The sequence below is a fragment of the Heptranchias perlo genome, chromosome 35, assembly GCF_035084215.1.
Source record: "Heptranchias perlo isolate sHepPer1 chromosome 35, sHepPer1.hap1, whole genome shotgun sequence".
In the NCBI taxonomy this organism is placed as follows: domain Eukaryota; kingdom Metazoa; phylum Chordata; class Chondrichthyes; order Hexanchiformes; family Hexanchidae; genus Heptranchias; species Heptranchias perlo.
This window is the reverse complement of record NC_090359.1, coordinates 10,307,382-10,378,388: the sequence shown is the minus strand read 5'-3', so window position 1 is coordinate 10,378,388 and position 71,007 is coordinate 10,307,382. Positions and strand designations below refer to the sequence as shown.

The 71,007-nt window shown below is 46.0% G+C and overlaps 3 protein-coding genes, 1 long non-coding RNA gene, 2 other non-coding genes and 1 pseudogene across 6 annotated transcripts; 4 read left to right on the top strand and 3 right to left on the bottom strand.

Moving 5' to 3' along the window:
* Positions 1–4,568: 4,568 nt before the first annotated feature.
* Positions 4,569–4,650, top strand: trnal-uag (transfer RNA leucine (anticodon UAG)). Its single transcript has one exon. It is a non-coding gene; the product is annotated as a tRNA-Leu (tRNA).
* A 23,619-nt stretch (positions 4,651–28,269) lies between these two features.
* trnad-auc (transfer RNA aspartic acid (anticodon AUC)) lies at positions 28,270–28,341 on the top strand. Its single transcript has one exon. It is a non-coding gene; the product is annotated as a tRNA-Asp (tRNA).
* An 11,554-nt stretch (positions 28,342–39,895) lies between these two features.
* On the bottom strand, positions 39,896–40,267 carry LOC137302205 (uncharacterized). Its single transcript, XR_010958437.1, has 3 exons — positions 40,226–40,267; positions 40,014–40,140; positions 39,896–39,933 (listed from the first exon to the last, which is right to left on the bottom strand). It is a non-coding gene; the product is annotated as an uncharacterized lncRNA (long non-coding RNA).
* Positions 40,268–46,110: 5,843 nt separating this feature from the next.
* Positions 46,111–47,537, bottom strand: LOC137302026 (ferritin heavy chain-like). The gene is made up of 2 exons (XM_067971730.1): positions 47,425–47,537; positions 46,111–47,071 (listed from the first exon to the last, which is right to left on the bottom strand). The coding sequence occupies exons 1-2, from the start codon at positions 47,509–47,511 to the stop codon at positions 46,916–46,918; spliced, it is 243 nt and encodes an 80-aa protein (XP_067827831.1). The 5' UTR covers positions 47,512–47,537; the 3' UTR covers positions 46,111–46,915.
* Positions 47,538–52,213: 4,676 nt separating this feature from the next.
* LOC137302025 (ferritin heavy chain A-like) lies at positions 52,214–55,697 on the bottom strand (annotated as a pseudogene).
* Positions 55,698–58,885: 3,188 nt separating this feature from the next.
* LOC137302347 (ferritin heavy chain-like) lies at positions 58,886–59,716 on the top strand. The gene is made up of 2 exons (XM_067971984.1): positions 58,886–58,983; positions 59,408–59,716. Exons 1-2 carry the CDS (start codon positions 58,897–58,899, stop codon positions 59,558–59,560), a joined length of 240 nt encoding a protein of 79 aa, XP_067828085.1. The 5' UTR covers positions 58,886–58,896; the 3' UTR covers positions 59,561–59,716.
* A 2,661-nt stretch (positions 59,717–62,377) lies between these two features.
* LOC137302225 (ferritin heavy chain B-like) lies at positions 62,378–65,088 on the top strand. The gene is made up of 4 exons (XM_067971881.1): positions 62,378–62,479; positions 63,738–63,884; positions 64,297–64,422; positions 64,778–65,088. Exons 1-4 carry the CDS (start codon positions 62,378–62,380, stop codon positions 64,931–64,933), a joined length of 531 nt encoding a protein of 176 aa, XP_067827982.1. The 3' UTR covers positions 64,934–65,088.
* Positions 65,089–71,007: the final 5,919 nt, after the last annotated feature.

Here is a 71,007-nt window from a genome sequence, read left to right as displayed (position 1 = left end):
GAGAGACAGACAGACAGAAAGAAAAAAGATGGAGATGCAGAGAGAGACAGGTCTCGGAACAGGCGCAGATGAGAAAGCAGACTCGGAAGATCTCACATACAGCAATAAAAAGGATGCATGTTTCAGTGAATCTATTTTAACTACTTCTATGATGACAGTTTGTTTAACTTTCCACATGCCACTGTTGAAAGGAGACTTATTTTCTCTCTCTTTGTTAGTCAAGGTCCAGAGAAAAATTATGTGGGGAACAGGGAAAAAGTGACAGAAAGAAAGAAAGAGAGACACTCAGAAACGGGTAGAAAAAGTGAGACACACGCAGACATAATCACACATACACAAACACACACATTCATAGCTACATACACACACACACAGACACACCGCATGTACACACAAACACACACCCACCAATAACCTGAAAGTAACACAGGACGACTTGCCAAACAGCAGAAGCAGCATGTTATAGACAGAGCTAAGCGATCCCACAACCAACGGATCTTCTGCAGTCCTGCCACACCCAGTTGTGAATGGTGGTGGTCAATTAAACAACTAACGGGAGGAGGCTCTGTGAACATCCCCATCCTCAATGATGGTAAAGCCCAGCACGTGAGTGCAAAAGGTCAAGGCTGAGCTGTGAGCAACCATCTTCAGCCAGAAGTGCCGAGTGGATGATCCATCTCGGCCTCCTCCCGATATCCCCACCATCACAGAAGCCAGTCTTAGATCGAGGTGAAGAGTGACGCGGAGAGCAGATTTTAAAACCGCTGGAATATCAGTTCAATTAAATTGAGGAAAGTGGGAATCTCCGAGTCAGTTTTGCACTGCATTTTCCACATCCAATATTGCAGATAAAAACTTTGACAGGCGGCGAAAATTTAAACTCTTCGTCGGGGAATTGAACCCCGGTCTCCGGCGTGCCAGGGGAGGATACTCACCACTATACTAACGAGGAATTATTACATTGATTCCACACTCACCCCAGATGGTGTTAAAAATGTGTCAGTGAATTTCTTCAACTATTTATTTGATGACAGTTTGTTTAATTTTCCACGGGCCACTGTTGAGAGAACCTTTTACATTTCCTTCTCTTTGTTGGACAACGAACAACTGACTCTGTCTTTCTTTCGTTCTTTCTCTCTCTTATCGTGGTGAGCATTTATAAGACGCCAACTTTTAATTTTATGTCTTCGCCGAGCTTCTTCCTAAAAAAAACTACAGAGAAAAATAAACAGCTGATTGTCGCTTTCAGAATATTATTGAACAGAGACTGTTTGGGAACTGGATGCAGAGCGATTGTGATTTTAACTTACTCGTGGTTCAGGTGACAGATTAAAATTTCATTCATTTCCCTCGCACAGGTTCGAATCTGAGAGACTTCAGATCCCGTCATTTATCAACGTGTTCATCTCTGCGTTTCAAAATTCAACAAGTTTCTTGTGGAATTAATAATTCTGAAGTGAATTAAAATTCCACAGCATTGAACACCTCGAGTTTTATGCTCATTGATCTGTGAGATTTCACGAAATCTACCACAGAAATAGAACAAAAATCAGCCAAATTATCCATGTTCTGTCTCTCCATATTTCTGAGTCACTCCATGTGTATGCTTGTCTGTGTCTATCTGTCTGTGTATGTGCCTCATGTTTTCTATGTTTTCTTGAGTCGGTCTTTCTCTGTCTCACTCTGTCCCGCGCTCCCCACATCATGATCCAACATGAGACGGAAAAGTGGTCGGTAAATCTTCTTTCAACAGTGGTCCGTGGAAAGTTAAACAAACTGTCATCAAAAGAATATCTCAAACAGATTTACTGAAACGTGAAGCATCTGTGGTGAACGTACATCCCCTTCCGGCACCAGTTCCTCGTTAGTCTCATGGTGAGTATCAGTGTCCATCACCCTGGAGACTGGGGTCAATTCCCTTACGGGAAGGTCTGCCTTTAGAAGCTTCACTTTCATTTATCAGCAACATCGGATGAAGAAAATACGGTGAAAAACTGACTCGGACTTTTTCACTTTCTACGATTTAATTTCACTGATCTCCGAGCAGATTTTAAAATCCTCACCTCGATGTCAGAACCTCAATAATGAGGAAGAAATAAAACGCAGAATCGCCCTGTGAACAGACCCGGGCTAATTCACCAGCCCTAAACAGAGAGAGACAGAAAACTGCTCACTATTCCAGGATTATCCAGGAATCCAAAGATACCCCCGGTATCTCTTCTCGACCACAAACCGACTTCTTGCACCCCCTGCCTCCTCCACCCTCACCACACAAATTGCGAGGAGCTCCTGGACTATTTTGTCACAAAGATTGAGACCATACGTTCAGCTGCCGCTCCAGTGGAAAACTCTCCAGTGGCTGGAGTCAGACGGAGCACAAAAGAAGATGGTAGTGGTTGTTGGAGGCCAATCATCTCAGCCCCAGGACATTGCTGCAGGAGTTCCTCAGGGCAGTGTCTTTGGCCCAACCATCTTCAGCTGCTTCATCAATGACCTTTCCCCCATCATAAGGTCAGAAATGGGGATGTTTGCTGATGATTGCGCTGTGTTCAGTTAGATTTGCAACCCCACAGATAAGAAGCAGTCCGTGCCCACATACAGCAAGACCTAGACAATATCCAGGCTTGGGCTCATAAGTGGCAAGTAACATTCATGCCAGACAATTGCCAGGCAATGACAATCTCCAACAAGAGAGAGTCTAACCACCTCCCCTTGACATTCAACGGCACTACCATCGCCGAATCCCCCACCATCAACATCCTGGGTGTCACCATTGACCAGAAACTTAACTGGACCAGCAGATGACACCAAGATTGGTGGCATTGTGGACAGTGAAGAAGGTTATCTGGGATTGCAACGGGATCTTGATCAATTGGGCCAGTGGGCCGATGAATGGCAGATGGAGTTTAATTTAGATAAATGTGAGGTGATGCATTTTGGTAGATCGAATCGGGCCAGGACCTACTCCGTTAATGGTAGGGGGTTGGGGAGAGTTATAGAACAAAGAGATCTAGGAGTACAGATTCATAGCTCCTTGAAAGTGGAGTCACAGGTGGATAGGGTGGTGAAGAAGGCATTCGGCATGCTTGGTTTCATTGGTCAGAACATTGAATGCAGGAGTTGGGATGTCTTGTTGAAGTTGTACAGGGCATTGGTGAGGCCACACTTGGAGTACTGTGTACAGTTCTGGTCACCCTATTATAGAAAGGATATTATTAAACTAGAAAGAGTGCAGAAAAGATTTACTAGGATGCTGCCGGGACTTGATGGTTTGACTTACAGGGAGAGGTTAGACAGACTGGGACTTTTTTCCCTGGAGAGTAGGAGGTTAAGGGGTGATCTTATAGAAGTCTATAAAATAATGAGGGACATAGATAAGGTCGATAGTCAAAATCTTTTCCCAAAGGTAGGGGAGTCTATAACGAGGGGGCATAGATTTAAGGTGAGAGGGGAGAGATACAAAAGGGTCCAGAGGGGCAATTTTTTCACTCAAAGGGTGGTGAGTGTCTGGAACGAGCTGCCAGAGGCAGTAGTAGAGGCGGGTACAATTTTGTCTTTTAAAAAGCATTTGGACAGTTACATGGGTAAGATGGGTATAGAGGGATATGGGCCAAGTGCAGGCAATTGGGACTAGCTTAGTGGTATAAACTGGGCGACATGGACATGTTGGGCCGAAGGGCCTGTTTCCATGTTGTAACTTCTATGATTCTATGATTCTATATAAATACTGTGGCTGCACGAGTAGGCCAGAAGCTGGGTATTCTGTGGTGAGTGACCCACCTCCTGACTCCCCAAAGCCTTTCCACCATCTACAAGGCACAAGTCAGGAGTGTGATGGAATACTCTCCACTTGCCTGGATGAGTGCAGCTCCAACAACACTCAAGAAGCTCGACACCATCCAGGACAAAGTAGCCCACTTGATTGGCACCCCATCCACCACCCTAAACATTCAATCCCTTCACCACCAGCGCACTGTGGCTGCAGTGTGTACCATCCACAGGATGCACTGCAGCAACTCGCCAAGGCTTCTTCGACAGCACCTCCCAAACCCACGACCTCTAACATCTAGAAGGACAAGAGCAGCAGGCACATGGGAATAACACCACCTGCACGTTCCCCTCCAAGTCACACACCATCCCAACTTGGAAATATATCACCGTTCCTTCATCGTCGCTGGGTCAAAATCCTGGAACTCCCTACCGAACAGCACTGTGGGAGAACCTTCACCACATGGACTGCAACGGTTCAAGAAGGCGGCTCACCACCACCTTCTCAAGGGCAATTAGGGATGGGCAATAAATGGTGGCCTCGCCAGCGACGCCAACATCCCATGAACGATTAAAAAAAGGCAATAATGGCGCGGCTGGGATACAAAACCATGCTGACAAAGCTCAATGGATTAGCAGTCCATCACCTCAACCATTCAGCCACCTAGTCGCAAGAACAGTGCAAAGAAAGCCCTTTTATTTGATTCTTTCAAGGCAAAAATCTTGGACTCAAAGGTCAGAGTCGGAAAGCCGCTTTTCAATCACCAGTTCCGAGATTCTGGAGAACACCCTTGTGAAATGGTAGCGTGGCCGAGCGGTCGAAGGCGCTGAATTTAGGCTCCAGTCTCTCCGGGGGCGTGGGTTCGAATCCCACCGCTGACATAATCTGAGCTGTTAATTATTTTAGCCTCATCACCAAAATCTTTCTTTTCTCAGCAGTGTCATGCGCGCCATTAATGTTGTTGGGGCACAACTGCCACACCTCATGTGCTGCGTCGTGATCGTTTTGTGGTTGACACTCTGCGTTGTGGTCGCAGTAACATCGGAGCGAATCCGAGTCTCCACAGAGTTTCATTTACCGATTTTTTCCTTTCCCACATATGCTGAGAGGATGCAGCAAGAAATCAAACTTTACAACATGAAAGAAAAATGTTTTGGTGAAACCTTTCAATTCCGTCAAATCCCAGCACTCTCACATGCCTGCACTTGATGTTCCACAGTTCAAACCCGCCTCTTCTCCCAGCTTTTTCTTCCTTCCACAGTCAATCGGCCGCCTTTCCTTTCCTCCTTCCATTTCATGGACACTTTCCTGCTCCATTGCCGACTCTAACATTCACTTTCACGATCTCACTCCATTAAATTTGCTCTGCTCCGACCGCTGTTTCTATTGGGCACATGTCCCATTCGCACCAATGTTCATTTGTGCCTTGAAACCAGTCGATACATTTCGATCTGCGTGACCGCTCGACAGACAAACACGACGAAAGCAGGGCTGGTCTCTGGAAAGACAGCCGCCCGAATGTTCACGAAATTTACTTGGGGAATCTTGTGATCCAGGGGATGGTAACTGAAGAACTGGTTTTTGTTTTGATGCTTGTTGGCTCTTTTCTCTCAGCAGTTGATGTGCGTGAGTGACGGGCAGCGCAACAGAGCTGCGAATGGCGGTTGAAAGTTTCACATTTGGCAAGTTGGGGCGGTGCAGTAAGATCGGAAGTGTTCCGCCTTGATCTTAATAGTTCTGTTGAAGCGTGAGATTGAATCGAGTAGAGGATAAATGTAAAGAGCGCCTGTGGGGAAAAAGGAGCGATTACAGGCCATGAGCGAAAGGTCTTTCAAATTCTGGTGCCGCAGGAAGCTGTGTGCGGAAACGGCAGATTTTAAAGCGCGTGTGTTGGAAAGTAAAGTGCGATCTTGTGTGTGAGAAGAGCACAAGAAAGTTGTTCTTGAAGCTGCGCCCTTGAGGCAAGTTGCAGGTTGTCAGGAAAACTGCGATAGTGAAAGCTCAAAAATAAACCCAGAAACTGCTGGCAACACTCAGCAGGTCAGGTTATATCTGTGGAGAGATACTCAAGTATTTATCCAATTCTCCTTTTAAAGTTACGATTGAATCGAGCTCCACCATCCATTAAGGCAGTGCGTTCCAGATCGTAACAATTCGCTGTGTAAAAAAAAATCTCCTTATTTCCCTTCTGGTTCTTTTGCCAATCATCTTAAATCTGCGTCCGTTGGTTGCCGACCCTCCCGCCAGTGGGTGAAGTTTCTCCTTATTTACTCGATCAAAACCCCTCTTAATTTTGAACACGTGGATTACTTCTACCCTTAACCTTCATTGCTCGAAGCAGAACAATCCCAGGTTCTCGAGTCTCTCCACACAACTAAACCCCATCCCTGGTATAATTCTGGGAAATCTCCTCTCCATCCTCTCCAAGACCTTGACCTCCTTAATAAATTATAGTGCCCAGAATTGGACACAATACTTCAGATGAGGCCTGAACAATGAGTTATAAACGTTTAACATAACTTCCTTGCTTTTGTGTTCTATTTCTCTATTATTAAGCCAAGGAACCGGATGCTGTTTTAACGGCTTCACCAACTTGTGCTGCCACTTTCAAAGATGTTGATGAAAACTGTCGAAACTTAACACTATACAAATGCATTAACACCCAAACAAGTAGCACAAGGAGAAACTTTATTGAACCCCAACTTGTATACAAGTGGATGTGCACCTCAAACAATGGTTGAGGGTGCAACTTCGCCGAGTCAAAGAAACAGCTCATGTTTCTACAATTCATTGGGCAACGCCCACCTGTTACAGAATATGGGCGTACACGTACATTCTTTATTGGCTCAGGTAGTTGGTCAATCAAGTAGTGAGCCAGCCCCCGAACATCCACAGCCATCACGTCGGCCTGAGCAGATGTCAGCTATTTTCTTTCTCTCTGCATTCCTGTTCCTTGTTATCAGTAAGGCTGGAGCCAGTCTCAAGGCTTCATGGCCATTCATCAACTCTATTATTATTATATTCTGTCCTTATCTCAAGGAAGGCCAGGCTGTGCTAGGCGTAATTATCAACATACCAAGGCTCAAACGCAATTACACAATTGTGCTTACATTGTGTTTGTGGCTGATCCTATCATGTGAGTTAATAAAGAGTTAATATGGTCAAGTATCCCGTCATGCACTTCCACAAAATTACCAGTAACACATTGGGTGAGAACGGATAACACAGCACGGGCCAGGATGGCGGAGAGAGAGAGAGACACGAGTTGTGATCTGTAACTTTTTATAAACACTTCAGTTTATTTCACTCCGTGTGCAACACCGTGCGATCTCCCCTGGTGTGTCAGCTTTCTGTGTTTATACAGAGTGTAATGTATTGAATTGTCCCTTGGATCACACGGAGTGGTAGACGGGGGTCTGTGTGCGGAGGGTTCGGGGGGTGAGCTCTGATTCCCGCCCTCTTCTGGATTGAAAGGAGAAAAGAATGAATGAGAGAGAGAAGCGATGTGGGAGAAGGGATGATGGAAGAATTTGTCCGTGAACTTAATTAAAGTGGCCAAAAATAAGATAATATTAAGATATAATCAGCAGAACATTAATACAAGCTGTAAAACAAAAGCAAAATACTGCAGATGCTGGAAATCTGAAATAAAAACAGAAAATGCTGGAAATACTCAGCAGGTCAGGCAGCATCTGTGGAGAGAGTTCTGATGAAAGGTCATCGACTTGAAAGGATGTTTCTCTCTCCACAGATGCTGCCTGACATGCTGAGTGTTTCCCGCATTTTCTGTTTTTATTATTAATATAACCTGAGCTCTCTCGAGCGTTCATTGGTCGATTCACTGATATAGCTGGGAATTGAGGGGAAGCTGGTTCATGGCGAACCCCAGCTCTGAATCCCCCCGGCAGAGTGTTCAAGGAATGTTTAATATAAATGAGATTCAACGACAGTATCAGAAAATCTCTCCTTGATGGTCGGTCTCATTCTCCCGAAGTGAGGAATGAGCGGGAGGGGCAATTCCACCCGGGGTTATATTTTATTCCAAGAGGATGACCCAAAGTGGGGTTGAAACAACTCAATGGGGCGAGCGTTCAACAGATTGAAAAGGGCCCTGGTTCGATCCTGGGTTTCAGCAGTTTTCTGTTATTTTGTTTCATCTTCCATGGGCCGATTCTCAAACATTTATTCACACTGACATTTTTACCCGACACTGAACGGTTGGGGATGGAATAGAGAGACATCAAGGATGTCTGTATTTAGCTTTTATTTCTCTATTTCCTTCTGCCTTTCTCTCTGGTTTTTGTCTCTCTCGGTGCCCGATGAACATTTGATTTGATGCATTTGTCCTAAACTGATGCCTTTTCCACATCTCAGGGCGGTCAGACACGCTCTGTCTGTCTGTTACTGCTTGTGACCATTAACGGGAACAGGCCGCGAGTTAAACATTTATCAGCAAACCGCCAGAGAGATAACACAGCGGGAATAAAACACATTGCCTCACATTGTTAGACACCGAGTGACACAGATTGTAATGTGTGTCAGTAAACAGACCCGGAAAACAGAGTCCGAGAAAGGAAAGAAATAGAGAGATATAAAAGAGTGATAAAAAGAAAGAAAACCCTTTCTCCACCCCAACAACAACAACTTGCATTTATATCGCGCCTTTAACGGAGCAAAACGTCCCAAGGCGCTTCACAGGAGCGATTATCAAACAAAATGTGACACGGAGCCACATAAGGAGATATTGGGACAGGTGAGGTAGGTTTTAAGTGTCTTAAGGGAGGAGAGAGAGGTCGAGAGGCGGGGAGGTTTAGGGAGGGAAATCCAGAGCTTTGGGCCCAGTCGGTTGAAGTCATGGCCGCCAATGGTGGAGCGATGAAAATCGTGGATGCGCAAGAGGCCTATTTTTTCATGCCCTCTCTTTGCTTTCCTATTTTCCTTTTTAATTTCACCAACGTTTAATGATTTCTCACCATTTAAAACATATTCTGTTCTTTTATTCTTCCCATCAAAGTGAATAACCTCACATTTCCACACATTATATTCCATCTGCCACCTTCTTGCCCACTCACTTAACCTGTCTCTATCCCTTTGCAGACACTTTGTGTCCTCCTCACAGCTTACTTTCCTATCTATCTTTGTATCGTCAGCAAACTTGGACACATTGCACTCGGTCCCTTCATTTAAGTCGTTAATAGAGATTGAAAATAGCTGACGCCCAAAAACGGCCGGCATTGCTCTCTGTTCAGTCAAGAGGAACTTCCCTGCCTGGAAATTGGTCCCAGCCTTGTTGAGGTGCAACACGTCCATCTTGTGCAGGTCTTTAATATTAATCAATGCACAATGAGGCCCCGGTAAAGTGAGTATCTCTCCACAGATACTGTCTGACCTGCTGAGTGTTGCCAGCAGTTTCAGGGTTTATTTTTGAGCTTTCACTATTGCAGTTTTCCTGACAACCTGCAATTTGCCTCAAGGACGCAGCTTCAAGAACAACTTTCCTGTGCTCTTTTCACACACAAGATCGCACTTTACTTTCCGACACACGCGCTTTAAAATCTGCCGTTTCCGCACACAGCGTCCTGCGTCATGAGAATTTGAAAGACCTTTCGCTCATGGCCTGTAATCGCTCCTTTTTCCCCACAGCCGCTCTTTACATGTATCCTCTACTCGATTCAATCTCACGCTTCAACAGAACTATTAAGATCAAGGCGGAACACTTCCGATCTTACTGCACCGCCCCAACTTGCCAAATGTGCACCTTTCAACCGCCATTCACAGCTCTGTTGCGCTGCCCGTCACTCACGCAACTCAACTGTTCAGAGAAAAGAGCCAACAAGCATCAAAACAAAAACCAGTTCTTCAGTTACCATCCCCTGGATCATAAGATCACCCAAGTGAATTTCGTGAACATTCGGGCGGCTGTCTTTCCAGAGACCAGCCCTGCTTTGGTCGTGTTTGTCTGTCGAGCGGTCACGCAGATCGAAATGTATCGACTGGTTTCAAGGCACAAATGAACATTGGTGCGAATGGGACATGTGCCCAATAGAAACAGCGGTCGGAGCAGAACAAACTTAAAGGCATAAGATCGTGAAAGTGAATGTTAGAGTCGGCAATGTTCATGAAATGGAAGGAGGAAAGTAAAGGCGGCCGATTGACTGTGGAAGGAAGAAAAAGCTGGGAGAACAGGCGGGTTTGAACTGCGGCACGTGAAGTACAGGCATGTGAGAGTGCTGGGATTTGATGGAATATTTGGTTTTATTTCATGTATAAAAGATTGAAATATTACTGCATTCGATGAGCAAGAGAGGCAGAAGACAAAAACTATGCAGTGATTCGGATTCGAACCGAGGTTGCTGCGGCCACAACGCAGAGTACGAACCACTATACGATCACGGCGCCACACCACAACTGGAACTGCTCTGCCTGTAGTATTTATAAAGCTCCTTTAAGGTAGCAAAAGATCCCAAGGGGCTTCACGGTCACGTTTTCATACAAAATTTGACACAACCACAGAAGGAGATATTAGAAGCAAAATACTGCCGATGCTGGAAATTTGAAAAAAAAAACAGAAAATGTTGTAAATAATCAGCAAGTCAGGCAGCATCTGTGGACAGAGAAACAGAGTTAACGTTTCAGGTCGATGATCCGTCGTCAGAACTGGAAAAGGTTGAAGATTAAACAGAAATTGTGCACTTTGATTGATACTTCACGTTATTCACATCTTACACTCGCAACACCTCCGGCCGCCAATCAGGACTTTGCTGATTTGAGCAGAGTTCAGCGAGCAATGCAAAATTCATCCACCGTGGCTTCGGATTGGACTGAAACCCAGGACTTCTGGATGAATATAATGAAGGAACCAACACATCAAACGGTAAATGCAATAATGGCGCGGATGGGATAAAAACCATGCGTGGAGAGAGAGGTCGAGAGTGAGCATGTGACGGTGCGTGGCGTTGAGCGTGGATCTCAGGAAGCGGCGGGAGCAGTGGTTGGAGGAACGCTGAATATCATGGAGATATCTGGAATCATGGGTGGATCCGAAACATGAAGGGTGGAATTTAAGTTGGAATCCACGTGGAATAAGTCGGAGCCGGACACAGTTGCTGAGGAAGGAGGTGTGTCTGTGAAAGTGAGTTTTAGTAGAAACCTGATCAAACACTCTCTCTTCAGCAGCACCGACTCTCTCCACTTCAGAGCTGTCCTGGTCCGCAGTTCCATTTCATCCTTCGCCTCATCCGGCGCTTTAATGAAATAAACTTTTTTTCTTCCTTTCAGGTGTCAAGGACCGCAAGTTTCAACAACTCTTAGATACCAACACCTCTCCCGATCCTTCTTCCCCTTCACTTTCCTCTGACCTCATCCCTCCCTCCAATCTCTTTGTCGTGTTTTCACCATTCCCTCTGACCTTCCCCTCTCTGACCCCGAACGTCAGACCTCAGTAAAAGCCTCAGCTTCATCCCCTTACGCCCCCACCTCAATGAGTTTCGAGCTGGACTCGATGCTGAGCTCTTCTTCCATCACCTTCACCTCCGCGCCCATTTCTTTGACCAGGAGTCTTCCCCCCGCACAGCGGACCCTTTCTCCCATCTTCAGAATTCCCGTTCCACCTGGACCCCTCCCTCTATCCTCTTACCCTCTCTTGAACTTTTCATTGCGAACTGCCAGCGTGAAATCGACCGTCTCAATTTCTTTACTCCCCTCACTCACTCTGACCTCCCTCCCTCTGAACTCGCAGCACTCCGTTCTCTCGAGTCCGATCCTGACATTGTCATTAAACCTGCTGACAAGGGCGGCTCTGTTGTTGTTGTGAGGTGAGTAGACCTCTACCTAGTGGAGGCTGAACGCCAACTCTCCGATACCTCCTCCTACCTTCCCCTGGACCATGACCCCACCACCGAACATCAAGCCATAGTTTCCCAGACCGTTACTGACCTCATCTCCTCTGGAGATCTTCCCCCATGGCCTCCAACCTCACAGTCTCCCAACCCCGCACAGCCCACTTCAACCTCCTTCCCAAGATCTACAAACAGGACTGCCCTGGTAGATCCATCGTCTCAGCCTGTTCTCGTCCCACGGAACCAATTTCTTCCTATCTCGACTCTATTTTCTCTCCCCTCCTCCAGTCTATTCCGACCTGCATCCATGACTCTTCCGACATCCTCCGCCACTTAAACAGTTTCCAGTTGCCCAGCCCTAACTGTCTCCATTTTTTCTGTGGACGTCCAGTCCGTCGACACCTCCATCTCCCTCCAGGGCGTCCTGCGGGCTCTCTGCCTCTTCCTTGAACGAAGACGCAACCAGTCTCCATCCACCACCCTCCTCTGCCTGGCTGAACTTGTTCTTACATTGAACAACTTCTCCTTTGACTCCACTCACTTCCTCCAAATAAAAGGTGTTGCTATGGGAACCCTTATGGGTCCTAGCTATGCCTCCCTTTTTTGTGGGATACGTGGAACATTCTTTGTTCCAGTCCTACTCAGCTCCCCTCCCTCTCCTCTTTTTCTGGTACATTGATGACTGTATCGATGCCGTTTCCTGCTCCCGCCCTGAACTGGGAAATGTCATCAAGGTTGCTTCCAATTTCCACCCTTCCCTCGCCTTCACACGGTCCATCTCCGAATCTTCCCTTCCCTTCCTCGACCTCTCTATCTCCATTTCCGCGGATAGGCTGTCAACCAATATCTATTATAAGCCCACCGACCCTCACAGCTACCTTGATTACACTTCCTCCCACTCCGCTTCCTGTAAGGACTCTATTCCCTTCTCCCAGTTTCTCTGTCTCCATCACATCTGTTCTGACGATGCCGCCTTCCACTCCAGTGCTTCCGATAAGTCTTCCTTTCTCCTCAACCGATGATTCCCCTCCACTGTAGTTAACAGGGCCCTTGACCGTGTCCGTCCCATTTCCTCCACTTCTGCCCTCACACCCTCCCTCCCAGAACCATGACAGGGTTCCTCTTGTCCTTCCTTTCCACCCCACCAGCCTCCACATTCAACGTACCATCCTCCCCCATTTCAACCACCTCCAGCGGAATGCCACCACCAAACACAACACCCCCTCCACTCCCCTTTCAACATCCTGACGCGACTGCTCCCTCCTCGACAACCTGGTCCACTCTTCCATCACCCCCAACACCCGCTCTCCTCCCACCGCACCTTCCCATGCAACTCCTGCCCTTTCACCTCCTCCCTTCCCACCTCCCAGGGCCGTTATGGTTCTAATGTTGCCATTAACAGCTCCTCTAGACCCATCTTTTGTTTCTTTACTTGTCCCATTACCACCCTCCTTGACTTGCACCATCATCCCTTTTGTTATTTAATCACTCCTGCCCTCCACCCTATCAGAGACCTACCCTTTTGTTCTTTCCTCCCCTCCCCTTCCTCCCCCATCCCTTTTCCTGACTTTGTACTTGCTGAAAAACTGTTTAATCTTCAACTTTTTCCATTTCTGACGAAGGGTCATCGACCTGAAACATTAACTCTGTTTCTCTCTCCACAGACGCTGCCTGACTTGCTGATTATTTGCAGCATTTTCTGTTTTTATTTCAGATTTCCAGCATCCGCAGTATTTTGCTTCTAATATCTCCTTCTGTGGCTCAGTGTCAAATTTTGTTTAAAAAAGTTCCTGTGAAGCCCCTTGGGACGTTTTGCTACGTTAAATGTGTGATATAAATGGACGTTGTATTTGTAGTTGTTGTTGTTGAAACTGATTAAAGTTTCTCTCTCACCCAGTGTCCATGTCAGTGTTTCTGTCAGTCTGCAGCAGAAAGTTATCGGTTGATCAATGGCGATTACAACAATTATTCATCTTTCACAGAGTTTCATTAATTTCCTGTAATTAATGTAATCAGGTTCTTGTCGCTGCAACCTCAAACTTTAGCTCGGTGAATTAATGGTTTAGTTTGTAACAAGTCGTGTTACCTGCGCAAAGCAGCCGCACAGGAGTTCCAAATCCACCCTCTCACCACCATAAGATCATAAGACCATAAGAGATAGGAGCAGGAGTCGGCCATTTGGCCCTTCGAGCCTACTCCGCCATTTAATGAGATCATGGCTGATCTTATTTTTACCTCAACTCCACTTTTCCGCCTTTTCCCCATATCCTTTGACTCCCTCGCCACTCGGCAATCACATTAACTGAACTTTGCTCTGGCCCAGTGTCACCGCGCTGAAATCACGTCTTTCTCCGGCAGATGATTTTAACATCAGGGTTGCTGGTTTACGAGTGCAAAGTGATCCCGCTTCACTCTAGGGGCATTGGACAAATGTGTAGATGCCGTGTAGTCGGTGCTGGGACCACTGCTTTTCTTGATATATATTAATGACTTGGACTTGGATGCACAGGGCACAATTTCAAAATGTGCAGATGACACAAAACCTGGAAGGGAGTGGCCAGTGAGGAGAATAGTGATAGACTTCAAGAGGATATTGACAGGCTGATGGCATGGGCGGACACGTGGCAGATGAAATTTAACACAGAAAAATGCGACGTGATACATTTCGGTAGGAAGAACGAGGGGAGGCAAAATAAACTAGAGGACACAACTCTAAAAGGGGTACAGGAACAGAGAGATCTGGGGGTACATGTGCACAAATCGTTAAAGGTGACAAGGCAGGTTAAGAAAGTGGTTAAAAAGCATACGGGATCCTGGGCTTTATAAATAGAGGCATAGAGGAAAAATTATGGAAGTCATGATGAAACTTTGCAAAACACTGGTTTGGCCACAACTGGAGCATTGTGTCCAGTTCTGGGCACCGCACTTTAGGAAAGATCTGATGGCCTTAGAGAGGGTGCAGAAGAGATTTACAAGAATGATTCCAGGGGTGAGGGACTTTCGTTACGTGGACAGACTGGAGAAGCTGGGGTTGTTCTCCTTGGAACAGAGACGGTTGTGAGGAGATTTGATCGAGGTATTCAAAATCATGAAGGGTCCAGACGGAGTCGATAGAGAGAAACTGTTCCCATTGGTGGAAATGTCAAGCACCAGAGGACACAGATTTGACGTGATTGGCAAAAGAACCAAAGGTGAAATGAGGAAAATCTTTTGACACAGCGAGTGGTTAGGATCTGGAATGCACTGCCCGAGGGGGTGGTGGAGGCAGATTCAATCATGGCCTTCAAAAGGAAATGGATAAGTACTTGACAGGAAAAGAATTGCAGGGCGACCGGAATAGGGCGGGTGAGTGGGACCAGCTGGATTGCTGTTGCATGGAGCCGGCGGGGACTCGATGGGCCGAATGGCCTCCTTCCGTGCTGTTGCCTTTCTATGATTCTAGGATTCTAGTGGGCCAAGTAAAGGATCAGGACAGATAATACTGAGAACAATTCAAAAAGAAGCACAAGTTGATGAAACCAGCACTGGTGAAATTGCTGGGTGGATATTAAAAGGATGGGCCGTGGGAGGGGCTGGACCGCTATTCTGCAACAATTTGAGGCGCTGCTTATTGCTGTGGTTCGGGTCTTATAGCAGCAGCTGAGGTGTGGCGCCGTGATCGTAGAGTGGTTAGTACTCTGCGTTGTGGTCGCAGCAACCTCGGTTCGAATCCGAGTCACGGCAGAATTTTCTCACCTCTTTTATCCTCTGCCACACATACTGATCGAATGCAGCAATATATCAATCTTTAATATATATAAGAAATATTTTTTGTTGGTGGCGAAAACCTATCCATTCCTTCAAATCCCAGCACTCTCACATGCCTGTCCTTGATGTTCCACAGTTCAAACCCGCCTCTTCTCCCCGCTTTTTCTTTCTTCCACAGTCAATCGGCCGCCTTTACTTCCCTCCTTCCATTTCATGGACACTTTCCTGCTCCATTGCCGACTCTAACATTCACTTTCACGATCTCACGCCTTGTAAGTTTGTTCTGCTCCGACCGCTGTTTCTATTGGGCACATGTCCCATTCGCACCAATGTTCATTTGTGCCTTGAAACCAGTCGATACATTTCGATCTGCGTGACCGCTCGACAGACAAACACGATGAAAGCAGGGCTGGTCTCTGGAAAGACAGCCGCCCGATTGTTCACGAAATTTACTTGTGGAATCTTGTGATCCAGGGGATGGTAACTGAAGAACTGGTTTTTGTTTTGATGCTTGTTGGCTCTTTTCTCTCAGCAGTTGAGTTGCGTGAGTGACGGGCAGCGCTACAGAGCTGCGAATGGCGGTTGAAAGGTTCACATTTGGCAAGTTGGGGCGGTGCAGTAAGATCGGAAGTGTTCCGCCTTGATCTTAATAGTTCTGTTGAAATTTGTGATTGAATCGAGTAGAGGATAAATGTAAAGAGCGCCTGTGGGGAAAAAGGAGCGATTACAGGCCATGAGCGGAAGGTCTTTCAAATTCTCGTGCCGCAGGACGCTGTGTGCGGAAACGGCAGATTTTAAAGTGCGTGTGTCGGAAAGTAAAGTGCGATCTTGTGTGTGAGAAGAGCACAAGAAAGTTGTGCTTGAAGCTGCGCCCTTGAGGCAAGTTGCAGGTTGTCAGGAAAACTGCTCCAGTGAAAGCTCAAAAATAAACCCAGAAACTGCTGGCAACACTCAGCAGGTCAGGTAGTATCTGTGGGGAGATACTCAAGTATTTATCCAATTCTCCTTTTAAAGTTACGATTGAATCGAGCTCCACCATCCTTTCAGGCAGTGCGTTCCAGATCATAACAATTCGCTGTGTCAAAAAATCTCCTTATTTCCCTTCTAGTTCTTTTGCCAATTATCTTAAATCTGCGTCCGTTGGTTGCCGACCCTCCCGCCAGTGGGTGAAGTTTCTCCTTATTTACTCGATCAAAACCCCTCTTAATTTTGAACACGTGGATTACTTCTACCCTTAACCTTCATTGCTCGAAGCAGAACAATCCCAGGTTCTCGACTCTCTCCACACAACTAAACCCCATCCCTGGTATAATTCTGGGAAATCTCCTCTCCATCCTCTCCAAGACCTTGACCTCCTTAATAAATTATAGTGCCCAGAATTGGACACAATACTTCAGATGAGGCCTGAACAATGATTTATAAACGTTTAACATAACTTCCTTGCTTTTGTGCTCTATTTCTCTATTATTAAGCCAAGGAACCGGATGCTGTTTTAACGGCTTCACCAACTTGTGCTGCCACATTCAAAGATGTTGATGAAAATTACCAGGAACACATTGAGTCAGCTCACTCGGCACAGGCCCTGGACTGAGCCTCGGCTTTTTTTGCTCCGTGTCTCAGTCGCACACTTCGTGAGATCAGCTCACTCAGTACAGGCTGGAGATTGAACATGTGCCCATCCTGCTCTGTGTGGGTCTCAGTACCACACCAGTTGAGATCAGCTCAATCAGTGCAGGTCGGGAGGGCGGAGAGAGACAGAGACACGTGTTGTGATCTGTAACTTTTTATAAACACTTCAGTTTATTTCACTCCGTGTCCAACACCGTGCGATCTCCCCTGGTGTGTCAGCTTTCTGTGTTTATACAGAGTGTAATGTATTGAATTGTCTCTTGGATCACACGGAGTGGTAGACGGGGCTCTGTGTGCGGAGGGTTCGGGGGGTGAGCTCTGATTCCCGCCCTCTTCTGGATTGAAAGGAGAAAAGAATGAATGAGAGAGAGAAGCGATGTGGGAGAAGGGATGATGGAAAAATTTGTCCATGAACCTGATTAAAGTGGCCCAAAAACAAGATAATATTAAGATATCATCAGCAGAACATCAATACAAGATGTAAAACAAAAGAAAAATACTGCAGATGCTGGAAATCTGAAGTAAAAACTGAAAATGCTGGAAATACTCAGCAGGTCAGACAGCATCTGTGGAGAGAGTTCTGATGAAAGGTCATCGACCTGAAAGGATGTTTCTCTCTCCACAGATGCTGCCTGACCTGCTGAGTGTTTCCCGCATTTTCTGTTTTTATTATTAATATAACCTGAGCTCTGTCGAGCGTTTGTTGGTCGATTCACTGATAAAGCTGGGAATTGAGGGGAAGCTGGTTCATGGCGAACCCCAGCTCTGAATCCCCCCGGCAGAGAGTTCAAGGAATGTTTAATATAAATGAGATTCAACGACAGTATCAGAAAATCTCTCCTTGATGGTCGGTCTCATTCTCCCGAAGTGAGGAATGAGCGGGAGGGGCAATTCCACCCGGGGTTATATTTTATTCCAAGAGGATGACCCAAAGGTCAATTTAATGTGGGGCCGAAATAGCTCAGTTGGGAGAGCGTTAGACTGAAGATCTTAAGGTTGCTGGTTTCGGCCGTTTTGGGTTATTTTGTTTCTTCTTTTCACCGATTCTCCGACATTTATTTACACTGACATTTTTACCCGACACTGAACAGTTGGGGATGGAATAGAGAGACATCAAGGATGTCTGTATTTAGCTTTTATTTCTCTATTTCCTTCTGCCTTTCTCTCTGGTTTTTGTCTCTCTCGGTGCCCGATGAACATTTGATTTGATGCCTTTGTCCTAAACTGATGCCTTTTTCACATCTCAGGCGGTCAGACACGCTCTGTCTGTCTGTTACTGCTTGTGACCATTAACGGGAACAGGCCGCGAGTTAAACATTTATCAGCAAACCGCCAGAGAGATAACACAGCGGGAATAAAACACATTGCCTCACATTGTTAGACACCGAGTGACACAGATTGTAATGTGTGTCAGTAAACAGACCCGGAAAACAGAGTCCGAGAAAGGAAAGAAATAGAGAGATAGAAAAGAGTGATAAAAAGAAAGAAAACCCTTTCTCCACCCCAACAACAACAACAACTTGCATTTATATCGCGCCTTTAACGGAGTAAAACGTCCCAAGGCGCTTCACAGGAGCGATTATCAAACAAAATGTGACACGGAGCCACATAAGGAGATATTGGGACAGGTGAGGTAGGTTTTAAGTGTCTTAAGGGAGGAGAGAGAGGTCGAGAGGCGGGAGGTTTAGGGAGGGAAATCCAGAGCTTTGGGCCCAGTCGGTTGAAGGCACGGCCGCCAATGGTGGAGCGATGAAAATCGTGGATGCGCAAGAGGCCTGAATTGGAGGAGCTCAGAGATCTCGGAGGGTTGTCGGGGTGGAGGAGGTTACAGAGATAGGGAGGGGCGAGGTCATGGAGGGATTTGAAGACGAGGATGAGAATTTAAAATTTGAGATGTTTGTGGACTGGGAGCCAATGTAGGTCAGTGAGCAGAGGGGTTCTCCTCCTGAACGGTGGTTTGAATGTTTGGGGGCGGGGCTGTGATAAATATCTCGATTTAATATAATGATCCCACTTTTCATCTACCCCGAATTATTACAATGCTGACCTGGAACAATCTAGAACATACCGCAAAACAAGACATTAAGATCAATGGTCACTTTAGCAAGGAGTTTAAAAGATTCTTCTAAGAAGGAGAAGGCTCAAGAAATGGACCGTGACCATTTCATGATGGCCGATTTATTTGTGTCCAGGGAGAGGGATGAGACACATGAAATGTTTCACACATTTCAAATCTCCCCGGTCAGACTGGCGATTGTTTATTGATCAGGAAGATGGCTGGTAATAATCTGAGACCCAGTGAAGAGGTGAGAACAGAGCAGCAGGGAATGATCCCAGAACAATAGGAGCCAGCAGCTCACCGTCTGGTCCCTGTGTCAGGGACAATACACAACACCTCAGCTCCAGACCAGGAACAGAGAGCTGCTGTTAACGTGGCCCAGCCCTCGCAAACTGCTGGAACTGTGGGATGGAAATCAGACTTTGGGTCTCGGAGGCTGCTTTAGGGGCTCAGTGGCTAATCGAAAGAATGATTTCTATTAAAGAGCAGGGCTCTGCTCCATCACAGACTGATACTGTACAGTACATGGCAGAGTAAAGCTCCCTCTACACTGTGCCATCAAACACTCCGGGGGCAGGTGCATCAAGGGTTAGATCAAGATTAAATCTCACTCCACACAGTCACAGAGGATGTCATTTGTGACTTTGACAAGGGCCGTTTCAGTACTGTGGCAGGAGTGGAAACCTGATTGGAGGGATTCAAACATGGTGTTGTGGGAAAGATGGACATGGATTTGGGAGGCGACAACTCTTTGGAGAGGAAATGGAGGTGGGAGATGGGGTGGTAGTTTGCAAGGATACAGGGGTCAAGGGTGGGTCTTTTATGAAGGAGGGTGATGATGGAAGATTTGATGGGGAGGGGGACAGTACCTGAGGAGAGGAGACCATTAACAATGTCAGCTGACATGGGGCCAGGAAGGGAGGTTGTGTGGTCAGCAGTTTGGTGGGAATAGGGTCGAGGGAGCAGGAGATGGGTCAAGAGAGCTCAGAGAGGGCATGAGGGGAGGTAGGAGAGAAACTTGGTGGGCGAGGGGAATGGAGGGAGAGCGGCAGAGGCAGCTGAATGAATGGTCTCAATCTTAGTCACATCCCCCATGATTGTCTTTCAATTTATCTTAAATCTTTCTCTTCTGGTTATTAACCCTTCCATCACTGGAAACAATTTCTCCTTCCACACTCTGTCAATCCCTTTCATAATTGTGAATACCTCCTTTGAATCGTCCGTTAACTTTCCGGTTGTCGTCTCAGTGCCCTTCCTGCTAATCTGTTTTTCAGTTCCCATATGGTCTCGCGGTGAGGAATCCTGTTTTTCACCCAAGTGGCCCGGGTTCGACTCCCGGTGTGGGGTTAGTGAACTTTTAGTCCCAGCCTCCCAATTTGCCTGCAGTCCGGGCTGTGGCTGGTCCTTCCTCTTTCGCTTCTGTGTCAGCCCCACAATCACACTGAGAAATGAGGCAAACCACAGCTCTGAAAGGGACAGTGCACCAAAAACCCAGTCGCACAAGCTGAAGGGAAGCAAGCAACAATGTCCCGACAGGTCACTCAGCAGCTGGGCAGCAGCTTATAGCCAAGCGTTTGACGACAATCGTTTTATCATTTACTGTAAAACCCGAGTCTGAGTGAAACACGCACAGAACAATCTTGAAACACTCAGCGGGTCGGGCCCCATCTGCGGAGAGAACGGACCAATTGACTGAGAGTCTCAATGATTCGAGGAAAGAGACACGGCCCACTGTGAGAAACAAGGAACTTGCATTTGTATCGCACCTTGCACATCCGCAGGACATCCCAACGCACTTCACTGGAACTTCAGTCACTATCGTTTTATAAGAGAACGTAGCAGCCAATTTGTGCACAGCAAGATCCCACAAACAGTGATGAGATATTGAGCAGATCGCCTGTTTGTTGGGTGCTGATGGTTGTGGAAAGAATATTGGCCAGGACACCGGGAGAACTCCCTGCTCTTCACAAATTGCCACGGGACATTTAAAACCTGGGAGCAGAAAGAAGGGACCTCCATTAACCACCTCATTCAAAGGACAGCACCTCTCACGATGCAGCTCCCTCTCAGAACGACACAGTCAGTCTGGATCATGTGTCCCAGTCCTGGAACGGGAGATGGAACCCACACCCTTCTAAACACCAGCCTGACTCCCAGGTGTTACTCTCACCCCCGGCTAGTCATGAAACAGATTGTGCCATTCCCAGAGTAACTGATGACCACAGCCTCAGCCCTGGGTCCCGGTCTGCACCATAACCGCAGCCTGTCACCGCTCATAGAAAGTGGCGTGGGATTCCTGAGTTCATTCTGTGATCTGCATTGGGGGAGTGGGACTACATGGATTGATCTTGCATTGAGCCGGTAAGGACTCGATGGGCCAAATGGCCTCCTTCCATGCTGTAAACTTTCTATTTTTCTATGATTCTATGTGGGTGGAGAGGGATACAAGGAGGTGATCAGAGATGGCCTTATCCATGATTGACACAATCGGGAGTAGAGAGGCCACGTGAGTTGGCAAGGTCGAGGGGGTGGCCATGAATATGGGTCGGGGAGTTTCTATGCAGGGAGAGATTAAGGCAAGATAAAGAATCACACAATAGACATGTTAGCAAAATTGAAGCCCATGGGGTTAAACGGACAAAGGCAGCGTGGATACAAATTTGGCTAAGGGGCAGATAACAGAGAGTAGTGGTGAACGGTTGTTTTTCAGATTGGAGGCAAGTATACAGTGGTGTCCCCCAGGGCTCCGTATTATGGCCACTGCTCTTTTTGATATATATTAATGACTGGGACTTGAGAGTACAGGGTATAATTTCAAATTTTGCACATGACATGAAACTCGAAAATGTAATAACCAATGTTGAGGATAGTAACAGACTTCAGGAAGACATAGACAGACTGGTGAAATGGGCAGAAACATGGCAGATGAAATTTAATGCAGAGAATTGTGAAGTGATACATTATGGTAGGAAGAATGAGGAGAGACAATATAAACTAAATGGTGCAATTTTAAAGGGAGTGCAGGAATAGAGAGACCTGGGAGTGTAGTTACACAAATCTTTGAAGGTGGCAGGATAAGTTGAGAATGCTGTTAAAAAAAGCAAATGGGGCCCTTGGCTTTATTAATTGAGGCACAGAATAGAAAAGCAAGGAATTGATACTAAACCTTTATAAAACACTGGTTGGGCCTCAGCTGGAGTATTGTGTTCAATTCTGGACACCAAACATTGGGAAGGATGTCAAGGCCTTCGAGAGGGTGCAGAGGAGATTTACTAGAATGGTGCCATGGATGAGGGACTTCAGTTATGTGGAGAGACTGATTAATGTTCCATCTGAACTGCCCCATCAAACACTCCCAGGACAGGGACAGCACGGGATATATGCAGAATGAAGCTCCCTCTACACTGTCAAATCAAACATTCCCAGGGCAGGTACAACACGGGTTAGATACACAGTAATGCTTCCTCTACTCTGTGCAGTTTAGATCTCGCCTCAGATTTCAGATAAAAGGTTGCTTTGCTGCACAGTCTGCTGGTGTCTCTCTGTATCTCTGCACCCAGTTACACCGCTCTCGACCTCCATCTGTTTGTGCCTCTCTGCATCTCTGTACTCAGATACACCGCTCTCCACCTCCCTCTGCAGGTGTCTCTGTGTATCTCTGTACACAGTTGCTCGGATCAGCTGTCGGTCCGCAGATTGATGAGCATCTGCGACCAGTTCGAACTGGCCTCGGGGGCCAGGGTAAATCGTAGCAAGAGCGAGGCCATGTTCTTTGGGAACTGGACCGACCGATCCTTTGTCCCCTTCACCGTCAGGTCGGATTACCTGAAGGTGCTGGGGATCTGGTTCGGGGGGGCCGGGGCGTGCACCAAAAACTGGGAGGAGCGTATCTCCAAGGTTAAGCAGAAACTGGGACTGTGGCATCAACGATCCCTCTCGATCGTGGGCAAGAACCTGGTCATCAGGTGCGAGGTGCTCTCGGTGTTGCTGTACGTGGCGCAGGTCTGGCCCATACCTCGCTCCTGCGCCGCGAAAGTCACCCGAGCCATCTTCCACTTTGTCTGGAGATCAAAAATGGACCGTGTCCGCAGGGTCACGATGTACAAATCTCCAGAGAAAGGGGGGAAAGGCGTGCCCAACGTGGCCCTCATCCTGATGGCCACCTTTGTGTGCGGCTGCATCAAGCTGTGCATAGACCCTCAGTACGCAAACACAAAGTGTCACTACGTGCTGAGGTTCTACCTGTCCCCGGTGTTGAGAAGGATGGGCCTGGCCACGCTGCCACGGAACGCTCCGTCCAGTTGGACCGTTCCGCCCCACCTGTCCTTCGTGGAAAGGTTTGTGCAGGAAAACACCTTTGACCACAAGGCGATCAGCAAGTGGTCCGCACGTAATGTCCTCGAGACCCTGCGGGAAAAGGAGATGGTGGATCCTGTCGGTTGGTTCCCCGAGCAGACTGTCAATGTCATTTGGCAGAACGCCTCATCGCCAGAGCTCTCAAACAAGCACCAAGACCTAGCTTGGCTGGTGGTGAGAAGGGCCCTTCCCGTCAGATCCTTCATGCACTCCCGGACTCTCAGCGCCACCGCGCGCTGTCCCAGAGGAGGCTGCGGTGGAGACGAGACCGTCACCCATCTCCTTATGGAATGTGCCTTTGCAAAGAAGGTCTGGAGAGTGATGCAGTGGTATCTGTCCAGGTTCGTCCCGAGCAGTTCCGTAACACAGGTTTCTGTGCTCTACGGGCTGTCCCCGGGGACGCACACTGAGACGGACATCGGCTGCTGCTGGAAGACCATCAACTCGGTGAAAGACGCCCTTTGGTCTGCCCGAAACTTGCTGGTCTTCCAGCACAAGGAGCTGTCCTCGACCGAGTGTTGCAGACTGGCACATTCCAAGGTCCAGGACTACGTGCTGAGGGATGCACTGAGGATGGGTGCGGCCGCCGCAAAGGCCCTGTGGGGAAAGGCAACCGTTTAGAGCCTTCGCGCCATTGTAAACCGAGGGGCTGCAATCAGGGAAAAACCCCCTCGGGCAGAATGTAAAATTCAAATTGCTGTAATGTACCTGTAATGAATCTGAAATGAATCTGTAAGCAATAATCTGTGTTGAGTATGATGCAATGAGACACCCGAGAGTGTCATGAACTGTAATTATGTCCAATGTGTTCAATGAACTGTACTTGACGTAACCTGCAAATTGTATAATCTGTATTGTGTACGTTTGGAAAGTGATATGACAACTGTATTGTATGTACTGCAGCAAATTTTATGAATAAAGTATATTTTTTGAAAAAAAAAGTTACACCGCTCTCTACCTCCCTCTGCTGGTTTCTCTGTGTATCTCTGTACTCAGTCACACCGCTCTCCACCTCCCTCTTCTGTTGTCTCTGTCCCTCTGTACTCAGTTACACCGCTCTCTACCTCCCTCTACTGGTTTCTCTCTGTATCTCTGTACTCAGTTACACCGCTCTCTACCTCCCTCTGCAGGTGTCTCTCTGTATCTCTGTACACAGTTACACCGCTCTCGACCTCCCTCTGCTGGTGTCTCTCTGTATCTCTGTACTCAGTTACACCGCTCTCTACCTCCCTCTGCTGGTGTCTCTCTGTATCTCTGTACTCAGTTCCACCGCTCTCTCCCTCCGTCTTCTGGTGTCTCTCTGTATCTCTGTACTCAGTTACACTGCTCTCTACCTCCCTCTGCAGGTGTCTCTCTGTATCTCTGTACACAGTTACACCGCTCTCTACCTCCCTCTGCTGGTTTCTCTGTGTATCTCTGTACTCAGTTACACCGCTCTCTACCTCCCTCTGCTGGTGTCTCTCTGTATCTCTGTACACAGTTACACCGCTCTCTACCTCCCTCTACTGGTTTCTCTCTGTATCTCTGTGCACAGTTACACCGTTCTCTTCCTCCCTCTGCTGGTGTCTCTCTGTATCTCTGTACTCAGTTACACCGCTCTCTACCTCCCTCTGCTGGTGTCTCTCTGTATCTCTGTACTCAGTTACACCGCTCTCTACCTCCCTCTGCTGGTGTCTCTCTGTATCTCTGTACCCAGTTACACCGCTCCCTACCTCCCTCTGCTGGTGTCTCTCTGTATCTCTGTACTCAGTTACACTGCTCTCTACCTCCCTCTGCTGGTGTCTCTCTGTATCTCTGTACTCAGTTACACCGCTCTCTACCTCCCTCTGCTGGTGTCTCTCTGTATCTCTTTACTCAGTTACACCGCTCTCTACCTCCCTCTGCTGGTGTCTCTCTGTATCTCTGTACTCAGTTGCACCGCTCAGTCTGTCCCCGCAGCTCCTCCGGGAGTTCAATGATTTTTAAATGAAGACTTTTTCCTGTGTGACTTCTGAAGTTTTGATCAGTGAAATGTTTGTGAAAGAGACGGATTGTGAGCTTGTAGTGTGGGACAGAAGTGATGTTATTTAATGGAGAAGCCACAAGATGCTATAAATTGAGTAGTGGTTTCTGTCCTGTGGCGGTTATCACGTTTGCCTCCCACGCGAGCGAGTCCCGGGCGGGAACCTATTTTGGGAATTCGCTCCATGTGAATCTCCAGAGTGAGTTTCTTCTCCTGTGAAATGGGGGCGATAATTGGCTTTTCCTGCTAAATGTAGCAACGGCTGCACCACATTCCTTCGGGGGAGAAGGGATTTTGGAGACGAGATGATGGAAGAAAGTGCCCACGAAGCTGATTAAATGAGGCCAAACACAAGATAATATTAAGATGTCATCAGCTGAACATTAACATAACCTGAGCTCCGAGATCTGACCGGGTCCCATTCCCCCAGAGTGAGGAATGAGCGGGAGGGGAAATTCCACCCGGTTTATATTTTCCTCCAAGGAGATGTCACAAAGTCCAATTTACAGTGGAGCCGAAAAAGTTGAGTTTGGAGAGCGTGAGATTGAAGATCTAAAGGTCTCTGGGTTTGATTCTGTGTTCGGCAATTTTTGTTGCTTGGTTCTCATTCTTTGAGTCGATTCTCGCATTTATTTGCACTGAAATTTTAACCGGCACAGAAAGGTTGGGGAAGAAATAGACAGGCATCAAGAATGGGAAATATTGGTAGTGTCTTTATTGAGCTTTTATTTCTCTATTCTCTTCTGCCTTTTTCTCTGGCATTTGTCTCTCGGTGCCGGGAGACCATTTGATTTGAGGCATTTGTCCTAAACTGATGTCTTTTCCACATCTCGGGGCGGTCAGACCCGCTCTGTCTGTTACTACTTGTGACCATTGACGGGAACAGACGCGAGTTAAACGTTTACCAGCAAACCGACAAAGAGATAACACAACGGGAATCAAACTCATTGGGCATGATTTTATCGAGGGGGGGGGGGTCATGGGAGGCGGTCAGGGGTCATGGGAGCTGGTCAGGGGTCATGGGTTGGACAGTCATCGGTGCGAGGACTCAGTCATCGGGGGCTGTGTTCGGGGGTCATCGCGGGGGTCGGAGATCATGGGGTTTGTCCCTCGTGCAGGGGTGTCGGAGATTTGGAGGGGGTCGGCCGATCGCCTATATGGGATCGCTGCAGGTTGGCTTGTTGGGCCTGGAGGAAGCACTCCTGCTCCTCCGGGCCCACAAGCTGTGCTATAAAGACATTCACCTGCTGTTTCGGGCCTTCCCGTCTCCTCTCATGTGGTGTGAAGGAGAAGGCCCAGGAATCCCGGCCCCCAGGAGCTAAAAATAAAAAAGCTGTGAAAATGGAGGCCCGCATCCGAGCAACATAAACACACACACAGACAGAGACACACAAACATACACACACCAATAACCTGAAAGTAACACAGGACGACCTGACAAACAGTGGAAGCAGCATGCTGTGGATCGAGCTCAGCGATCCCACAAACAAGGATCAGATCAAAGCTCTGCCGTCCTGCCACATCCAGTTGTGAATGATGGTGGATAATTAAACAACTAACGGGAAGAGGCTCCATGAAAATCCCCATCCTCAATGATGGTAAAACCCAGCACGTGAGTGCAAAGTGTTCGCAACCGCCTTCAGCCAGAAGTGCCGAGTGGATGATCCATCTCGGCCTCCTCCCGAAATCCCCACCATCACAAAAGCCAGTCGAACATCGAGGTGAAGAGTGATGCAGAAAGCAGATTATAAAACCGCTGGAATATCAGTGAAATTAAATTGAAAAACTCTGAGTCAGTTGCACTGCACATTCCACATTGGAGATAAATACTTTTGAAAACGTTGAAAAATTGAACCACGTTCTCCCGCGACAGAAGCAGGGACACTCACCACTACACTAACGAGGAACTGCTGTATTGAATGTACACTCACCCCAGATGGTGTTAGACATGCTTCATGTGTCACTGCATTTCTTTTAACTATTTATTTGATGACAGTTTGTTTAATTTTCCACGGGCCACTCTTGAAAGAATCTTTTACATTTCCATCTCTTTGTTAGTCAATAACTGACTTTGTCTTTCTTTCGTTCTTTCTTTCTCTCTTATCCTGGTGAGTTGCTCCGCGTCAGTCCGGGGTTTAATTCCCCGACGGGGAGGAAGCATTTATAAGACGCCAACTTTTAATTTTATGTCTTCGCCGAGCATCTTCCCAAACAAAAACTACAGAGAAAAAAAACAGGTGATTGCCACTTTCAGAATATTATTGTACGGAGACTATTTGAGGACTGGATGCAGAGTAATTGTGATTTTCACGAACTGGTGGTTCAGGTGACAGATTCGAAATTCATTCATTTCCCCCGCGCAGGTTCAAATCTGACAGACTTCAGATCCCGTCATTCATCAACCTGTTTCATCTCTGCGTTTCAAAATTCAACAAGTATCTTCTAGAATTAATAATTCTTAAGTGAATTAAAATTCCACAGCATTGAGTAACCCCGAGTTTTATGCTCATTTTAATTGATCTGCAAGATTTCACGAAATCTACGACAGAAATAGAACAAAAGTCAGCCAAATTATCCATATTCTGACTCTCAGTATTTCTGAGTCAATCCATGTGTATGTGTATCTGTCTGTCTGTGTATGTGCCTCATATTTTCTATATTTTCCTGAGAAGATCTGTCTCTTTCTGTCTCACTCTCTCCCGCGTTACCCACATCATGATCCAACATGAGATGGAAAAGTGGTCGGTAATTCTTCTTTCAACAGTGGTCCGTGGAAAGTGAAACAAACTGTCATCAAATGAACAGTTCAAACAGATTCACTGAAACGTGAAGCATCTGTCGTGAATATACGGCAACTGTCTGCACCAATTCCTCGTTAGTATAGTGGTGAGTATCCCCGCCAATCACGCGGGAGACCGGGGTTCAATTCCCCGACGAGGAGGTTATTGCTGCTTTCGAAGCTTCACTTTCATTTATCTGCAATATTGGATGTTGAAAATACAATGAAAAACTGACTCGGCCTTTCCCACTTCCACAAATTGATTTCACAGCGATTTTAAATATCTGCTCTCTGCCTCACGCTTCAGCTCGATGTGAGAACCACAATGATGGGCAAGAAATAAAACGCAGAATCGCGCTGTCACCAGCCCGAAACAGAGAGAGACAGGTCTCGGAACAGGCGCAGACATGAAAGATCGCGCAGACATGAAAGATCGCGCAGACAGCAATGAAACTGATGCATGTTTCAGTGAATCTATTTTAACTACTTCTTTGATGACAATTTGTTTAACTTTCCACATGCCACTGTTGAAAGAGGACTTACTTTCTATCTCTTTGTTAGTCAAGGTCCAGAGAAAAATTATTTGAGGAGCAGGGAAAAAGTGACAGATAGAAAGGAAGAGAGAGACACTCAGAAACGCATATAACAAGTGTGACAGACATAGTCATATTCACACATACACAAACACACACATTCCTCTCTACATAAACACTTACACACAAACATACACACACCAATAACCTGAAAGTAACACAGGACTACTTGACAAACAGTGGAAGCAGCATGCTGTAGATAGAGCTAAGCGATCCCACAAACAACGGATCAGATCAAAGCTCTGCAGTCCTGCCACACCCATTTGTGAATGATGGTGGATAATGAAACAACTAACGGGAAGAGGCTCTATGAACATCCTCATCCTCAATGATGGTAAAGGCCAGCACGTGAGTGCAAAGTTTTAGAAACCGTCTTCAGCCAGAAGTGCCGAGTGGATGATCTATCTCGGCCTCCTCCCGAAATCCCCACCATCACAGAAGCCAGTCGAACATCGAGGTGAAGAGTGACGCTGAGAGCAGATTTTAAAACCACTGGAATATCAGTGAAATTAAATTGGGGAAAGTGGGAAACTCCGAGTCAGTTTTACACTGTTCTTCCGCATCCAATATTGGAAATTAATAAGAGAAAAGCTTTTGAAGGCGGAGAAAGTTTAATTGCCCCGTCTGGGAACTGAACCGCGGTCGACCGCGGATACTCACCACTATACTAACGAGGAGCTGCTACATTGATCGTGCACTCATCCCAGATGGTGTTAGACATGCTTCATGTATAAGTGCATTTCTTTCAACGAATTATTTGATGACAGTTTGTTTCATTTTCCACGGGCCACTCTTGAAAGAACCTTTTACATTTCCATCTCTTTGTTAGACAACGAACAACTGACTCTGTCTTTCTTTCGTTCTTTCTTTCTCTCTTATCGTGGTGAGTTGCCCCGCCTTCGTCCGGGGTTTCATTCCCCGACGGGGAGGAAGCATTTATCAGACTCCAACTTTTAATTTTCTGTCTTCGCCGAGCTTCTTCCAAAAAATAAACTGCAGAGAAAAAAAACAGGTGATTGTCACTTTCAGAATATTATTGTACGGAGACTATTTGAGGACTGGATGCAGAGCAATTGTGATTTTTACTGACTGGTGATGAAGGTGACAGATTCGAAATTCATTCATTTCCCCCGCGCAGGTTCAAATCTGACAGACTTCAGATCCCGTCATTCATCAACCTGTTTCATGTCTGCGTTTCAAAATTCAACAAGTTCCTTGTCGAATTAATCATTCTAAAGTGAATTGAAATTCCAAGATGTTGAACACCGCGAGTTTTATGCTCATTTTAATTGATCTGCAAGATTTCACGAAATCTGCGACAGAAATCGATCAAAAATCAGCCAAATTATCCATGTTCTGTATCTCTGTATTTCTGAGTCACTCCATGTGTATGTGTGTCTGTTTCTGTGTGTCTGTGTCTGTTTGTCTGTGTATGTGCCTCATCGTTTCTATGTTTTCCTGCGTAGGTCTCTGTCTCTTTCTCTCTGAACAGAGTGAGACAGAAAACTGCTCACTATTCCAGGATCATCCTGGAATCCAAAGATATCCCCTGTATCTCTTCTCGACCACAAACCGTCTTCTTGCACCCCCTGCCTCTTCCACACTCACCAAAAAAATTGCGAGGAGCTCCTGGACTATTCTGTCACAAAGATTGAGACCATCCGTTCAGCTGCCGCTCCGGTGGAAAGCTCTCCACTGGATCGGCATACCGAGCACAAAAGAAGATGGAGTGGTTGTTGGAGGCCAATCATCTCAGCCCCAGGACATTGCTGCTGGAGTTCCTCAGGGCAGTGTCTTTGGCCCAACCATCTTCAGCTGCTTCATCAATGACCTTTCCCCCATCATAAGGTCAGAAATGGGGATCTTTGCTGACGATTGCGCAGTGTTCAGTTCCATTCGCAACCCCACAGATAAGATGCAGTCCGTGCCCACATGCAGCAAGAACTGGACAACATCCAGGCTTGGGCTGATAAGTGGCAAGTAACATTCACGCCAGACAATTGCCAGGCAATGACAATCTCCAACAAGAGAGAGTCTAACCACCTCCCCTTGACATCCAATGGCATTACCATCGCCGAATCCCCCACCATCAACATCCTGGGGGTCACCATTGACCAGAAACTTAACTGGACCAGCCATATAAATACTGTGGCTACAAGAGTAGGCCAGAAGCTGGGTATTCTGTGGTGAGTGACCCACCTCTGGACTCCCCAAAGCCTTTCCACCATCTGCGAGGCACAAGTAAGGAGTGTGATGGAATACTCTCCACTTGCCTGGATGAGTGCAGCTCCAACAATATTCAAGAATCTCGACACCATCCAGGACAAAGCAGCCCACTTGATTGGCATCCCATCCACCACCCGAAACATTCACTCCCTTCACCACCGGCGCACCGTGGCTGCAGTGTGTACCATCCACAGGATGCACTGCAGCAACTCGCCAAGGCTTCTTCGACAGCACCTCCCAAACCCGCAACCTCTAACAGCTAGAAGTACAAGGGCAGCAGGCGCATGGGAACAACACCATCTGCACGTTCCCCTCCAATTCACACACCATCCCGACTTGGATAAAAAATCACCCTTCCTTCAGCGTTGCTCAGTCAAAATCCTGGAACTCCCTACCTAACAGCACATTGGGAAAACCTTCACCACACGGACTGCAACGGTTCAAGAAGGCCGCTCACCACCACCTTCTCAAGGGCAATTAGGGATGGGCAATAAATGGTGGCCTTGCCAACGACGCCCACATCCCATGAACGATTGAAATAATACAATAATGGCGCGGGTGGGATACAAAACCATGGGTGCAGAGCACAGTGGATTAGCAGCCCGTTCCCGTAACCACTCGGCCACCTTGTCGCATGAACAGTGCAAAGAAAGCCCTTTTATTTTGTAAAAGCAAAAGTCTTGGACTGAAAGGTCAGAGGAAGAAAGCCGCTTTTCAATCACCAGTTCCCAGATTCTGAGGGCAGCAGAGGTGACATGGTAGTGTGGCTGAGCGGTTGAAGGCGCTGGATTGAGGTCCCAGTTTCTGTGGGGGCGTGGGTTTAAATCCCACCGCTGCTACAATTTGAGGTGCTGGTTGTTTTGGCCTCATCGCTCAGAATCCTTCTTTTCGAAGCAGCGCCATTGCTGTTGTTCGGGCACAACTGCCACACCTGATGTCCCTCGTCGTGATCGTTTTGTGGTCAATACTCTGCGTTGTGGTCGCAGTCACCTCCGTGCGAATCCGAGTCTCCACAGAGTGTCATTTACCGATTTTCTCCATTGCCACATATGCGCAGAGAATGCAGCAAGAAATCAATCTTTAGCACAAGAAATAATATTATTTTGGTGAAACCTTTTAATTCCGTCAAATCGCAGCACTCTCACATGCCTGTACTTGATGTTCCACAGTTCAAACCCGCCTCTTCTCCCAGCTTTTTCTTTCTTCCACAGTCAATGGGCCGCCTTTACTTTCCTCCTTCCATTTCATGGACACTTTCCTGCTCCTTTGCCGACTCTAACATTCACTTTCATGATCTCACGCCTTTAAGTTTGTTCTGCTCCGACCGCTGTTTCTATTGGGCACATGTCCCATTCACACCAATGTTCATTTGTGCCTTGAAATCAGTCGATACATTTCGATCTGCGTGACCGCTCGACAGACAAACACGACGAAAGCAGGGCTGGACTCTGGAAAGACAGCCGCCCGATTGTTCACGAAATTTACTTGGGGAATCTTGTGATCCAGGGGATGGTAACTGAAGAACTGGTTTTTGTTTTGATGCTTGTTGGCTCTTTTCTCTCAGCAGTTGAGGTGCGTGAGCGACGGGCAGCGCTACAGAGCTGCGAATGGCGGTTGAAAGGTTCACATTTGGCAAGTTGGGGCGGTGCAGTAAGATCGGAAGTGTTCCGCCTTGATCTTAATAGTTCTGTTGAAACGTGCGATTGAATCGAGTAGAGGATAAATGTAAAGAGCGCCTGTGGGGAAAAAGGAGCGATTACAGGCCATGAGCGAAAGGTCTTTCAAATTCTCGTGGCGCAGGACGCTGTGTGCGGAAACGGCAGATTTTAAAGTGCGTGTGTCGGAAAGTAAAGTGCGATCTTGTGTGTGAGAAGAGCACAAGAAAGTTGTGCTTGAAGCTGCGCCCTTGAGGCAAGTTGCAGGTTGTCAGGAAAACTGCGATAGTGAAAGCACAAAAATAAACCCTGAAACTGCTGGCAACACTCAGCAGGTCAGATAGTATCTGTGGAGAGATACTCGCTTTACCGGGGGCGTCATTGTGCACTTTGATTAATACTAAAGACCTGTACAAGATGGACGGGTTGCACCTCAACAAGGCTGGGACCAATGTCCTCGTAGGGATTTTACCCTTGACTTATCAGCGAGCGATACCGGCCTTTACTGGGCCTCAGCTATTTACAATGTATATGAGTGTAAAAAGATCTCTGACGCTAGCGACGTGGGAAAGTAAGCTGTGAGGAGGACACAAAGTGTCTGCAAAGGGATAGACAGGTTACGTGAGTGGACAAGGTGGCAGGTGGAGTATAATGTGGGGAAATGTGAGGTTATTCACTTTGATAGGAAGAATAGAAAAACAAAATGTTTTAAAATGGTGAGCAACTCTTGAATATTCATGTTCAGAGAGACTTGGGTGTCCTGGTGCAAGAAACACAGCAAGTTAACATGTTGGTACAGCAAGCAATTAGGAAGGCAAATGGCATGTTGGCCTTTATTGCAAGGGAGCTGGAATACAAGAGTAAGGAAGTCTTGTTGCAATTGTACGGGGCTTTGGTGAGACCACACCTGGAGTACTGTGTACAGTTTTGGTCTCCTTATCTAAGCAAGGATAAACTTGCCTGAGAGGCGGTGTAACAAAGCTTCACTTGGAGATGAGGGTGATGATGCCTTTCCTCGTGGACTCTGCCATGCTGTCTGCCAGAAGCATATCCCCGTACACTTCCAGTCGGTCTGGGTCTATCCAGTCCCACAGAGCCAACGGCAGTTTCATGCCAGAGCGCCAGTACCGAATCTGCGCCGGTGACGAGGAGATGTCGACATATGTCTTCACCGCCTGGAGGTCATTTGGTGGGCGGATCGCCCGCCGTTTATACAAACCGCGGGAATTTCCCTGCCGTTAATTTCAATGGGAATCAGAATGGTCTTGGGCTGTTGCACAAAGTGGGTGATAGCGGATAGGCCGCCCATCACACATCCCACCTGATATTCAGTTCCCTTGACTTCAGTGGGACTTGACTGAATATCAGGAGGAAGCTTCAGCGAGCGATACCGGCCGTCAGGCGGTACCGTCCAGGAAGAATTCCTGCCCCAGGTGGTTTTAATAACGAGCGGTCAATCTGCAAGGCCAGTTTTACACCAGATCACCAAGCGGAAAATGTACCCCAGAGAGTCTGTAATTATTCGTTCTGGGAACTGAAGTATATAGAAATTCAAGACAATAAATTTTCTGAATTTGTACATTTCCTGTGACCAGAACCACGACCATCTCCTGTGGAACAAACGGATTTGTGTTAACATTGCAGAGAATCCATTGGAAATCCACATTGTGAATTGAAACATTCAGCATTGTACAAATTCCGGATTGGTGTCGGTCATTCAAACATTGTCACAGACATTCGCTTTATTTCATCTTATTCATCTCTCTCCCACCGTGAGATAAATATCTAACCCTCTGACACCAAAATCAACGAGCGACATATGTTTTCATCACGTTCATCGCGAAGAACTAATGGATCATCTTTAGTACAGCTGATTCAGACACTCTAAGAGGTCTCTTTGGGCCTCTGTGAATGATCAATAAATGGATTGAAAAGGGCAGGTCAGTTAAAATCTGATTTTTTACCGTATTAACAAACAGCCAAGTGATTAGGAGATTCTAATTGCCAGTTTAGTGCAGACACCATGTGATGAGTTCAGCGCTCACTCGAAAGCAAACTGAGAGCTGGTCTGTTTCTGTCTCTGTGATATTGGAAGGAGTGACTGGTCGTGTTTCAGGGGTCTGTGCTGTGCTGATGACTGGAGCAGAAAAAAACACCTTTGTGCTGAAATCTACACCTGATTCTTTGATGCCTCGTGTGTTTGGACCTTTTGAACATCTGCTTTGCTCAGACAGCCTGCCATTGTTCTTCTTACAGAAACAAATATATGGAAAATATACAATCCTAGAATCTCACAGCACAGGAGGCCATTCGACCCATCGTGCAGTGGCCAGCTCTTTGAAGGAGGTACCCAATTACTCCCATTCCCATGCTCTTTACCCATAAACTTTGTAATTTTTACCTTTTCAAGTATTTATCCAATTTTCCTTTTAAAGTTACGATTGAATCGAGCTCCACCATCCTTTGAGGCAGTGCGTTCCAGATCATAACAATTCGCTGTGTAAAAAATCTCCTTATCTCCCTTCTAGTTCTTTTGCCAATCATCTTAAATCTGCGTCCGTTGGTTGCCGACCCTCCCGCCAGTGGGTGAAGTTTCTCCTTATTTACTCGATCAAAACCCCTCTTAATTTTGAACACGTGGATTACTTCTACCCTTAACCTTCATTGCTCGAAGCAGAACAATCCCAGGTTCTCGAGTCTCTCCACACAACTAAACCCCATCCCTGGTATAATTCTGGGAAATCTCCTCTCCATCCTCTCCAAGACCTTGACCTCCTTAATAAATTATAGTGCCCAGAATTGGACACAATACTTCAGATGAGGCCTGAACAATGATTTATAAACGTTTAACATAACTTCCTTGCTTTTGTGCTCTATTTCTCTATTATTAAGCCAAGGAACCGGATGCTGTTTTAACGGTTTCACCAACTTGTGCTGCCACATTCAAAGATGTTGATGAAAATTCCCAGGAACACTTTGAGTGAGATCAGCTCACTCAGCACGGGCCAGGATGGCGGAGAGAGACAGAGACACGGGTTGTGATCTGTAACTTTTTATAAACACTTCAGTTTATTACACTCCGTGTCCAACACCGTGCGATCTCCCCTGGTGTGTCAGCTTTCAGTGTTTATACAGAGTGTAATGTATTGAATTGTCTCTTGGATCACACGGAGTGGTAGACGGGGGTCTGTGTGCGGAGGGTTCGGGGGGCGGGGGGGGGGGGTGAGCTCTGATTCCCGCCCATTGGCTGCGAGGCTTTGGGTCGTCCTGAGGATGTGACAGGCGCTGGAGAAATGCAAGTTCCCCCTCCCCGGGGCCGCCCTCCGCTCTAATCCCATTGCCCGTCTCTCGGTCCTGTCCCCGGGCTCGGGGACTCTCGGCCGGTCCAGGGCCCTTTAAGAGGGACGCGCCACACTGCGCATGTGCGCCGTTTATTTAAATCAAACCGCGCGATTCAAAGGAAAAGTGACGTCAGTTTCCGTCACAATAAAAACCGCTCGTTTTCAACCGAAAAAACGGAAAGTTTGTCTCGCGACACAACAGGAAGCGGTCGCTGATCCGGCGGGTGATGTGCGCATGTGCGAACATTCTCCCAGAGTGCAGCGCGGCCTGTCTCACAGATGGGGCCTTTTCTCTGCCGCTCTGCATTGTGGGAGATTCGGCCGCCATTACGGGCCCGGGTCACCGAGTTCATCCAATCACAGGTGAAGCTTCCCGGATTGGTGGAACCGACAGAGTGCAGGTGGTCTGTGGAGCGAGAGAATCTCTGAGAAGAGGGGCAGCCAATTGGGGAAATCACAGGAGGTGGTGACCGGTCATAAACCCAATCGGTGAATGACGGATTGAACCAAGGAAAGGAATGAAGAAACTCGACTGGGACCTGTGGGAACAGGCGGACTAATAAATTTAACCCGTGTCCAGTTCAGGTCACCACATTACAGGAAAGATGGGATTGGACCAGAGAGGGTCCAGAGGAGATTTACAAGGATGGTCCAGGACTGGAGAATTTTAGCAATGAGGAAGGATTGGATCGGCTGGAGTTGTTTTCATTGGAACAGAGGAGGCTGAGGGGGGGGATTTAATTGAGGTGTATAAAATTATTGGGGGCCACGCGGACTGCGTCACTTCAAGGCGGCAACTCACCCCCACCTTCTCAAAGGCAAATGGGATGGGCAATAAATGCTGCCCTTGCCAGTAACACCCACATCCCATGAACAAATAAAAAAAGAATATGAAGGTCCTATATCCCTTAGCAGAGAGGCCAATAACCGGGGGGCATATATTTCAAATAATTGGAAGAATTCGAGGGGATCTGGGGATAATTTTTTTCACCCAGAGGGTGGTGTGGGTTTGAACCTGACTCGCTGAAAGGGTGGTGGAGGCAGAAACCGACATCGCTTTTTATAAGTACTTGGATGCGCACTTGAAGTCCCGTCACCTGCAAGGCTGCGGACCAAGACCAAGAGTGCGATTAGGCTGGATAGCTTTTTCAGCTGGCACAGACAATGGGCCGAATAGCCTCCTTCTGTGCTGTAAATTTCTATGATTCTATAACCCCTAGGTTCAAATGTAACATGGCAAAAGATACATGTCTACGGTTCAAAAAAATATCTTTATAGGGAGGGGACAATGTAGAGTTCTGCCCGAAAATGTTGTTCACACAGACTCCATGAATTATTTTAAATGGGAATAATAGTGGAGGCACCTTGGAACAGAGGAACATTAAAGTGGACGAGGGGGCGAGAGGAAAGTCACCTGTTTCTGTCCTGTAAGATCCTAAGCTTCATTGAGAATGAATTCATGAAGCATTTCTACATGGTATTTTGTTGCAACATTTTAAAAATACCCCAAAGTAGTTCTCCTGGTGTCCTGGCCAGTATATCCAGTTTGTAAAGCCTCCCTGAAATGTTTACATGTAAATCAGACAACAGTCAGAAGAGGGTAGGATGGCCCTACACTACACTACAATGTATTGTCATCTATTGGGTTTAATGTTTCCTAACATTATTTATCAATAGTGTGAGGAAGCTCAGAGTGAAAGTGAGGAGGGGCCGTCTGACTGCAGTTTCCACTGGAAGAAAAATCACCTTGTGTGTAGTGAGCAGAAATGAATTGCTATTGTTAAAAGTTCCCACTAACTTATTGTGATTCTACTGCAACAGAACGAGCCTGGATCTCCTGCTATGTTTAAACACTAAACTTCAGTGATTATAGCTTAAGTAAAATATTACTATGATTTGATTTAAATGGAGAAGTGGTTTCCACCTGCCAAAGAATGTTGTCTGAAGCGAGGGTGTTTACTGCTAACAGCTCCCATCCTGTTTAATAGACCCCCTGAATGTCTGATTTACCAAAAAGAAAAACCCAGCTCAATAAAGATAAACAAATATGCTCTTATTAAATCTGAAGAACATTTTATGAACAAATTTCAGTATTTCAAAGGCAAGGTTGTCCCAGACATGGATTGTACCCAATTCACTGTAAAGTTATAAAGACACAGCCAGTTTAACGACCAGGGGACATAACCTCGAAGTTCGAATTAGGACTTCCAGGAATGAAGTTAAGAGACACTTCTACACACAACGAGTGGGAGAAGTTAGGAACACTCTTCCACAAATGGCAGTTGATGCTAGCTCAATTGTTAAATCTATTATCTCAGGTTAAAATTTTGTGAATCAAAAAGGTAAGGGATATGACTAAGGCAGGTATATGGAGTTATGTCACAGATCAACCATGATCTCATTGAATGGTGGACCAGGCGAGAGGGGCTAAATGGCCAACTCCTGTTCCGATTGCCACCCCTCAAATATAGTGAATGATAAACAATAACGTAATCTGAAAAATAGGACTAACCACTTACAATACAATCCTGAGGGCCTGCCGTGAGGGGAAGCTGAGGATAACGAAACTTCAGTCTGTGCTCACGAGAAGACAGGTGAAATTCAAATCCAACAGAGGTAAATCACAACCGCTGGGCTCCCCGTCCCTCGCACTCTGTGCCTGTACCCAATGAGCACAACATTGCCCCCTGTGAACATTAATCTTTACACTGGGCATTGGAAATTTACTTGGAGCCCCAGCCCAACAAAACAAAGATCTTCACATCAGGGGCAGAGATCTTCAATCTTGGAAGAGAGTTCAAGTCCACCCACTTTCAATCCTATTGGTGTTTGGACAATGAGCTCCAAATGGGAAAGTTTAGGAGTTTGGAGCCCATGTGCGGATTCGAGTGATCAATGGCCACAGAGCACCAAGGGAATGATTGTGCAGTCAACCACCCGGCACCAGTACTTCAGGCCAGTCCCACTGTCCCTTCAGAGCTCATTGACCTGCACAATGAGGGCCTGGCAAGCCTTCACCCATTGCTGCAGCCATCCCTGGACTGGGCCTGGATACACTATTACCAGCCATTCTGCCACGAGTTACATGGACCCATTTCAACCCATTTCACTAACAGGAGGAACTGACGGAGGAGTGCAGTGTGTTACTAACACGGTATTGAGCACTCATTGTGTCGTTGACTGGAGACAGTGAGAAATGAGCAACCAGCCATGAGAAGATACAAGTGGTCACTGCTTTATTGGTCATTTGATAACTAGTTAAACTGGGTTTGCTTGTGTTTCCTGTTCAGGAACAAGTCAATCCAAGAAGCAGAGATCAGAGAGACAGCGCTCACAGTCAGGGCCAAGATCAGGACCACCTCAGACGCCACACCTATAAAGCAACAAGAAACCAATGGTTAGTGAAGGAAATACTGAGGGGAAAATGGAAACTAGCAGTCGGCCAACTCACCACCTGGAGACCTCTCCTGCATCCTTTGCTCAACATCATTAAGGGGCTCAGTTGCCAGGTCTGTCACATGAGGATCCAGAATGACCAAGGGTCCAAGTGAGGCCTCACCCTCCCACTTCAACTCAGCATCACTCCCTGCAATATCAAACATTCCAGTTAGAGGGTAAAGGGTGACCTCCAACAATCAAGAGGATCAATGTCCTACCAGGTCCAGATACAAGATCCCTCCTTCCTCTGGAATCAACGAGGAAATCCCTTGTGGCACTGCAGTTGCCCAGATGACAACAGGCACACACGTCATTGGTCGATTCTTCCAATGGGGTCGAGCTCAACCAGAGAATCAGTTCATCAACCAGGTTGTCCATCACCCTTTAATCAACACATCCCTGAACGAGAGAGGGAACTTACATATTCTGGAAAGTACAAGCCTTGTTCATGGAATCTCTCCGATCCACTGCAGCAACTTTCAGGTGACAGGTGATGAAAATCTGAGGGACACATTCAATACAAGTTGTTATTTAGTGACCTCCTCCCAACATGGGGAACCCAATGTTTGGCTTCCTCTTACCAAGGAACGGTCATCTCCAAAGAAGCGGAACGCATCCAGATCAAACTGGAGTTCGTCCAGCTCACGTTCACCTCTTGGCAACACAAAGGTTGAAAAGGAGTCCTCAGCTTTGCTGTCCAGGAGGCAACTGAAGAAAGATTTAAAAAGGGACAAAGTGAATTAAGTGAACCGATTGAGACAGAACCAGCTGGAGAAAGCAGAGAGCTCCTTACCCATGGGAGTCAATGATGTTGTATCTTGGGGTGGAATCCTTGTCTGGGCTCAATGTCGCTGCACAGCTGTCAATGTAGAGATTCAAGGGCATGTGGTTGGTCATTGAAACAGAGGCCTCAATGTGAATGAGGTCACCCAGGTAGTAGACAGTCGAGGTGCGCTCTGAAAGCCAGTCATCTGAAGTACAAGAGGACAAGGGTTGGAGACAGTGGGTGTAACTCCCAGTGGGAGACGACAGAAAAGCACTCGCCATCCACCCATCACATACCGTTCATAAGACGCAGTGAGAATGACAGAAGTCCTTCTCCAGACTTGGTAGAGCGGAATGGGATCCAGGTGGGCTTGATAGGGTCACTGCTCACATTGCCCTTCCTGAAAGGACACTACAGTAATTTCAGGACAACTTCAGAGAACTGCACCTGCTGTAGACCTTATTTGCAATAGAGTAAAGATTCTTACCTAAAATAGTGGCACTCAATGGGAATGACTGCTCCATTAGTTCTCACAATAACAGATCCACGAGCATTTGGGGTGTGGTTCAGGTGGGTGGTGTCGACCAGGAAATCGCCAGCCATCTGAAAGACATCAGGTTAAGGAATGAAGAGCTGGTCTCATTGAACAAAAGCTATTTCTGGTCATTTTCCTACCCTGTTAAGCAGCAGTTTAAGGGGTTTCAGCTGCTCCTCAATGACACATGATTGAAGTAGCTCCACCATTGGGAGAAGTTGCCTGGAGCAGCCTCTGTTACTCTGCTCAGTCCACCTTCTATTACAGGGGACTTCAGGCCTGCAGTCAGAAACCCCTGAAATGATTGGCACTGCCAGATTTGATGAGCATTCTTTCGCATATAGATTAGAGCTTTCACCTTAAGGGGCTCAAGTTACCCCTGATATGGAGCACAAAACACAACATCACTTTTAAGTCTCATCTGTGTCCGTGGAATCAATGGTATTGGCAGGTGTAACAACCAAAAGTGGAGTTCCCCTTTAATACACTGTATCCCAATTATTATTCCACTTGTTTCATCTTTCAAGGGAAGTCTCAACAGGAACTTCCACACTGAACATTCATTGACCACAAGTTGAGGCAACAGGCCTGAATATCCACAGGAAGGAACGGAAAAGATAAATCAATTGAGGCACAAAAGAACAGAGTGGTTTGGAGAAATGCAGGTGAAGGTTCAAGGTCAATAGAATTGAATCTCAGAGTTAGAGAGCAGCAATGACCCATTTAAGAAAGATGCAGTCCCTCAGTGACAAGTCGAAGTTCTTTTTAAATATAAAGCGAAGATTGACATGTCAACATAAAGAAGTAGTTTCACACAGGGTGATACTTCACAGTGGGCAAAAATTTATACACAGATTTCATTCAGGGATCTCCTCAGTGGCTGGAGTTTCCCCCGATGTTAATGAGTTCAGAGTGGGCAGTAATCTACACAGTGAAATTGGAACAAGAGTTGAGGAATCACATTAACTGCAATCTGCTGCCACATTCATGGAGCCCATAGTCAAAGAGGACAGTGTGGTTCTGAGAGTAGATCCCAGTTGGCCGACAACCTGCTGTCCCCAGGGTCAGGTCAGCAGCTTTAATCAGGTGCCTGGTTCTAAATAAATCCATGTCTACCCTCACCAGCAGGTTCTGCTCTCCACACTGCACCATCACAGTCTGCAGTGGAGACAGACTTCTCCCCTCAGACACACTGAAATGGGAACCAAAGGGAGGCACAGGGAGAGGGACTCTCTGGGGCACAGGGGTGGGTTTTACTCTTCTCCATGGAAATCTCTGGCCTACAAACTGTTGTCAAATATCAGAGCAACAAACCGCTCCAACTAACACCAGCACCGGGAACAAACCTCTCACTACAAAATCCCCCATGATACCAAACAACTCAACTATCACTTTACCCACCAACCAGCACCTTTTTTTTTTTCTTTTTTTTTCTGGCCCCCCTTTTATAAGAAGGGGGGGGGGTGTAGGGTGTGCTTAAGTACTAAAAACCAAATAAAACGAAACCAGGCATCAAATTAAAATTTTATTTTCCTCGTCCAGGATGCACTCCAGCACCTGCGGTGCCCACCGGTCGCGGAAAGCCTCAAGCGTACCGGCAGACACCGCGTGCTCCATCTCCAGGGCCACCCGGGCGCGGAACAACCCGCGAAAGAGAGGCAGACAGGCCGAGCGACCGCCCCCACGGACCGCGAGCATCCTGGACCTGGGGATATCCAGGATGCACTCCAGTTTCGTCTAGTTTTCTGGTGGGTCAGTGGCGGGTGGACTCCCTGCCGGAGGAGCTCAGGCCTTTCGCCTGGAGTACCACGCACCTCCGGTACCTGGGAGTCTACCTCGGCCCTGCCGAGGAAGCCTGGCCGGCGAACTGGGAAGAGCTGGAGGCCAAGGTCGCCGCTCGCCTGGCGCGCTGGACAGGACTGCTCCGAGTGTTATCCTACAGGGGTCGAGTGCTGGTCATAAACCAGCTGGTGGCCGCCATGTTGTGGTACCGGTTGGTCACTTTGACCCCACCCCCCGAGTTTGTCACCAAGATTCAGAGGAAGTTCGTCGACTTCTTCTGGGCCAAAGGGATGCACTGGGTCGCTGCCGCGGTCCTGAGTCTCCCGCTTAGGGAGGGCGGTCAGGGGCTGGTGTGCGTCCGCACCCAGGTGGCAACTTTCCGCCTTCGGACGCTGCGGCGATACCTGTACGTTGAGCGTCCTCTTAGATGGCGTGCGCTGGCGACGTATTTTTTCCGCCAGCTGCACGGCCTGAACTACGACACGCAGCTCCTGTTCGTCTCGCTGGTGGGCGGCCGCACGTCTTTGCAGGAGCTGCCTGTCTTTTACCAGGATCTGCTCAGGGTCTGGAACATGGTCGCCTCCGGTCGGAGCTCTCGCCCGTCAGGGGTAGCGGCCGTCCTGCAGGAGCCGCTGCTCGGGAATCCGTTCCTCTGCGATATCGGCTTCGGCCACTCGCGGCTGTCGGGGCGGAGGGCCGTGGCCGGTCGGGTGACCAGAGTCAGGGACGTCCTGGATGGCGGTGGGTCGGGTTGGTTGGAGCCGTGGGCGCTCGCCGCACGGATGTCCTCGTGGCGTGCCGGGGACGCGGCCATCGCCATCCAGGCGTTGAAATCGGCGCTCGGCCCTGACTCCACTCGGGATGTGGAGGCGGCTCAGGCGTGCGGAGCCAACCCGTCCGACCTGACCCCCGTTCGGACGGAGTTCCTCCTCGGCGCCAAACCCCGGCACCTCCCTCGGGGGGCCGCGCCTCACAACTTGAGCCGTCTCTCGGAAATTCCCTCCGTGCCGTTTCTCACCGCGCGGAGGGATTTCCTGTACGGGCTGCTCCTGCACACCATCCACTTCCTCGCCCTCGTCTCTCGGCCGGACACGCCCTGGCGTAACATCCTGCCGTCCGGCGGAGACGGGGGTTCCCAGTGGGGGGCTCTCTACTCAGGGATCCTCCCGTGTTCCATCGGGGATCTGGGCTGGAGGGTGGCGCACGGAGCAGTCGCGTGCAACCGGCGGTTACGCCATTTCACGGACACCCAGGCCGCTTGTGATTTCTGCGGCCTGGAGGAGTCCGTGTTTCATTTGTTCACGGGGTGTGGGAGACTGCAGCCCCGGTTTGATTATTTGAAGGGGCTGCTCCTCAAGTTCTGGCTGCATTTCAGTCCCACGCTCCTGATCTTTGGCCGCCCGGTGAGGAGGGGGGCGGGCAGGTCGGTGGACGTTCTCGTGGGCCTGCTCCTGGGCCTGTCCAAGGTGGCCATCCACAGGTCTAGGATGATCGTGGTCCGTGGGGGCGGTCGCTCGGCCTGTCTGCCTCTCTTCAGCGGAATGCTCCGCGCCCGGGTGGCCCTGGAGATGGAGCACGCGGTGTCTGCCGGTACGCTTGAGGCTTTCCACGACCGGTGGGCACCGCAGGGGCTGGAGTGCATCCTGGACGAGGATAATAAAATTTTTATTTGAACACTTGGTTTTGGTTTGTTTGGTTTTAGTATTTAAGCACACCCCACACCCCTCTTCTTATAAAAGAGGGGCCTAACAAAATAAAAAAAAAAAAGGAAAAAAAAAAATCTGAAAGTGAAAAAAAAAGAAAAAAAAAAATCAGAAAGTTTCTCTTTGTTTCAATCTCTTGGAATCATAACTTTGAATTATTTGATAATAATTTGATATTTTCACTGAAGTGGCTTTTCATAATCTGGTCAAGTTTATTACTTGTTAGTGATTGTGATGTTGAGACAATATTCAAAGCAATCAAGTTGTCTTGAGTGAATTTGCAAACCATCCATTGGTCAGAGAAATGGAAATTCCATCCCATGGATGGTGTGAATCGTCCCCAGTTCTAATATAGAGAATGGGTGTGTCTGAGGATTGGCAGCATGGGGGCGTCAACTGGGCAAAGCATTGTGGGATGCATCATTTTTAGTTTTGATTCTCATGAAATGTTGTTTGGTAAAATTCAGGATATTCAGCGAGAATGAGAGGCAGTGAAGATTACTGAATGCAATGTCACCCACACAAACATCTCCATTTGTGTCAGCTGTGGCTCAGTGGCAGCACTCTCACCTCAGAGTCAGAAGGTTGTGGGTTCAAGTCATCATCTAGAGACTTGAGCACATAATCTAGGCTGACTAAGGGAGTGCTGTACTGTCGGAGGTGCCGTCTTTTGGATGTGATATTAAATCGAGGCCTCATCTGCTCTCTCAGGTGGACGTAAAATATCCCACAGCACTATTTCGAGGAAGAGCAGCGGAGTTCTCCCCAATATCTGGACCAATATTTATCCCTCAACTCACATCACTAAAACAGATTATCAGGTCAATATTTCATTGCTGTTTTTGGGTCCTTGCTGGAGGCAAATTGACTGCCGCATTTCTTACCTTACAACAGGGACTACACCTCAAAGGTGCGAACTATGCAGCAGTCAAAGCTACCAGATAATCCACACTGACTCGTAAAATTATGGCTCAACAACGTATGAAATGTGGTGACATTGATATCCCAAAAGTGCCTTTAGAGATCATAATATCCTACTATTACAGCACAGAAAGAAGCCATTCAGCCCATTGTGCCTATGCTGCCTCTTTGAAAGAGCTATCCAATTAGTCCCACTCCCCTGCTCTTTCCCCCTTCAAGTATTTATCCAATTTCCTTTTGAAAGTTATTAAATCTGCTTCCACCACCCGATGAGTCAATGCATTCCAGATCAGAACACTGAAAAAAGTTTCGTGTCACTTCTGGTTCTTTTACCAATCACCTTAAATCTGTGTTTGCTGGTTACTAACCGGTCTGCTACTGGAATCAGTTTCCCCTTATTTACTCCATCAATATAAAGATATTAACATGGACTGACTGAAGACGGCAATTCTATCACACCCAGTGCAAGTCACAAGTTCCTAAACTTCACTTGGAAACACTGGATAATTACAGCTACAGCATCAACATTTGAATCCATTCATAGGGGTGAAGGAGATGAATGGAGAACCCATAGGATTTGGAAAGGTTGATTACAATTTGGTATGGAACACACAATAGGACTATAGGCAAATCGACACATTTATGGAGGAGCTGATTGTATTGTGTTTATGAATTGATGGCATTGGGATGTGGAGTTTCAGGCAAAATATCTATTTAACTTGGTTTAAATGAAATGGTGATCCAGTAGAATTTAGAATTGTAATCTAGTATTAACTGCACAATGGGATAAATACAAATTGATAGATTTATGGATGAGCTGCTTATATTGGGTTTATGAATTGATGGAACAGTAGTGGTATGGAAGAGTTTAGGAGCCTTATCTATTCAACTTAATGGTTCAAGTTAGTTGTTTAGTGCATTTACTACGTCTCCCAGAAGGAAGATTTTGTTTGCTGGAGTTTAGTTCGAGGTATTTTTTCTGTACCATACCCAATTTATTATTCATGGGGGAGATTAACAGGGGGTTGGGGGGCAGAAGATGAAAATGAAGGGAAATAGACAAACAGGGAACCTGCACTCCCCCATATGAGACCTATTTGACTCCAAACAAACAGTTTATTAGGAGTAATAGTGAGTGATTTCATAAGCTACCCCAACTACCTACTGAGGTCTGTAGCATCTTTGAAAAAAAAGCATCTGGATTGTTCTTCCCCAGGCAGATACTATTCTTTAAAAAATTGCCTATTGGACTGAAATTACTAGTTCACTTGCCTTGTGTTTTATTGGAACAAAATGTTACAGCAGCTGATTTTGCATCATTAATGAGTTAAACAGTTGATAATATGCAGTACTAATAGGAACAGTAACTCATTACTGTATTGTTCTTTGCATTGAAATCAGCAGTAATCATTTTACTGCATAAATACAATTTACACTCAAGGCAGACCCATTGGCCCTCAACACCCAAGTCACTACATTGATATGACCCCAGAAGAAAAAATGTCATAGGGCAGAATCTCACCCTAAAGCCAATACATAGCCCAATGTAATTTGTTACAACAGCTGAATTATGTTAATCTGAAAAATAAGCAATCACTCAATTTACAAGGAGCCAAAACCCAGTCTTCTGTAACAGTTTATTTCCAGTTACTATTACATTTCACATCAAGAGCCCAGGTCTCAGCTCTTAGTACAAAGTCACCATTGCTACAGGATAGGGGTTCTTCAGACTATAAACAGGAGTACTGAACAATAAGCTTTATCCCTGCAGTCAGTTCAATCACTCTCCCCCAGGGTGAGCTTGTCAAACAGGTACACTCCCATGCCATTCTCAGGGGCTCCCAGTCTCTTCAGGTTGGTGATGTGATCTCCAAGCTTCTTGATCATCTTCACTTGTTCATCCAAGTAGTGGGTCTCCAGGAAGTCACACAACTGGAAGAAAAGATGGAAAATAGTTATGTCCAGCAAGAGATGGAGGAAGATCTGAGCTTCTCCAAGGGTTTGGATTTTAATCTTCTTGGTCTGGAGGATAGTCAAGTGGTGCACTTTAGAATGATGCATTTTATACAGTAACTTTGCTCTATTAAGTGCTTAGATCCTGGGATCAGATACATTTACTTCTAATGCAGACAGTAGGGCAATCTCCCTTTCCTCTCTCTCCTCCCCAATAAAATTTGAGCATGACACCAACAAAGCTATTGGGTATGAAGATCTTTTGAATAGGCTCAAGGACAGTAAATTTCCACCACCTCGAACTTACCCAAAGGCCCACATTAAAAACTTACATGAGGGTCTGTCGCCTCAGTGGAGAGTTTGTGCAGATCCAGCAGACTCTGGTTCACATTCTTCTCCATCTGCAGAGCTCTCTGCATCGCCTCCAGACCATTGCTCCACTCATCCTGCTCTGGCTTCTGAAAAGGGAATCAGGTCTCAGCCAGTTCACTTAATGGATTAAACAAAATACACAAGAAAGTACTGAAGGAAAATAGGGGTGAAAAGCAATCAGATGTCCATGTTGCCATGAACCAATTGTCCCAAGAATATAGAATTACACCACCACAACCACGAGTCAAATAGTATAAATGTCTTTAAGGAGAAGTACTGAGGGAGACAGTAATAGATGGATGTGATGATAGGGCAAGATGAAGGTGGGAGGCAGCTCATGTGGAGCATAAACACCAGCATAGACCAGTTGGGCGAAATGTCCTGATTCTGTGCTGGACATTCTATGTAATTATGTGCATTAGAACAAATTGCTTTAGAAATATTTAAAATTGTCCATTTCAGGGGAGCCATTCAGAAGGCCACTCCATTAAATCTAACCTTGATATCCTCCAAGATGACTCGGCCCCCACGCTGATTCTGGAATTTGAGCAGTTTCTCAGCATGCTCCCATTCCTCATGCGACTGCTCCTTGAAGAACTCAGCAAAGTGACGCAGGGCAACATCATCCCGGTCAAAGTAATAGGACTGGTGAGATCAAAAGTAGTTGGGTATCAGAATTATCATCATGGGTATTGTACATAAAGCCAACCTCAATATTTTGCTTTCTGTCAAGGGTTCAAGTCTCACTGAGCTTGTAGGCAGATGGTTCTGAAAACTAGCACAGGCTGACTTGCTTCACTAACCTGGTAGTGAGATAATCTCACTCCTAGCAATAGGGAAGCTGGCCAATGGAAAATTACCAATTCAGCTTTGAACATGCTCAACACAATATTTCACTTTAATCTTCACACCCAAGACTGAATTATATGTCTAGAAATTAGTGAAGGAACATAAAAGCTAACATCCTTTTCATGACTGAAATTTGAAACAAACCCCTTTCTACAACTACCACAAACAGCATTAACTTAGCACCTTCAACACTAAACATCAAGGCATTTCAGAGGAGAAACAGATACCAAGCAGTAAGAGTTGCATGACTAGAAACTGTTAGCATTTGAATGCTTTGAGAGACAGAGGTAGGAAGGGAAAGGGATTAACAGTTACACTGAGTAGGACCAAAATGGCTGAAGGCCCTACCACCAATAGAGCAAAGGCAGAGAGAGAAGACAGACAGGGACAAGCTGGGACTTAAAAAGTGAAGGTTCAGAGCATAGAAACAGAAGTGGGACATACAGCCATTTGAGCCAACTCAATGATTTAATTAGAACATGGATCTGTACATCAACTCATCCTTCAATACCCTGACCCAACAAAAGATTTCAGTCTTGAAAGCACCAATTAATCCCCAATATCCACAGACTTTCAAGGGAGAGAGTTCTAGATTTCCAGTACCTTTGAGGGGAAAAGTGCTTCCTCACTTACCTCCTAAATGGACTAGCTCTAATTTAAGATTATGACCCCCCCCCCCCCCTATTGCAAGGAGAATGTGGGGAAAGACTGTGGAGAGATGTAGAATAGAGGGTAAGAAATATGAATCCCAGGCATTGAATGCAGAGTGTATTGCAAAACACAACTTCAATAGAAAGCTCAGACACTAGGAAAGTGAACAATTGAGATTTAAGATATAGAATGTGGTGCAACTACTGCAAGGAAGAGGGAGACATTTTGATAATGACTGTACAATAAATCACATTATATTACAGCTTTAAAAAGACACTCACCATCCATCAATTGGGGGGAGGGGGTGCAGATTAGAGAAAAGGCAATAGATGAGTTGGAGAAAACAGAATTTTGTAATGTCACATTAGAATCTCCAATGTGAAGGGGTCAAATAAACAAAACTCACCATAGAAAGATAAACATAGAAGGAATAGAGCTCCATATTGATCTGCTTGTTGACACCATCCTCACACTCCTTGTTATAGTTCTGACACACTTGGGAAGCCATCTTTAAATTAACTTTAACAAAACTAACCAACTCTATTGAAGCAAGAAACTGAAAAACAGCCACCCAAAGCTCCATATTTATACTGCTGGTTAATCCTGGGCGTGGCAGCCTAGATGATGAGTGACAGTTGGCAATACCCAATCAGAAATTACATCCTCTCTCAGAACACCAATCAAGAAAAGGGAGGAGGGGAGATGACACCCAGAGCCAGTCAGAACTTTGAAGGAGGAGCATCATTGGCTGACAATTCAATAAAGATCCAATTGCTTTGACTTTCCTCAAACTGTAAAATCTGTTTCCGTGACCGGTGGGCACCGCAGGGACTGGAGTGCATCCTGGATCGATGTAATAAAATTATAATTTGACACTTATTTTGGGTTTATTGATTTACTGCACATAAACACAACCAAACCCCCCCTCCCCTTCTTATAAAAGGGGGGCCTAAAACACAAAAAAAGGAAAAGCAAAAAAACCATGGCTGCTCTTCCATCCCACACTCCAAAGAAAAAAAAATCTGATCGTGACCATATTCTTGACCATAATCGACCTTACTTTGATGGACCAATAAGGGAGACTTTGGGTTGCCCCAGGGTCACCAAACATAAACCATCACAAGTGGCCCTCTCAGGGCACCACTAATATTGGATGGTCCAATCAAACTGAAAAGATACCAAAATAAGCATCAAGTGCCACCAAAAACAACAGGATACTTTCCCAATTAAATCAGGATTCTATTATTGATGTCTGAAAGACAGTCTATACCCTGCGGTGCCCAGCGGTCGCGGAAGGCATCAAGCGTAACGGTGGACACCACATGCTCCCTCTCCGGGGCCACCCGGGCACTTGACCATAATGGACCAAATTGTCAATTGGTGGATCTGCCCCCATCCCATCGGTAATGGTCACTGATCGTGACGGTTCAAAGATCCAGAACCACAGGTTTAATTGTTGTTTGCGGGTCAGTGTCTTTGAATAATTCTGGATGGATCCGTGAGTTGGTTATTTGGCAAGTAGCTGCGGGTTTGAGGCAACATCCAAACAGATCAGAGCCTGTGAACAGCAACCAACAGCGAGTCAGGCGAATGGAAAGTGGGTGTGATGAACGTGTTAAACACAAGTCCTTCAATACTCCATCAATTCTAGGGTCAGTGAGCATCTGTACACACATCGGCTGGAAAGTGAAGGGGGCCACGGCATGTTGAGTTCTTGTTTTGTCATCATGACATTTTACAAACAATAAAATGCAGAGCGCTCCACGGGGAAGAGACTGTGGACCATTGACTGAAGGGATTTGGGGGGGGGGGGGGGGGGTTTGTTGTTGGGAGGGATTGCGGTGAGAGGCAAACACTGTGTAGTGTTGGTTGTATATACAGTGAGCGACAGTGGTGAACAGACTATCTGGTATTTCCTGGGTTTGGTAATCCCTTGTTTCAATGATTAATCTCTTGTACTTTTTGGACAGTCAAACACCAAGTGGAAAGAGTCGAGTGGTGAATTTTCTCATTCGAAAGGGGAGTTACTGATATTTCCCTAAATCCGGTCAGGGAAGGATGGGGCCCCGTGGATATTTTGTGTTCCAGATCACATCAGAATACTGTCGGATCAACAACAAACAGCAGGCTAAAAAAAAAATCAAAGGTGGAACCTAGTGAAGGAAAGATGAAGCAACGAAAAGTGGGGTCGATGGACTGATCTGATCATATGATCCCTGTGTGAGAATAACCTGAACATCACTGGTGCAAACTCAGTTAAAGCTTTAAACAGACCAAGTAGTTGGTGGTTTAGCCTTTAATTAGATGGCTCTATTCTCCAACTCTTCAGTAGACTTATAAGTGGCAGTTTTGGCAATTGGGATCTCGTGTTATTTGGTTCCAGGCCAAATAAGATTACACAAAGATTGTATTCGCAAGGAGAGGGGAATGGGGCAAGAACTGTTTAATGAAACAGAATCCAGCAAGGGAAACTTAGAGGGGCTCTTAGATTTGCAACAGCAAATGGAAGTATTTTAGAGGCTATGGGGTCCAGGATATAAAAGGTGCATGAGGTGAACAGAGACTGGAAAATAAAAATTGAGATTGAAACAAATAGCAGGAGCTGGACCAAAGTTCTGCACAGGAAGAAAAAGATGGGCTGAAGAGAAGGATGAAAGAGCCAGGTAACCCTAGCAGGAACAATTGGAGATTTGGTCTTACTTTGCTCCAGGATTTTTGTAACTACTTAAATTTGAATACCTGCTTCAGGGAACACTTCCCTCATGTCCTACAATGGACAAGTCAGCAGCAATGTGTGGGGTTGTTTATTCAGAAGGTTAACTACTGTAATCACCATTGATGCCCACATCCCATGAACGAATAGTAATAAAAAAATGCACACTCTCCAAAAGGGATTCAAGCCTATGTGGAGGAAGAGGTCTTACTGTAATCAGATTACACTTTAATCTCTACTACAGAACACCAAATATTGAAAGCTGTTAGGTACAAATCTAATTTTGGCCTGATGGCCATCCTAGGCTGCTGCAAAACCAAATTAAGCCTTCTGGAGGGGAAGGGGTTAAAACATCCATGTGCCCAAAGAAATCAGATTTTATCACGGTGACAACCTATTTCTTAGAATTTTTTTTTTGTTTGACGCAAAGCCACGTGCATCAGTGTTAGAATGTGCTCAATTACTGAAGAAAAGGAACCAGTTCAACATCAAAATGTTTTATTTCAGCTGCAAGAACACTCAACTACAATGTTTGGAAGTTAATCTTAGACTTTGAATTCCATTCCCAGTTCAGAGAGATGGCAACATAAAACTTCAATACACAAGTTGAATATCTGCAACATGGACAACAGTCCAGTCACTCCTCCCCCAGGGTGTGCTTGTCAAACAGGTACACTCCCATGCCATTCTCAGGGGCTCCCAGTCTCTTCAGGTTGGTGATGTGATCTCCAAGCTTCTTGATCATCTTCACTTGTTCATCCAAGTAGTGGGTCTCCAGGAAGTCACACAACTGGAAAGGGAAAAATAAAAATCAAGCTCGCTACTTGAATCATTAGGTTCCTTTAATCTCACTTCCCTACTGGGGAATACTCAAGGTCTCATTACAAAATATGGCCAAGAGACTACGAGATCTAACTCCTTGCCCTCCCAGCCACTGGTATTGAAAATAAATGCTGCCCTGACCCAGTCCCTCACCTAAAGTCAGTATCCATTTGAAGGTTCCCTTCAAGCCCAAGATATCTCAACCCTTCAAACAGATTGATTTCAAGGACAGATTTTAATGCTCACCTTCAGTAGATTTAACAAACCTCAGATTTAGAAATGGAAAGTATTGAGCTGCATTCAGTCTGATGTGATTTTAAAGGACAGTGCTAAATTACACAATCCCAAATTAAAAATAAACCCAAAAGCTAAATGCCACTGATGCATTAAGGACTTACATGAGGGTCTGTCCTCTCAGTGGACAGTTTGTGCAGATCCAGCAGACTCTGGTTCACATCCTTCTCCATCTGCAGAGCTCTCTGCATCGCCTCCAGACCATTGCCCCACTCATCCTGCTCTGGCTTCTGAAAAGGGAAGTCTTTCAAGTCACAAAATGCTCAAGCTCCCATCTGCATCCCATGCAGTATTAATCTCAAACTAGCCTGAAACAAGAGGATGACTGGAAAGTGGAAGAAAATTGATTTTTGCCCTGATGTTAGCAACAAGTACTCTGTTCAGTTATAATGTAGAACATGTGGCTCATTAATGAGAAAACATCTTCTCTGCTGTGGAGAAATTTTCCACATTCTGAAAGCTGGATAGAGGCTGCACTGGGGACCAATCATTCAATATGAAAATAAGCCTCAATAAATTACATTTGGTCCAGTCATGAACTCAACAACTGGCAGGTGGGTCATTAACCAGAGGACACACATTGAAGATAATGGGCAAAAGAACCAGAGGGAAGATAGAGATTTCATATATAAACAGTGAATTGTTACAATCTGGAATGAAATGCCTGAAAGGGAAGCTGATTCAATAGCAACTGTCAGAACAGATTTTTATGTATAGAATCATGAAAAGGAATAATTTACAGCTCTATGGGGAAAGAGCAGGGCACGAGGGACTAATTGGATATTCTTTCAAAGAGCCAGCACAGACACTATGAGCCAAATGGCCTGATTCTATGAACAAACCTTGATGTCCTCCAAGATGATTCGGCCTCCACGCTGATTCTGGAATTTCAGCAGTTTCTCAGCGTGCTCCCGTTCCTCATGTGACTGCTCCTTGAAGAATTCAGCAAAGTGACGCAGGGCAACATCATCCCGGTCAAAGTAATAGGACTGTAGGCACAAGAGTCAATTAAACAATCATACCAAATTAAGATAGAGAACAAACATCAGTACAGTGATTTCACCATGGATCAGGGAACCAAGGAGTTTGATCATTTTTAAAGAGTACTCATATTTCCTAACTCAGTTCACCTGGTGAAAGTAGACAACAGGTGGCCAGTGGAGAATGGAATCACCTCAGTCTTTGACCACACTGAGCAACTCAACTTAAACCCAAGCTTGAGCTACTTGGCCATTCAGGTACCTCCTGCCCACATCTCAATTTATACAAAGCATTAACCAGGAAGTCACATGACAGGTCCTCCTTCAGTGTTGGATACTGTGACCAAGGTGCCGAAAGCTACCTGTTCCACCACAAGTGATTCAGAAAGACCAGGGTGCACAATTAGTTAATTAACTCATGCAATGAGTCTCCTCCTTTTAGAGGGTCTGTGTGCTAGATCAGAACTTGTGACATTCCAAGAAAATAAGTTGTAACAGAGACAAACAATGTGAGAGGATAAAACTCAAATTAGTTCAGATCACTAAATTAGGGAAAATTTAGATGTACATTTGAAATCTGAAAAACTTGTCCAAATCAATAATCTGAACTCACCACAAACCCCCACCCCCTATTCACATGTCAAGGATCAGCACAGCCCAAGGAGGGCTGACCTGCTTCGTTCATGGTCTTGCCCAGTCCCATGTGGTCCAGGAGAGGGAGCATGCAGTGTCCACCATTTGAGGGCATGACCAGTGGGCACCAGTGAAGAGTGAGATATAAATTTCCTTTTGCTCAAATTAGGCTTTATGTTCATTGCTTTGTAGCAATTGGGCACTTTCCTGATAACAACAGAGAGCAACCCAATGTCAGCCTTACTTGATTAAAAAAGGCACACATTTCTCCACTGTGTTCTATACATTCCATCAATTACAAGTTTCTTGCTATTGTACAGACAAGGGTTACACTCCATCCCAAACCTGAACAAAACTCCCTTCATTAAGCAAGAAACTCCACCCATTTTGAAAATTCCCAATTTGATTTTAGAAACTTTGAGAAGTTCAATTAAGCTTTTGGCTGGAAAAGACAGGTTACAAGATCAAGAGTATGTAGCTATGGCTAAGAATGCCCATGGATTTGTGTTTTGACTAAAGATTTCACCACAGGTGTTTCAAAGACCCCAACTATGGGCAAGTCACCTGTAACTCAAAAGACACTCACTGGCCAATGTACTGAATCGGCTTTTTTTTTGGGGGGTGGGGAATGCATTTCACAGTCTCAATGTAAACTCCAACATGGAAACTATATAAAAAAGGACCCAGACAATCCATTTGAAAGGATAATGAAACATCACAACTATAAAGATACTTAAAACAAATATTAGAACAGCAAATTCAATTATTTTACTGAATTTAAAAGGTTAATTCACTAGAATTCAGTAAGTCTACATTAGTTAATAAGACAAAATACCCAAAGAAACCCAAAGCTCACCATAGAAAGATATGATGTGGAGATGCCGGTGATGGACTGGGGTTGACAATTGTAAACAATTTTACAACACCAAGTTATAGTCCAGCAATTTTATTTTAAATTCACAAGCTTTCGGAGATTTTCTCCTTCCTCAGGCATTTGAAGCATTCCTGAAACATTTGCCTGAGGAAGGAGAAAATCTCCGAAAGCTTGTGAATTTAAAATAAAATTGCTGGACTATAACTTGGTGTTGTAAAATTGTTTACATAGAAAGATAAACATAGGAGGAATAGAGCTCCATATTTATCTGCTTGTTGACACCATCCTCACACTCCTTGTGGTAATTCTGACACACTTGAGAAGCCATCCAAACTACTTTTTTTTTTAATAGACCAGCAACTGACTATAAACAATATGAACATAAGGACCTCAAACCTAAGCTGCTATATTTATTCTTTCAGACCCAACCCATCTTTAACTACAGGATGTGACATCACTGATGATAAATGTTTGGCAGCCAATCAAATAGCTGCTTTCTCATCACACGAACGGAAAGAAACCCTAACCCCTCCCCTGAAAAAAGTGGGGAGGGGGCCTAAAAACACCAAAAAAAACCCCAATATCTTCAGGATCCTCCTTTCATTCAATCACTTCTCTTGTTCTATTTCATAAGTTTCTTCACTTCATTTTAACCTGCTGTTTGTTTTTATTCTGTGACCTGTCTGTTTTTTAACCTCTCTTTCGAATGATTTCTCCCCCTGCTCCTCATTTGTTCTGTTCTTTTCTCCCCATCTCCCCCATTCCCCAGAATCCCACCCATTCCCATGTCCCCTTGTAACACTGTGCAGTCTGCAGCCTGTGTGTCCATGTCCCTGTGCTTCAGTCAGCCTGAGTCACTCTCTTCAATAAAAAATATTCCTTCCACTACGAGCATGCTATCCAGTCCCTCGGTGCCATTGTCTCAATGTTACTCTTTTAATTGAACAAGAAGGAGACACTGAGTTTCTCTTTTTTTCTAATGGGTCTTTGAGCCCCAGTGTCAGGAACCCCGAAAACCTATTCAAGTGCTGTAAGAATTTTTTCTTGTGGCACACCCAATCATAGCAATGAAACCGAATTAAACCAAAATGTCACTGTCGTAATCAACTATCCACTCCAGTCCCCGGTCTCAAACATAACGGCAGACACTCCGTGCTCCTTCTCCAGGGCCACCCGGGCACGGAGAATGCTGCGGAAGAGAGACAGACAGTCGGAGCGACCGCCCCCCCCATAGGCCATGTCTAGCCTGGACCTGTAGATGGCCACCTTGGACAGGCCCAGGACCAGACCCACGAGGACTTCAGTCCCACGCTCCTGATCTTTGGCCACCCATTGAGGGGAGTGGGGAGTTTGGGGGGGGCGGGGCGCAGGCAAGTCGGAGGACATTCTCATGGGTCTGGCCCTAGGCCTGTCCAAAGTGGTCATCTACAGGTCCAGGCTCGACCCGGCCCATGGGGACGGTCGCTCCGACCGTCTGCCTCTCTTCCGCAGCATTCTTCGCACCGCGATGGCCCTGGAGAGGGAGCACGCGGTGTCTGCCGGTACGTTTGAGGCTTTCCGCGACGGATGGGCACCGCAGGGATTGGAGTGCATCCTGGACCGAGATAATAAAACTATAATTTGACACTTATTTTTTTTTTGGATTTACTGCACATGAACACACCCTAACCCCCCCTTCTTATAAAAGGGGGGCCTAAAACACACAAAAAAAGCTGACTGCCCATAAAAAAAATTTAAATTATTATTTGACTCTGTTATCATTTAGTTTTTGGATTTTTTAAAAAAAAATAAAGTTACATCCTGAACCTCCCTCCCTCAATCTCATAAAAGGGGATCGAAACATACAAAAAAAGTCAACCTGATTCAAAACAAATCTACTTAATTGAAAAAAAAATGTTCTGATTGGCCTTAAATACAATCTCGACTACGCCTCTTTCTTGATTGGTGTCCTCAGTGGGCGTAGAGCTCTGAATGGCTAGTGTGAGTTTTTACTCATCATCGGGAATGCCACGCCTTGTATTACAGGCAGGCTGTCCCCAGACATATAAATAGAAGAGTTTGGGAATGCTCTGCGCCCGGGTGGCCCTGGAGATGGAGCACGCGGTGTCTCCCGGTACGCTCGAGGCTTTCTGCGACCGGGGGGCACCGCAGGGGCTGGAGTGCATCCTGGACGAGGATAATAAAGTTTTAATTTGAACACTTGGTTTTGGTTTGTTTGGGTTTTTAGTATTTAAGCACACCCCACACTCCCCCTTCTTATAAAAGGGGGGCCTAATAGGAAAAAGAAAAAATAGAAAAAAAAAGAGTTTGGGAAGACGTTAGCCTGGTTCAGCAAGTTAAAATACCTTCTTTGACAGTTAGAATGGATTCCCAGGTGTGTTAGAACTATCACAAGGAGTGAGGATGGTGTCAACAGGCAGATCAATATGGAGCTCTATTCCTCCTATGTTTATCTCTCCATAGTGAGTCTTTTTTTTGGACCCTATTCAATCCCTCAATCTATGTACAGTGGGTGTATTTTTGAAACCTGTAATTGTGCAAGTTAAATTGAATTGTTATAAACAAACTGTCTCCCTGTTCCTTACAGTAATTGTACTATAGGCTGAGTTTCTTCAATCTCTGACTCACGTTCCTGGGCTCTGAGCTTCTTCAAATTTACTTTTGGAATACACTGCATTCAATGGGGGCATGATCCTGGTGAAAGGAATGTTATTATTGGTCCTTCACTAATTTCCAGATATACTATTGAGTGTCATAATTTCAAGTTAAGCAAGTATTGATTTGTGAGCATATTCAAGTAAAATTTTAATTAAAGCTGAATTGGTGATTATTTTCCATTGGCTGGCTTCCCAATTGCTGGGAATGAAATTATCCACCATCTTTACCAGATTAGTGAAGCAAGTTGGCCTGTGCTAGTTTTCATAACAATCTGCAGACCAGTTCAGTGAGCCAGAAAGCAAAATATTGAAGTTGGCTTCATGTACAATACCCATGATTGGTCTTTGAGATATCCAACTACTTTTGATCTCTCCACAGTCCTATTACTTTGACCGGGATGATGTTGCCCTGCATCACTTTGTCAAGTTCTTCAAGGAGCAGTCACAGGAGAAACATGAGGATGCTGAGAAATTGCTGAAATTCCAGAATCATCTTGGAGGATATCCAGGTTGGGTTCAGCAAACAAGTGGTCTTTTACATGGCACCACTTTGCTTGTTCCAATTTATATGGAATTTGCTTCACAGAAACAGGTCATTTGGTCCAACTGGTCTATGTTTATGTCCATGCTCCAGAAAAGCCTCCTCCCACTTTACTTGATCGAATGTGATCAGCATATCTTTCTATTTCTTTTGCACTCATGGACATGTCGAGCTCCCCTTTAAATGCATCGATACTAATTGTCATTAATTTGACTCTTGTGGTTGTGATGGCTTAATTCAGTAATTCTATATTCTTAACACAATTGGTTCATGGTAACATGGACTTTTACTTTTTCCACCCTATTTTCCTTCAATGCTTTCTGGTGTATTGTTCGTTTGTTTAATCCATTACGTGAACTGGCTGAGACTTCCTTTTCAGAAGCCAGAGCAGGATGAGTGGAGCAATGGTCTGGAGGCGATGCAGAGAGCTCTGCAGATGGAGAAGGATGTGAGCCAGAGTCTGCTGGATCTGCACAAACTGTCCACTGAGAGGACAGACCCTCATGTAAGTCCTTAATGCATCAGTGGCATTTAGCTTTTGGGTTTATTTTTAATTTGGGATTGTGTAATTTAGCACTGTCCTTTAAAATCACATCAGACTGAATGCAGCTCAATACTTTCCATTTCTAAATCTGAGGTTTTTTAAATCTACTGAAGGCGAGCATTAAAATCTGTCCTTGAAATCAATCTGTTTCAAGGGTTGAGATATCTTGGGCTTGAAGGGAACCTTCAAATGGATACTGACTTTAGGTGAGGGGCAGGGCAGCATTTATTTTCAATACCAGTGGCTGGGAGGGCAAGGAGTTGGATCTCGTAGTCTCTTGGCCATATTTTGTAATGAGACCTTGAGTATTCCCCAGTAGGGAAGTGAGATTAAAGGAACCTAATGATTCAAGTAGCTAGCTTGATTTTTATTTTTCCCTTTCCAGTTGTGTGACTTCCTGGAGACCCACTACTTGGATGAACAAGTGAAGATGATCAAGAAGCTTGGAGATCACATCACCAACCTGAAGAGACTGGGAGCCCCTGAGAATGGCATGGGAGTGTACCTGTTTGACAAGCACACCCTGGGGGAGGAGTGACTGGACTGTTGTCCATGTTGCAGATATTCAACTTGTGTATTGAAGTTTTATGTTGCCATCTCTCTGAACTGGGAATGGAATTCAAAGTCTAAGATTAACTTCCAAACATTGTAGTTGAGTGTTCTTGCAGCTGAAATAAAACATTTTGATGTTGAACTGGTTCCTTTTCTTCAGTAATTGAGCACATTCTAACACCAATGCACGTGGCCTTGCGTCAAACAAAAAAAAATTCTAAGAAATAGGTTGTCACCGTGATAAAATCTGATTTGTTTGGGCACATGGATGTTTTAACCCCTTCCCCTCCAGAAGGCTTAATTTGGTTTTGTAGCAGCCGAGGATGGCCATCAGGCCAAAATTAGATTTGTACCTAACAGCTTTCAATATTTGGTGTTCTGTAGTAGAGATTAAAGTGTAATCTGATTCCAGTAAGACCTCTTCCTCCACATAGGCTTGAATCCCTTTTGGAGAGTGTGCATTTTTTTATTACTATTTGTTCATGGGATGTGGGCATCAATGGTGATTACAGTAGTTAACCTTCTGAATAAACAACCCCACACATTGCTGCTGACTTGTCCATTGTAGGACATGAGGGAAGTGTTCCCTGAAGCAGGTATTCAAATTTAAGTAGTTACAAAAATCCTGGAGCAAAGTAAGACCAAATCTCCAATTGTCCTGCTAGGGTTACCTGGCTCTTTCCTCCTTCTCTTCAGCCCATCTTTTTCTTCCTGTGCAGAACTTTGGTCCAGCTCCTGCTATTTGTTTCAATCTCAATTTTTATTTTCCAGTCTCTGTTCACCTCATGCACCCTTTATATCCTGGACCCCATAGCCTCTAAAATACTTCCATTTGCTGTTGCAAATCTAAGAGCTCCTCGAAGTTTCCCTTGCTGGATTCTGTTTCATTAAACAGTTCTTGCCCCATTCCCCTCTCCTTGCGAATACAATCTTTGTGTAATCTTATTTGGCCTGGAACCAAATAACACTCGATCCCAATTGCCAAAACTGCCACTTATAAGTCTACTGAAGAGTTGGAGAATAGAGCCATCTAATTAAAGGCTAAACCACCAACTATTTGGTCTGTTTAAAGCTTTAACTGAGTTTGCACCAGTGATGTTCAGGTTATTCTCACACAGGGATCATATGATCAGATCAGTCCATCGACCCCACTTTTCGTTGCTTCATCTTTCCTTCACTAGGTTCCACCTTTGATTTTTTAGCCTGCTGTTTGTTGTTGATCCGACAGTATTCTGATGTGATCTGGAACACAAAATATCCACGGAGCCCCATCCTTCCCTGACCGGATTTAGGGAAATATCAGTAACTCCCCTTTCTAATGAGAAAATTCACCACTCGACTCTTTCCACTTGGTGTTTGACTGTCCAAAAAGTACAAGAGATTAATCATTGAAACAAGTGATTACCAAACCCAGGAAATACCAGATAGTCTGTTCACCACTGTCGCTCACTGTATATACAACCAACACTACACACAGTGTTTGCCTCTCACCGCAATCCCTCCCAACACCAAATCCCTTCAGTCAATGGTCCACAGTCTCTTCCCCGTGGAGTGCTCTGCATTTTATGGTTTGTAAAATGTCATGATGACAAAACAAGAACTCAACATGCCGTGGCCCCCTTCACTTTCCAGCCGATGTGTGTACAGATGCTCACTGACCCTAGAATTGATGGAGTATTGAAGGACTTGTGTTTAACACGTTCATCACACCCACTTTCCATTCGCCTGACTCGCTGTTGGTTGCTGTTCACAGGCTCTGATCTGTTTGGATGTTGCCTCAAACCCGCAGCTACTTGCCAAATAACCAACTCACGGATCCATCCAGAATTATTCAAAGACACTGACCCGCAAACAACAATTAAACCTGTGGTTCTGGATCTTTGAACCGTCACGATCAGTGACCATAACCGATGGGGTGGGGGCAGATCCACCAATTGACAATTTGGTCCATTATGGTCAAGTGCCCGGGTGGCCCCGGAGAGGGAGCATGTGGTGTCCACCGTTACGCTTGATGCCTTCCGCGACCGCTGGGCACCGCAGGGTATAGACTGTCTTTCAGACATCAATAATAGAATCCTGATTTAATTGGGAAAGTATCCTGTTGTTTTTGGTGGCACTTGATGCTTATTTTGGTATCTTTTCAGTTTGATTGGACCATCCAATATTAGTGGTGCCCTGAGAGGGCCACTTGTGATGGTTTATGTTTGGTGACCCTGGGGCAACCCAGAGTCTCCCTTATTGGTCCATCAAAGAAATGTCGATTATGGTCAAGAATATGGTCACGATCAGATTTTTTATTCTTTGGAGTGTGGGATGGAAGAGCAGCCATGGTTTTTTTTCTTTTCCTTTTTTTGTGTTTTAGGCCCCCCTTTTATTAGAAGGGGAGGGGGGGTTTGGTTGTGTTTATGTGCAGTAAATCAATAAACCCAAAATAAGTGTCAAATTATAATTTTATTACATCGATCCAGGATGCACTCCAGTCCCTGCGGTGCCCACCGGTCACGGAAACAGATTTTACAGTTTGAGGAAAGTCAAAGCAATTGGATCTTTATTGAATTGTCAGCCAATGATGCTCCTCCTTCAAAGTTCTGACTGGCTCTGGGTGTCATCTCCCCTCCTCCCTTTTCTTGATTGGTGTTCTGAGAGAGGATGTAATTTCTGATTGGGTATTGCCAACTGTCACTCATCATCTAGGCTGCCACGCCCAGGATTAACCAGCAGTATAAATATGGAGCTTTGGGTGGCTGTTTTTCAGTTTCTTGCTTCAATAGAGTTGTTTAGTTTTGTTAAAGTTAATTTAAAGATGGCTTCCCAAGTGTGTCAGAACTATCACAAGGAGTGTGAGGATGGTGTCAACAAGCAGATCAATATGGAGCTCTATTCCTCCTATGTTTATCTTTCTATGGTGAGTTTTGTTTCTTTGACCCCTTCACATTGGAGATTGTAATGTGACATTACAAAATTCTGTTTTCTCCAACTCATCTATTGCCTTTTCTCTAATCTGCACCCCCTCCCCCCAATTGATGGATGGTGAGTGTCTTTTTAAAGCTGTAATATAATGTGATTTATTGTACAGTCATTATCAAAATGTCTCCCTCTTCCTTGCAGTAGTTGCACCACATTCTATATCTTAAATCTCAATTGTTCACTTTCCTGGTGTCTGAGCTTTCTATTGAAGTTGTGTTTTGCAATACACTCTGCATTCAATGCCTGGGATTCATATTTCTTACCCTCTATTCTACATCTCTCCACAGTCTTTCCCCACATTCTCCTTGCAATGGGGGGTCATAATCTTAAATTAGAGCTAGTCCATTTAGGAGGTAAGTGAGGAAGCACTTTTCCCCTCAAAGGTACTGGAAATCTAGAACTCTCTCTCCCTTGAAAGTCTGTGGATGTTGGGGATTAATTGGTGCTTTCAAGACTGAAATCTTTTGTTGGGTCAGGGTATTGAAGGATGAGTTGATGTACAGATCCATGTTCTAATTAAATCATTGAGTTGGCTCAAATGGCTGTATGTCCCACTTCTGTTTCTATGCTCTGAACCTTCACTTTTTAAGTACCAGCTTGTCCCTGTCTGTCTTCTCTCTCTGCCTTTGCTCTATTGGTGGTAGGGCCTTCAGCCATTTTGGTCCTACTCAGTGTAACTGTTAATCCCTTTGCCTTCCTACCTCTGTCTGTCTCTCAAAGCATTCAAATGCTAACAGTTTCTAGTCATGCAACTCTTACTGCTTGGTATCTGTTTCTCCTCTGAAATGCCTTGATGTTTAGTGTTGAAGGTGCTAAGTTAATGCTGTTTGTGGTAGTTGTAGAAAGGGGTTTGTTTCAAATTTCAGTCATGAAAAGGATGTAAGCTTTTATGTTCCTTCACTAATTTCTAGACATATAATCCAGTCTTGGGTGTGAAGATTAAAGTGAAATATTGTGTTGAGCATGTTCAAAGCTGAATTGGTAATTTTCCATTGGCCAGCTTCCCTATTGCTAGGAGTGAGATTATCTCACTACCAGGTTAGTGAAGCAAGTCAGCCTGTGCTAGTTTTCAGAACCATCTGCCTACAAGCTCAGTGAGACTTGAACCCTTGACAGAAAGCAAAATATTGAGGTTGGCTTTATGTACAATACCCATGATGATAATTCTGATACCCAACTACTTTTGATCTCACCAGTCCTATTACTTTGACCGGGATGATGTTGCCCTGCGTCACTTTGCTGAGTTCTTCAAGGAGCAGTCGCATGAGGAATGGGAGCACGCTGAGAAACTGCTGAAATTCCAGAATCAGCGTGGGGGCCGAGTCATCTTGGAGGATATCAAGGTTAGATTTCATGGAGTGGCCTTCTGAATGGCTCCCCTTAAATGGACAATTTTAAATATTTCTAAAGCAATTTGTTCTAATGCACATAATTACATAGAATGTCCAGCACAGAAACAGGACATTTCGCCCAACTGGTCTATGCTGGTGTTTATGCTCCACATGAGCTGCCTCCCACCTTCATCTTGCCCTATCATCACATCCATCTATTACTGTCTCCCTCAGTACTTCTCCTTAAAGACATTTATACTATTTGACTCGTGGTTGTGGTGGTGTAATTCTATATTCTTGGGACAATTGGTTCATGGCAACATGGACATCTGATTGCTTTTCAACCCTATTTTCCTTCAGTACTTTCTTGTGTATTTTGTTTAATCCATTAAGTGAACTGGCTGAGACCTGATTCCCTTTTCAGAAGCCAGAGCAGGATGAGTGGAGCAATGGTCTGGAGGCGATGCAGAGAGCTCTGCAGATGGAGAAGAATGTAAACCAGAGTCTGCTGGATCTGCACAAACTCTCCACTGAGAGGACAGACCCTCATGTAAGTTTTTAATGTGGGCCTTTGGGTAAGTTTGAGGTGGTGGTAATTTACTGTCCTTGAGCCTATTCAAAAGATCTTCATACCCAATAGCTTTGTTGGTTTCATGCTCAAGTTTTATTGGGGAGGGGAGACAGGAAAGGGAGATTGCCCTACTGTCTGCATTAGAAGTAAATGTATCTGATCCAAGGATCTAAGCACTTAATAGAGAGCAAAGTTACTGTATAAAATGCATCAATCTGAAGTGCACCACTTGACTATCCTCCAGACCAAGAAGATTAAAATCCAAACCCTTGGAGAAGCTCAGATCTTCCTCCATCTCTTGCTGGACATAACTATTTTCCATCTTTTGTTCCAGTTGTGTGACTTCCTGGAGACCCACTACTTGGATGAACAAGTGAAGATGATCAAGAAGCTTGGAGATCACATCACCAACCTGAAGAGACTGGGAGCCCCTGAGAATGGCATGGGAGTGTACCTGTTTGACAAGCTCACCCTGGGGGAGAGTGATTGAACTGACTGCAGGGATAAAGCTTATTGTTCAGTACTCCTGTTTATAGTCTGAAGAACCCCTATCCTGTAGCAATGGTGACTTTGTACTAAGAGCTGTGAGACCTGGGCTCTTGATGTGAAATGTAATAGTAACTGGAAATAAACTGTTACAGAAGACTGGGTTATGGCTCCTTGTAAATTGAGTGATTGCTTATTTTTCAGATTAACATAATTCAGCTGTTGTAACAAATTACATTGGGCTATGTATTGGCTTTAGGGTGAGATTCTGCCCTATGACATTTTTTCTTCTGGGGTCATATCAATGTAGTGACTTGGGTGTTGAGGGCCAATGTGTCTGCCTTGAGTGTAAATTGTATTTATGCAGTAAAATGATTACTGCTGATTTCAATGCAAAGAACAATACAGTAATGAGTTACTGTTCCTATTAGTACTGCATATTATCAACTGTTTAACTCATTAATGATGCAAAATCAGCTGCTGTAACATTTTGTTCCAATAAAACACAAGGAAAGTGAACTAGTAATTTCAGTCCAATAGGCAATTTTTTAAGAATAGTATCTGCCTGGGGAAGAACAATCCAGATGCTTTTTTTTCAAAGATGCTACAGACCTCAGTAGGTAGTTGGGGTAGCTTATGAAATCACTCACTATTACTCCTAATAAACTGTTTGGAGTCAAATAGGTCTCATATGGGGGAGTGCAGGTTCCCTGTTTGTCTATTTCCCTTCATTTTCATCTTCTGCCCCCCACCCCCATGTTTATCTCCCCCATGAATAATAAATTGGGTATGGTACAGAAAAAATACCTCGAACTAAACTCCAGCAAACAAAATCTTCCTTCTGGGAGACGTAGTAAATGCACTAAACAACTAACTTGAACCATTAAGTTGAATAGATAAGGCTCCTAAACTCTTCCATACCACTACTGTTCCATCAATTCATAAACCCAATATAAGCAGCTCATCCATAAATCTATCAATTTGTATTTATCCCATTGTGCAGTTAATACTAGATTACAATTCTAAATTCTACTGGATCACCATTTCATTTAAACCAAGTTAAATAGATATTTTGCCTGAAACTCCACATCCCAATGCCATCAATTCATAAACACAATACAATCAGCTCCTCCATAAATGTGTCGATTTGCCTATAGTCCTATTGTGCGTTCCATACCAAATTGTAATCAACCTTTCCAAATCCTATGGGTTCTCCATTCATCTCCTTCACCCCTATGAATGGATTCAAATGTTGATGCTGTAGCTGTAATTATCCAGTGTTTCCAAGTGAAGTTTAGGAACTTGTGACTTGCACTGGGTGTGATAGAATTGCCGTCTTCAGTCAGTCCATGTTAATATCTTTATATTGATGGAGTAAATAAGGGGAAACTGATTCCAGTAGCAGACCGGTTAGTAACCAGCAAACACAGATTTAAGGTGATTGGTAAAAGAACCAGAAGTGACACGAAACTTTTTTCAGTGTTCTGATCTGGAATGCATTGACTCATCGGGTGGTGGAAGCAGATTTAATAACTTTCAAAAGGAAATTGGATAAATACTTGAAGGGGGAAAGAGCAGGGGAGTGGGACTAATTGGATAGCTCTTTCAAAGAGGCAGCATAGGCACAATGGGCTGAATGGCTTCTTTCTGTGCTGTAATAGTTGGATATTATGATCTCTAAAGGCACTTTTGGGATATCAATGTCACCACATTTCATACGTTGTTGAGTCATAATTTTACGAGTCAGTGTGGATTATCTGGTAGCTTTGACTGCTGCATAGTTCGCACCTTTGAGGTGTAGTCACTGTTGTAAGGTAAGAAATGCGGCAGTCAATTTGCCTCCAGCAAGGACCCAAAAACAGCAATGAAATATTGACCTGATAATCTGTTTTAGTGATGTTAGTTGAGGGATAAATATTGGTCCAGGTATTGGGGAGAACTCCGCTGCTCTTCCTCGAAATAGTGCTGTGGGATATTTTACGTCCACCTGAGAGAGCAGATGAGGCCTCGATTTAATATCACATCCAAAAGACGGCACCTCCGACAGTACAGCACTCCCTTCGTCAGCCTAGATTATGTGCTCAAGTCTCTGGATGATGACTTGAACCCACAATCTTCTGACTCTGAGGTGAGAGTGCTGCCACTGAGCCACAGCTGACACAAATGGAGATGTTTGTGTGGGTGACATTGCATTCAGTAATCTTCACTCCCTCTCATTCTCGCTGAATATCCTGAATTTTACCAAACAACATTTCATGAGAATCAAAACTAAAAATGATGCATCCCACAATGCTTTGCCCAGTTGATGCCCCCACGCTGCCAATCCTCAGACACACCCATTCTCTATATTAGAACTGGGGACGATTCACACCATCCATGGGATGGAATTTCCATTTCTCTGACCAATGGATGGTTTGCAAATTCACTCAAGACAACTTGATTGCTTTGAATATTGTCTCAACATCACAATCACGAACAAGTAATAAACTTGACCAGATTATGAAAAGCCACTTCAGTGAAAATATCAAATTATTATCAAATAATTCAAAGTTATGATTCCAAGAGATTGAAACAAAGAGAAACTTTCAGATTTTTTTTTTTTCTTTTTTTCACTTTCAGATTTTTTTTTTCCTTTTTTATTTTTTTTTATTTTGTTAGGCCCCCCCTTTTATAAGAAGGGGGGGTGTGTGGGGTGTGCTTAAATACTAAAACCAAACAAACCAAAACCAAGTGTTCAAATTAAAATTTTATTCTCCTCGTCCAGGATACACTCCAGCCCCTGCGGTGCCCACCGGTCGCGGAAAGACTCGAGCGTACCGGCAGACACCGCATGCTCCATCTCCAGGGCCACCCGGGCGCGGAGCATTCCGCGGAAGAGAGGCAGACAGGCCGAGCGACCGCCCCCACGGACCACGATCATCCTAGACCTGTGGATGGCCACCTTGGACAGGCCCAGGAGCAGGCCCACGAGGACGTCCACCGACCTGCCCGCTCCCCTCCTCACCGGGCGGCCAAAGATCAGGAGCGTGGGACTGAAATGCAGCCAGAACTTGAGGAGCAGCCCCTTCAAATAATGGAACAGGGGCTGCAGAAATCACAAGCGGCCTGGGTGTCCGTGAAATGGCGTAACCGCCGGTTGCACGCGACTGCTCCGTGCAACACCCTCCACCCCAGATCCCCGATGGAACACGGGAGGATCCCTGAGTAGAGAGCCCCCCACTGGGAACCCCCGTCTCCGCCGGACGGCAGGATGGTACGCCAGGGCGTGTCCGGCCGAGAGACGAGGGCGAGGAAGTGGATGGTGTGCAGGAGCAGCCCGTACAGGAAATCCCTCCGCGCGGTGTGAAACGGCACGGAGGGAATTTCCGAGAGACGGCTCAAGTTGTGAGGCGCGGCCCCCCGAGGGAGGTTCCGGGGTTTGGCGCCGAGGAGGAACTCCGTCCGAACGGGGGTCAGGTCGGACGGGATGGCTCCGCACGCCTGAGCCGCCTCCACATCCCGAGTGGAGTCAGGGCCGAGCGCCGATTTCAACGCCTGGATGGCGATGGCTGCGTCCCCGGCACGCCACGAGGACATCCGTGCGGCGAGCGCCCACGGCTCCAACCAACCCGACCCACCGCCATCCAGGACGTCCCTGACTCTGGTCACCCGACCGGCCACAGCCCTCCGCACCGACAGCCGCGAGTGGCCGAAGCCGATATCGCGGAGGAACGGATTCCCGAGCAGCGGCTCCTGCAGGACGGCCGCTACCCCTGACGGGCGAGAGCTCCGACCGGAGGCGACCATGTTCCAGACCCTGAGCAGATCCTGGTAAAAGACAGGCAGCTCCCGCAAAGACGTGCGGCCGCCCAGCAGCGAGACGAACAGGAGCTGCGTGTCGTAGTTCAGGCCGTGCAGCTGGCGGAAAAAATACGTCGCCAGCGCACGCCATCTAAGAGGACGCTCAACGTACAGGTATCGCCGCAGCGTCCAAAGGCGGAAAGTTGCCACCTGGGTGCGGACGCACACCAGCCCCTGACCGCCCTCCCTAAGCGGGAGACTCAGGACCGCGGCAGCGACCCAGTGTATCCCTCTGGCCCAGAAGAAGTCGACGAACTTCCTCTGAATCTTGGCGACAAACTCGGGGGGTGGGGTCAAAGTGACCAACCGGTACCACAACATGGCGGCCACCAGCTGGTTTATGACCAGCACTCGACCCCTGTAGGATAACACTCGGAGCAGTCCTGTCCAGCACGCCAGGCGAGCGGCGACCTTGGCCTCCAGCTCTTCCCAGTTCGCCGGCCAGGCTTCCTCGGCAGGGCCGAGGTAGACTCCCAGGTACCGGAGGTGCGTGGTACTCCAGGCGAAAGGCCTGAGCTCCTCCGGCAGGGAGTCCACCCGCCACTGACCCACCAGAAAACTAGACGAAACTGGAGTGCATCCTGGATATCCAAGGGTCCAGGATGCTCGCGGTCCGTGGGGGCGGTCGCTCGGCCTGTCTGCCTCTCTTTCGCGGGTTGCTCCGCGCCCGGGTGGCCCTGGAGATGGAGCACGCGGTGTCTGCCGGTACGCTTGAGGCTTTCCGCGACCGGTGGTCACCGCAGGGGCTGGAGTGCATCCTGGACGAGGAAAATAAAATTTTAATTTGATGCCTGGTTTCGTTTTATTTGGTTTTTCGTACTTAAGCACACCCTACACCACCCCCCCCCCCCCTCCTTATAAAAGGGGGGACTAAAAAACACAAAAAAAAAAGAAGAAAAAAAAGGGTGCTCGTTCGTGGGTAAAGTGATAGTTGAATTATTTGGTATCATGGGGGATTTTGTAGTGAGAGCTTTGTTCTCGGTGCTGGTGTTAGTTGGAGCGGTTTGTTGCTCTGATATTTGGCAACAGTTTCGAGGCCAGAGATTTCCATGGAGAAGAGTAAAACCCACCCCTGTGCCCCAGAGAGTCCCTCCCCCTGTCCCTCCCTTTGGTTCCCATTTCAGTGTGTCTGAGGGGAGAAGTCTGTCTCCACTGCAGACTGTGATGGTGCAGTGTGGAGAGCAGAACCTGCTGGTGAGGGGAGACATGGATTTATTTGGAACCAGGCACCTGATTAAAGCTGCTGACCTGACCCTGGGGACAGCAGGTTGTCGGCCAACTGGGATCTACTCTCAGAACCACACTGTCCTCTTTGACTATGGGCTCCATGAATGTGGCAGCAGATTGCAGGTAATGTGATTCCTCAACTCTTGTTCCAATTTCACTGTGTAGATTGCTGCCCACTCTGAACTCATTAACATCGGGTGAAACTCCAGCCACTGAGGAGATCCCTGAATGAAATCTGTGTATAAATTTTTGCCCACTGTGAAGTATCACCCTGTGTGAAACTACTTCTTTATGTTGACATGTCAATCTTCGCTTTATAGTTAAAAAGAACTTCAACTTGTCACTGAGGGACTGCATCTTTCTTGAATGGGTCATTGCTACTCTCTAACTCTGAGATTCAACTCTATTGACCTTGAACCTTCACCTGCATTTCTCCAAACCACTCTGTTCTTTTGTGCCTCAATTGATTTATCTTTTCCGTTCCTTCCTGTGGATATTCAGGCCTGCTGCCTCAACTTGTGGTCAATGAATGTTCAGTGTGGAAGTTCCTGTTGAGACTTCCCTTGAAAGATGAAACAAGTGGAACAATAATTGGGATACAGTGTATTAAAGGGGAACTCCACTTTTGGTTGTTACACCTGCCAATACCATTGATTCCACGGACACAGATGAGGTTTAAAAGTGATGTTGTGTTTTGTGCTCCATATCAGGGGTAACTTGAGCCCCTTAAGGTGAAAGCTCTAATCTATATGGGAAAGAATGCTCATCAAATCTGGCAGTGCCAATCATTTCAGGGGTTTCTGACTGCAGGCCTGAAGTCCCCTGTAATAGAAGGTGGACTGAGTCGAGGAACAGAGGCTGCTGCAGGCAACTTCTACCAATGGTGGAGCTACTTCAATCATGTGTCATTGAGGATCAGCTGCAACCCCTTAAACTGCTGCTTAACAGGGTCGGAAAATGACCAGAAATAGCTTTTGTTCAATGAGACCAGCTCTTCATTCCTGAACCGGA

Excerpts from the sequence above, each read along its gene's own strand:
- LOC137302347 (XM_067971984.1), top strand. The coding sequence starts at position 58,897 with ATGCAGAGAGCTCTGCAGATGGAGAAGGATGTGAGCCAGAGTCTGCTG. Across the intron at positions 58,984-59,407 it reads CTGAGAGGACAGACCCTCAT|TTGTGTGACTTCCTGGAGAC; the intron begins GTAAGTCCTTAA and ends TTCCCTTTCCAG.
- LOC137302026 (XM_067971730.1), bottom strand. The coding sequence starts at position 47,511 with ATGCAGAGAGCTCTGCAGATGGAGAAGAATGTGAACCAGAGTCTGCTG. Across the intron at positions 47,072-47,424 it reads CTGAGGCGACAGACCCTCAT|TTGTGTGACTTCCTGGAGAC; the intron begins GTAAGTTTTTAA and ends CTTTTCTTCCAG.
- LOC137302225 (XM_067971881.1), top strand. The coding sequence starts at position 62,378 with ATGGCTTCCCAAGTGTGTCAGAACTATCACAAGGAGTGTGAGGATGGT. Across the intron at positions 62,480-63,737 it reads CCTATGTTTATCTTTCTATG|TCCTATTACTTTGACCGGGA; the intron begins GTGAGTTTTGTT and ends TGATCTCACCAG. Across the intron at positions 64,423-64,777 it reads CTGAGAGGACAGACCCTCAT|TTGTGTGACTTCCTGGAGAC; the intron begins GTAAGTTTTTAA and ends CTTTTGTTCCAG.